The sequence below is a fragment of the Prionailurus bengalensis genome, chromosome B1 (genome assembly GCF_016509475.1).
Source record: "Prionailurus bengalensis isolate Pbe53 chromosome B1, Fcat_Pben_1.1_paternal_pri, whole genome shotgun sequence".
Taxonomy (NCBI): domain Eukaryota; kingdom Metazoa; phylum Chordata; class Mammalia; order Carnivora; family Felidae; genus Prionailurus; species Prionailurus bengalensis.
Window position 1 is genome coordinate 127,409,964 of NC_057344.1, and position 72,089 is coordinate 127,482,052.

A 72,089-nucleotide genomic window follows, 5' to 3' on the forward strand; every position below is an offset into this window, starting at 1 on the left:
CATTGTCCCCCCCCACCCCCCACCGTTTCACCATGGTTTACAAGTAACAGCAAAAAAAAAAAAAAAAAAAAAAAGGAAATACACCCTTTTCTTTTTTATAAGATAAGCTATGGGGAAAGAGTGTTTTTGCGAGGTTATAGAATACCATCCTCTTCCTCCAGACAAGAATACACTCACGTCATACAGATCAGAGATGGCAGATAAGTTTCATTGTGTTTGCCAGTCAATTCTCATTGATCAATTCTTTGTGGCTGCTGGAGAATCATATTGAGAAGGGTTCAGAGGTTTAGTTCAGGCTCAGCAAGAAGGACTGTTGTGATTTTGAAACCTTTCAAGAATTTTTTCAAAAAATATTAATGAATTTAGAAGAGTTGCAGTTATATTTGGCAAGAAGAAATGTTCCAGTCAGTACACAGTACAGTGTTGCATATCTCCACCTACTAAATAGTATTCTTTCAGATAAATAAATTTGTTTTTAATTAAAGATCTCCAAGAAGGGCTGTTTTATTAGTCACTTATTCACTCATAGCTTAGTAGTAATCATTCAAGTAATTTAACTTCTAGGTAGGATCAATTGAGCTGTGGGAACTTGATTATGGGAGAAGAGAAGGAGTGGTAATTTGTGGGCAGGAGACACTAGTAGGCTTCCTAAAACGTAAAATTCTTTTGAGACGTTTTGGCTCTTGGGGTTGCCAACGTCTTATCTAGGTCACTGATGAAAATATCAAATAGAACCAGGCCTTGGTTTGACACCTGCTAAACATTATTTATGTCTTAAGACTGACATCAAACCATTTGTAACCATTCTATTTATAAGTTTCCTGAGCACCCTTTGGAGTTTCCAAATATAAACTATAGTAGTACTCTGGGCATTTAGCTGATAGCTTTGCCTGAAAAATACAGTTCTCTGATTTAGCAGAGGACTCTTCTTTCAATGACGTTATGTAGTTTCATCTATAATTCTGGGGATGGTAGAAATTATTTGAGACAAAGATTTATAAAGACTTGTATTTTAGCTCTAGGTGACCCTAGTAATTTTGTACAGATTGCTTAATCTCTTTGGACCTCAGAAAATGAAGGTTATCCCAGATTAGTGTTTCCTAACCTGTGGGTCTTCAAATTCCAGAGCATTCTATCTACTGCCAGGGTCCCACAAATGCATAGAGAGCCAGAACTGTGTGACTGAGTACTACCAAGACATGTGAAAGGTTGTGGAGTTATGATGTTCCAAAGAGGACTTTTGAAAAGGGTGAGAATCACTGACATAAGCTATGGGCAAGCATTCACCTCTCTCTGTTAGCTCTTGACTCATAGACTCCTCTTCTACATTTGACAAGAGTAGGAATATTTGACAAGAGTCAGAATAATCACTTCTACTCTACAATAAGATAACCTTGAGGTATAAAAAATATAATCAATTTCTTCCATGTTATACGATGGCTTCTTAATGCTGTCTTTTGAATCAGTTTGTTTTCTTCAGTTTATATTGCATATGATCTTTATTATATTTGGTATCTTCCCTGCTAATAATTAAACAAGGATGACCATGTGCTTATGTATTTGATTAAATTTAAATGTTGTACTTTGGTTGATAAATTCCAATGAGAAGCAGGGCCAGAGTATACAATAAGTTACTTTCATAAAAGTGAACTTTGACTTTCCTCAGACATGAGTGGTGGAGTTTCACTGTCAGCTAACATGAACTATGGAATCTTGGCTTTCTGTAGAGCTGCATGGCGCCAGATACCTTTTAATATTGCCAGGAAATATTTTATCTATGATGTCAAAACTCTCAGGACATTTGAGCTAAGAATGCACGTTACGTACTCAGGAGGACACCAAAGAAAGTTGCTCAGGTCATACAAACTGTATTTGGAACTGATGTCTTTGAGAGATCAAACTTCCACTGATATTCCAAAAATTTTAACCTTGGTAAATCTTCACAGGAAGAACAAGTGTGGGGAACTACATACAAACTTATGTCAAATTTGTTAATTGATGAATGTCAGGAACTGTGGCGTTGCGTTTCTTTCTTTTTTTTTTTTTTAATTTTATTTTTGGGACAGAGAGAAACAGAGCATGAACGGGGGAGGGGCACAGAGAGAGGGAGACACAGAATCGGAAACAGGCTCCAGGCTCCGAGCCATCAGCCCAGAGCCCGACGCGGGGCTCAAACTCACGGACCGCGAGATCGTGACCTGGCTGAAGTCGGACGCTTAACCGACTGCGCCACCCAGGCGCCCCTAGCGTTTCTTAACTGTATACAGAAAGATACACATTTTCCATTTCTAAGAGTTGGTGAGGTTTTTTTTTTTTTAATAACCAGTAAAATATGATGTTTCCATCTTAAAACTTGAAGTTTGGTGAAATAATACATAAATTCAATGATTCCCTTCTTTCAGACTCCAGATCTTAGGCCATAGGTAAGGGGTAGATTATGGGTTTACCTCAAGGGATTCATTAACTAGCTCAGGCAAACAGCCTAAAGTGTTGACTGACTAAAAAATATATTTTCATATCTGTACTGTTATTTTTTAAATGTATGTTGTGGTGGTTAATACAAAATTAATTCATTAAAACGTGTTACTGATGGTATCTTTTTGAATGTGAGATACATGTATACGTATATTTAATATGCTGATCTTAAAAGAGTTCAAGAATTATCACATAGGGTTTTGTGCAATTTTTTTTTTTTTGAGTCCTCACTTTGAAAAGGTTGGCAACCAGTGTCTTAATGGATTTCAGGTAGAGTGACAAGCTGGTAGAGGGCTATTTTTGGCAAACAGACTTTCTTATTGCAGCTGCCTATGTGCTAGGATAAAGGGCAAAGTGTGCTTTGAGAAGAAGCAGTTTTAACTAGCTTTCCACAGGTTACAGACTACATTTTACTTGAAAGAATTGTGCTTGGTGTGAGAAACGATTTCTCTCCCAAATCCAAGGTATCACATTACCTCTGAGTTTTTGGATCAACAAACAAACAAACAAACAAACAATAAAACCAGCAGATTCTATTCATTCAATCTCACCTTCCAGGTATTATACCTATAAATTACTAGTATTATGGAGTTAAATGAAACCACGTAACAGATATTTGCTATGAAAGGGAGAAAATTATCAAGCATTAGCTGGAAGGAATACTGAGCAGCTATAGGTATAGGAAGTTAAACTTAGGTGAAGCTTTAGTTATGAGAAATTTGGGGGCTACCGCCCTCTGGTGGTGCCCTCTCTCTTATACCTCTCTTCTACATTTTCCTGGGAAGTTTCCTTATTTTTTCAGAGCACCATTAAAAAAAAGTTTGTTATCAATTGCCAATCTCATCTTCATCCCCAAAGTCTTCATCTCCTTTTTTGAAAGGCACACACTTATATACACTTTTATTTTATTTTGTTTTATTTTTTTAATGTTTATTTATTTTTGAGACAGAGACAGAGACAGAGACAGAGACAGAGCTGTCAGCACAGCACAGAGCCTGACGCGGGGCTTGAACTCACAAACTGTGAGATCGTGACCTGAGCTGAAGTCAGAGGCTTAACCATCTGAGCCACCCAGGCAGCCCTATATACTTTTATATAGTGGGTTTTATTTGTTGCTATCATAGGTTTTTACATTTAACAAAAAATACTTGTTAAATATCTATTATGGAAACACCTATATGCAACTATTCATAAAAGAAGTCTACAATTGTTCTTACCACCCCTTAAGGAACTTTTAATATAGGTGAGTATATGCACAAACATAAAATTCATGGTAATAATGTTTTATTTGCCAGAAAAACAATTCTATGATCTGAAGTGCTTGACTCACCTGTCATTAAGATGAGGCAATCTTCAGTGTTTAGCTAATTTATTAAGAAGAAAATCATAATGCTAGAAGAATTACAATGTTGAGGTGCCTGGGTGGCTCGGTCAGTTAAACATCCAACTTTGGCTCAGGTCATGATCTCGCTGTCCCAAGTTCGAGCCCCTTGTGGTGCTCTGTGCTGATAGCTCAGAGCCTGGATCCTGTTTCAGATTCTGTGCCTACCTTTTTCTCTCTGCCCCTCCCCTGCTTGTGCTCTATCTCTCTCTCAAAAATAAACATTAAAAAATTAAGAAAAAAAAAGAAAACAAGTCAGCAAAAATTCTGGTACTAAATTCACTACTGCTAAGGGTATATATATAATATATATATAGTAATATATAATATTATAATAATATATAATATATAGTAATACATATAACTAATACATATATTATTATTACATAACTAGTAATGTATATATATATTTACTAGTAATAAGTTTACTAATAATACTAGTACATTACTAGTAATAAATTTACTAATAGTAAGTATATACATAGAGAGAGACAAGAGATGGAGACACCAAGGTCTGGCAAAATGCTAAGAATCTGGTGAATGTTAGGTGAAGGATAAAAAAGAGCCATTACATCAGCCTTTGCAACATTTTTCTAGTTATGTCTTGTCAGGAAAGGGAAACAAAAACAAAGATAAACTATTGGGGCTACATCAAAAGAAAATGCTTTTTTATTTTATTTTTTAAATTTATTTTTATTTTAGAGAGAGAGGGTGTGTGCACAAGTGGAGGGAGGGACAGAGGGAGAGAGAGAGAGAGAGAGAGAGAGAGAGAGAGAGAATCTTAAGCAGACTCCATGTTCAATGTGGAGCCTGACACACGAGCTTGATCCCACCACCCTGGGATCATGACCTGAGCCAAAATCAAGAGTCAGATTCTCAACTGACTGAATCACCCCCAAAGCTCTGGGTGCCCCCAAAGCTTTTGCATAGCAAAGGAAACTATCAACAAAACAAAAAGGCAACCTACTGAATGAGAGAAGATATTTGCAAATGATATATCTGATAAGGGATTAATATTCCAAATATGCAACTTATTACCAAAAAACCAAATAATACAATTAAAAAATGGGCAGAAGACTTGAATAAACATTTTTCCAAAGAAGACATACAGACAGCCAATGGACACATGAAAAGATGCTCATCATCACTACATCAGGGAAATACAAATCAAAACCACAATGACATAGCATCTTACACCTGTCAAAAAGCCTAAAAAAAAAAAAGACACAAGAATTAACAAATGTTGGTGAGAATGTGGAGAAAAGGGAATCTTGAACACTATTGTGGGAGTGCAAACTGGTGCAGTCACTGCAGAAAACAGTATGGAATTTCCTCAAAAAGTTAAAAATGAAATACCACATGAGCCAGTAATTCCACTCCCAGATATTTACCCAAGAAAATGAAAACACTAGTCAAAAACGATATATGCACCGCTATATATTTACTGAAGCATTATTTACAATAGTCAAGATATGGAAGCAACCAGGGACACCTGGTTGGCTTAGTCAGCTAAGCGTCTGACTGTGGCTCAGGTCATGATCTCACGGTTCATGGGTTCGAGTTCTGACAGTGCAGAGCTTGCTTGGGGTTCTCTTTCTCTTTCTCTCTGTCTCTGTCTCTGTCTCTGTCTCTCTCTCAAAATAAATAAATAAACTTAAAAAAAGATATGCAGGGGCGCCTGGGTGGCTCAGTCGGTTAAGCCTCCGACTTCGGCTCAGGTCATGATCTCACGGTTCGTGAGTTCGAGCCCCGCGTCGGGCTCTGTGCTGACAGCTCAGAGCCTGGAGCCTGTTTCAGATTCTGTGTCTCCCTCTCTCTCTCTGACCCTCCCCCATTCATGCTGTGTCTCTCTCTGTCTCAAAAGTAAATAAACGTTAAAAAAAATAAAAAAAGATATGGAAACAACCCTATATATATTATATATATATAATATATGTAATGGGATATTACTCTGCCATAAAAAAGAATGAGATCTTACCATTTTTTAAATTTTTTTTAACGTTTATTTATTTTTGAGACAGAGAGAGACAGAGCATGAACAGGGGAGAGGCAGAGAGAGAGGGAGACACAGAATCCTAAATGGGCTCCAGGCTATGAGCTGTCAGCACAGAGCCCGACGCGGGGCTCGAACTCACCGACTGTGAGATCATGACCTGAGCCGAAGTCGGACACTTAACTGACTGAGCCACCCAGGAGCCCCAAGATCTTGTCATTTGTGACAACATGGATAGACCTAAAGGGTATTACACTAAGTGAAATAAGTCAGACAGAAAAAGACAAATACTGTATGAGTTCACTTATATGTGAAATCTAAAAAACAAAACAAGTTAATAAACAAACAAACAACCAAACAAACAGAAAGCAGCAACAGATCCATAAATACAGAGAACAAACTATTAGTTGTCAGAGGAGAGGACGGTGGGGGAATGGGCAAAATAGACGAAGGAGAGTGTGAAATATAGTCTTCCAGTTATGGGGATAAAGGTAACACATAGGGAATATAGTCAATGGCATTATAATAGTGTTCTACGGTGACAGATGGTAGCTACCCTTGTGGTGAGCATAGCATGACACATAGACTTGTCAAATCATTATGTCATACACCTGAAAATAACGTAAGACTGTGTGTCAACTGAACTTCAAAAAAAAAAAAAGACCTATTATACAATTCTTGTACTTTTTTGATATATTTGGAATTTTTGTTCAAAATAAAAAGTGAGGAAAAAAGAGGTAAAAGCTACTGCTAATCAAGTAGTTTAAACATTTTAATTTATAAAACAGGTAGGTCACAGTTGTTTAAAATGGAAGGTCTTTTAGAAATGAAGAATGAGCTGCCAGCTACTCAATCAACTCCACTGTCATCATTTGTTATCCCAAGGAATTTGTTCTTTAACCCGTGATGAAGGACTGGGGAAGGAAAAGCAGAAAACATTCAATGACTGCTGTAAATTCACTGGCCAGAAATAAACTTGGAAATCTTCAGGCTAACCAGATCTTCTAATATTTGCAAACTGTACAAATAGATTCTAAGAACAAATGATTTCTAACACTATTCCCAAAACAGTGTGGCGGTAATCTACTATTCCACTCTAAAGGCATGTCTCACTGCAATGGAAAACTACTTACTCTGCCATTAGTAAATGATAAAAGAGAAGAGAGATTGCGCTGCAATATTTTTCTGTGAATAGGAGACCCAGAACTGAAAGTTAAAACATTCAGTGAATTCCTGAGTGCAGAGTATTTTTCTCTGTGGAATGAGCTACGGGATCCTTAGAAGTTTAGCACAGTGACCTCAATTAAAATTTATTTTAAATTCCTTGACTTTTTTTTTTTTACTATTGTATACATGTACAAATAAGAAAAACCACCATTTTCTGGAAAAATTCTGGAATGCCACAGACTAATTTGAGATATTTACGATTTCAGGGACATTTTTTGTAGTAGGAACTTTAATCTTTAGTTATAAGATGTTAAAATTACTGTTTTATTAAAATACTTAACTAAAACAAGCAAAACTGCCTGAAATTAAACACCCAGTGCTTAATTCCAAATGCTATAAGAAAGTGAATATTTACTTTAGGTATTTTAGGCATTGATTTCAGCATCTTTTTCAAATTATTGACTTTGTTAAGAAGTATCAGTAAGGGGCGCCTGGGTGGCTCAGTTGGTTAAGCGTCCAACTTCGGCTCAGGTCATGATCTCGCGGTTCGTGGGTTCAAGCCCCGCGTCGGGCTCTGTGCTGGTGGCTCAGAGCCAGGAGCCTGTTTCGGATTCTGTGTCTCCCTCTCTCTCTGACCCTCCCCCGTTCATGCTCTGTCTCTCTCTGTCTCAAAAATAAATAAAGGTTAAAAAAAAAATTAAAAAAAAAAAGAGGTATCACTAAAAAGGATAAACTAATTTTATGCTTATGATAGATTAAACTCAAAAATAGTAGCTTTTCCACTAGCTATTCTTAAATGAAAGAACAGAATTCAAAGATAGGAATGTTTAGCTTGGCTGCAATCGACACTGTTTAAGGATAAGTGATAAACACATGGCCCCATCACAAAATTATTGTTTAAAGCGAGATCAAAGATAGAAAATTCTGGTTGAAATAGGACTTTCTTTAAAAATATGCTATGCTCTTTGTTGCTGATGGAAATATGGCCACAGATGAGGTAAAATCCTCCTGTTTCTTCTCTAAGCAACGTGCTAAATGCAAAGGCAAATGGCCCTAAAAGTGCTGGAATTGTTACTTAGCATCAGTTAACAAAATCATATTGGGAACACACTTGCATGAGAACTCTCTTAACACAGACAAGTTCAAAGAATAACGGAGTTAGTAAACCAAGTATCCAAAGAGTAAATCTCTCTTGAGAAAAATAAATAGGGGCGCCTGGGTGGCTCAGTTGGTTAAGCGTCCGACTTCGGCTCAGGTCACGATCTCACGGTCCGTGAGTTCGAGCCCCGCGTCGGGCTCTGTGCTGACAGCTCGGAGCCTGGAGCCTGTTTCAGATTCTGTGTCTCCCTCTCTCTGACCCTCCCCTGTTCATGCTCTGTCTCTCCCTGTCTCAAAAATAAATAAAAACGTTAAAAAAAATTAAAAAAAAGAAAAAGAAAAATAAATAAATAAAAGCTTCCCATTTAGACTTTTAAAATATTTACCTTGTAACTTGAAGTGGGGTAGAAGGGAGAAAATGTTTCTCTTGAAATGCTCAAAAATCTGATTTCTTGTATGCTTTGTGATTCCCTCCCTCCTTGTATAGAAACCTGAATCATAATGCTTGTTATTTTAAAATGTGTTTTATACTTTCTGGCTGAGTCCAGGTGCCACACACTTGACTGTCCCTGGTTCAGCTCCACTTTTTAGTACTGCTTCCTGTCACTGGTTGGAAATGATGAAGTATGCCCTGGTTTCCTCCTATTTATAGAACGGAGGTGATGAACAGAAATGATAGATGGAGCTTATATCAGAGTTTAAGTAAAAGTCTTAAGCTCCAGGCTTGTGTGTGAATTTGAAGAATGAGGAGTGGGCTCTTTATTAACTTTGTCTTCTCCTTTGCTGATCATTGTCTATTAATCAACCATATGTATACTTAAGAATTGGCAAAGTCTATTTTTCTTCCCTACTAAATAAGACCTTCTAAATAATTATAAACCTCTAAATAAATGAAGCTTAGTATATCCTTGTAACTGTTATTCAGGGAGCTATTTTTTCCCCATTCAGCCTGAATCATTAACTGTTAAGTTTTAATATTTTATATTTTCTTAAGAAAAAGGCAATCCATTATCCTATTCATCCCTTATTGGGCTTGGAATACCGTCCTGTAAATGGAAGAATATGAGTTCTATTCATCTCACTTGATTGTAAGTTATAAAAAGTTGGTCTGTAAGTTCATTCACTCATTCATTCATTCATATAACTATTTAGTAAGTATATGCCATGTGCCAGGCATTTAATGGACAGGTAACAGTAAAGAAGACACACAGCTCACTCCTATGTGGTTCACATCCTAGGATAAAACTAAGTGTGTAGATAATTATAATACAGCCATACAACTCAATCTTTTGAACTGGGAAATTTTCCAGGGAATGTTGTATCTGAGCTGAGAACTGAAGGACTTGTAGGAATGGGGAGCTAAAAACCAGAAGTAGAAGAGGAAGGAGGGGCATAAGGGAAAAATGAAAATGTATTTCAGTGGGAGGTATCAGCATGTTTAAGACCCAAAAGTTAGAGACAGCATGATGTGAGCCTGGACCCTGGGGTAGAGTACAAAGAGACGAGGTTGGCAATATCAAGTATTGAAGGCAATTCCCATTCTTTTTAGGATTTTGAGCTTTACTCTAAAGGTAATGAGCAGTCATTGTAGATTTTTAAAGTAGGGGCTGAGAAAATAAAAATCACTTTGTCTGCATTGGAAATGGAACAGAGCAGAAAAATACTGTTAGGAATATCGTTAAGAAGCTGTTGCAATAATTCCAACAAGAATGGTAGAGATTTAAACCAAGGGATGGGGTGCCTTGCTGGCTCATTTGTTATGCAACTGACTCTTGCTTTCAGCTCAGGTCATGATCTCACAGTTCATGCAGTCGAACCCCACGTTGGGCTCCAGTCTGACAGCACAGAGCCTGCTTGGGATTCTCTCTCTTCATCTCTCTCTGCCCCTCAACACTCATGCTTTCTCTCTCTTTTTCAAAACTTATAAAAAATAGTGGTACAAGATTTAAAACAAAAAATTAAGAAGAAACTAACTGAAAGAAGGAGTTGACTCTCATTCCAAACTTTAATTTTCTGGGGTCATGACTTCCATTTCTGCAGTAATCCTATTCAAGATAAATCACACCTATTTGAACCAGTTCTGTCATTCTCATCTGAAAAAAAGTTGGATTGGTCTCACAGGATATTTTTCACAAAGCCATGTTCTTTATTATTTTGTTGTTCCTCAAGTATTTACCAATTGATTTTCTAATGATTAAATATAGTTATTTGGAGGGAGAAGCTGTCGAACTGGTAAAAAAATTTTGATTTATTTTGAGAGAGAGAGAGAGAGAGCAGGGAGGGACAGAGAGAGAGAGAATCCCAAGAAGGCTCTGTGCTATCATACTGGAGCCTGATGTGGCCTTTCTCAAAATAAGCAAACATTAAAAAAAATTATATATATAATTATAATATATAATATTATATATATATATATAAATCAAAGGATAAAGGGAAATTGACAAACTTTGGAGAAATTTAGAAAGTAGATTCTAAAAGACTTGGTTATTATTTAAAGAGACAGAGAGAGAGAATAAAAATTGATGCTTACAATGTTTTCCAGGGCAACTGATGGGTGGTGGAAATATTAATAATTCTATGTGTTATATAAAGCACAAAAGAGAAATTCAGTTTCCAGATTTGAAAGTCATCAGCATATAGACTGTAATTAAAACCTAGAACATGCCTGAAACCATCTGGGGCATGTGTAGGTGAAAAGAAGAGGAGACCTGAACATTACCATGGAGACCAACATAAAAAGGATGAGTTAAAGAAGATAAACCTGCAAAACAGGGGCACCTGGGTGGCTCAGTCAGTTAAGCGTCTGACTTCGGCTCAGGTCATGATCTTGTGGTTCACAAGTTTGGACCCTGTGTTGGGCTCTGCGCTGACAGCTTGGAGCCTGGAGCCTGCTTCATATTCTGTGTCTCCCTCTCTCTGCCCCTTCCCCGCTCGTGCTCTCTGTCTTTCTCAAACATAAATAAAACACACACACACAAAACCCCTGCAAAACAAACTGAGATGGAATGCTCAAAGAGACACAAGGGAAACCTTGGGTCCATGGTGTCAAGGGAGTCCAGAAGCCATTGTCATCAATGTCAATATCATATGGGATTAAGTTATATGAATACCGAAGAGTATGTTCATGATAATTAATGGTTTATGCCTTGAAGATATTGCTTTCCTAGTCTTGCAGTACCTTCCCTTTTTCCTTGAGCACCCACTTGACTACCTTTAAAAGCAAGTTTGGGAGCTAAAACAAATTTGTTCCATTAGTAAGTATTTCAATGATGTTATTACAATATGTGTATAGTGATTTTTTTTAAATAACATTTCTTTTTTTAATTTAAATTTTAGTTAGTTAACACATAGTGCAATATTGGTTTCAGAAATAGAATTCGGTGATTCATCACTTACATACAACACCCAGTGTTCATCACAACAAGTGCCCTCCTTAATAACCATCACCCATCTATCCCACCCCCCCCCCACCTCCTTCCAACAACCCTCGGTTTATTCTCTTCATTAAAATCTCTTCTCAGGGTGCCTGAGTGGCTCAGTCAGTTAAGCGTCTGACTTCAGCTCATGTATTTGTGGTCTTTCCAAAGTTTTTCTTGTGGTTGACTTCAAGTTGCATAACTTGTGATCTGAAAATATGCATGGTATGATCTCAATCTTTTGTACTTGTTGAGGGCTGATTTGTGACCCAGTATGTGATCTATTCTGGAGAATGTTCCATGTGCACTCAAAAAGAATGTGTATTCTGCTGCTTTCAGATGAAATGTTCTGAATATATCTGTTAAGTCCATCTGGTCCAGTGTGTCATTTAAAGCCATTGTTTCCTTGTTGGTTTTCTGAGTAGATGATCTGTCCACTGTTGTAAGTAGAGTGTTAAAGTCCTCTACTATTTTTGTATTACTATCAATGAGTACATTTGTTATTAATTGGTTTATATATTTGGGTACTCCAAGTTGGGGGCCTAAATATTTAAATTGTTAGATCTTCTTGATGGATAAACCCCTTAATTATGACATAATGCTCTCTTCATATCTTGTTACAGTCTTTGTTTTAAAATCTAGTTTGTCCAGGGGCACCTGGGTGGCTCAGTCGGGTAAGTGCCTGACTTTGGCTCAGGTTATGAACTCACGGTTTGTGGCTTTGAGCTCCGCATTGGGCCCTGTGCTGACAGCTGAGCGCTTGGAGCCGACTTTGGATTCTGTGTCCTCTCTCTCTCTGCCCCTCCTCTGCTCATGCTCTCTCTCTCTGTCTCTCAAAATTAAAAAGTAAACATTAAAAAAAAAGTTTTAAATTTATTTTGTCTGATATAAATATAGCTACTCTCTCTTTCTTTTGATGTCCATTAGCATGATATATGGTTCTCCATCCCCTCACTTTCAGTCTACAGGTGTCTTTAGGTCTAAAGTGAGTCTCTTGTAGGCAGCATTTGGATTGATCTAATTTTTTCTAATCCATTCTGATATCCTATGGGCATTTAGTCCATTTACATTTAGAATGATTATTGAAAGATATTAATTTAGTGCCATTGTACAGTTGGTGTTTCTGGTAATGTTCTCTGGTCCTTTCTAGTCTTTGTTGCTTTGGTCTTTCCCCCCGCCCCCTGCCCCCACCTTCTACTCAGGGAGTCCCCTTAATGTTTCTTGCAGGGCTGATTTAGTGATCATGAATTCCTTTAGTTTTTGTCTGGGAAACTATTTATCTCTCCTTCTATTCTGAATGACAGAATTACTGTATAAAGAATTTTTTTGCTGCATATTTTTCCTATTCAGCACTTTGAATATTTCCTGCCATTTGCTTCTGGTCTATCAAGTTTCAGTGGGCAGGTCTTATGTATCCTCATTTGTAGGTTAAGGACCTCTTGTCCCTAGCTGCTTCCAGAATTCTCTCTATCTTTGTATTTTGCAACTTTCACTATGATATGTTATGGTGTTGATCTGTTTTTGTTCATTTTAAGGGGAGTTGTCTGTGCCTTTGGGACTTGAATGCCTGTTTCCTTCCCTAGATTAGGGATGCTCTCAGCTATAATTTGTTTAAATAAACCTTCTGCCCCCTTTTCCCACTCTTCTTTTGGACTCTTATGATATGAATATTGTTTCATTTTGTGGAATCACTGAGTTCCCTAAGTCTCCCTTTGTGATCTAATAGTTTTCTTTCTCTCTTCTTCTCAGCTTCAGTACTTTCCATAATTTTATCTTCTATATCACCTGTTCTCTACTTTGTTTCTTCCATTCTCATTGGGACTGTATCCAGTTGTTTTTGCCTCTCAGTTATAACATTTTTTATTTCAGCCTGACTAGTTTTTAGGTCTTTGGTCTTTACAGCAAGGGTTTCTCTGGTGTCTTCTATGGGTTCTTTCAAGCCCAGCTAGTAGTCTTATGACTGTTCTAAATTCTTGTTCAGTGATACTGCTTATATCTGTTTTGAGCACGTCCCCGGCTATGATTTCTTCTTGACCATTCCTTTGGGGCGGGGGTGGGGAGGGGATTTCCTCCATCTTGTCATTTTGGCTAAGTTTCTGTCTTTTGTGTGTTTTGAAAGCTTGTTATGTTTCTTGCACCTGAGACTAATGATATATTAAAAAGGGGTCATACACTATCCAGGGCTTGGGACTTCAAGAAATGTTTCTTGTGTGTGCTGTATGCACTATGTTGTTGCGTTTTGGCTGCTCTTTCCCACTGGAGAGCACTCAGTCCTCTGAAGAGCTCCTCCTTGCTTTCAGTTGGGAGTATTTGGAACTTTAACTAGGTGTGCTTTGATTTGCTTGTTAAAATAAGTCTCTCATCTGTCATACCGACTCCTTCTACTCTGGAGATCCTTCTGTCAATCCTCAGATTGATTGTTCCAAGTGATCTGACTTCAATACAGCTCAATACAGTGTTTGAAGGATGAAGAAAGCCCAGAGTCCTCCTACTTCTCTCCCACCTTAACTCCTCCCTTTAAATAGCATTTTAATTTGAGCACCCCATTTTCCCTCCCTCTCTAGATCTCAAATTATAATCCAGAGGTGCATATAGGTTAAACTGTTAGCTAGGAGCTCACAGCTAGGAACTGTTCTAGAACAGACGAAAAAACCCTGTGTGTAGCAATAGAGTTATTAGGCTAATTTAGCTTAAGCTTATTTAAAACTCAGATTTTAGACTCAAAATGAGATGAGTTTAAATCTATTTCTACACATTTAGTAGCTATGTGATATTAAATAAATATCTTAACTTCTCAAACTTCAGTTTCCTCACCTGAAAATTGAAGATAATAATATGTATCTTCAAATGTTTTTGTAAAAATTAAAATGATAATTTATGTAAAGTGATTAATATATTAATTAAGTAGTTACTTATTAATATCATTGGCTTCATTAACACATTATAACCAATTGAACTAAATGGCAAATAATCTGGTAACTTTTGCTCTGGTGATTGTGTTTCATAAAAGCTGCCAAATATTAGTATTAAAATCCATGAGGAAATGCAAACTTGGACACCACTATAGACCAAAGGGACCTAACAGACACATATAGAACATTCCTTCCAACAGCAAGAGATTACATATTCTTTTCAAGGGTGTATGGAACATTCACTGGGACATATTATATATTAGGCCACAAAACAAGTCTTAACAAGTTAAAAAAGATAAAATATCAAATGTGTTTCCTGACCACAGTGGTATGAAACCAGAAATCAATAGCAGGAAGAAAATTAAAAAAATTATAAATATATGGAAATTAAACAACACACTTCTCAGCAACCCATGGGTCAAAACAAAGTAAAAGGGAAATAAAAAATATCTTGAGACAAATGAAAAGGGAAACACAATATAACAAAACTTATGGGATGCAGTAAAAGCAGATCTAAGAGGGGGATTTATAGTGACAAATGCCTATACTAGGAAAAAAGAAAAATCTCAAATAAAGAAATTAACATCACACCTTGCAAAACTAGAAAAAGAAGAAAGAAGTAAAACCTAAAGCTAGCAGAAAGAAAAAGATATGTACACTGAAAACTACTAAAAATTGATGAAAGAAATTGAAGACACAAATAAATGGAAAGAGTTCCCATGTTCATGGATTGAAAGAATTAATATTGTGAAAATGTTCACACTTCCCAAAGCAAGCTACAGATTAAGTGCAAAATTTAATGGCAAAATTCCAATGGTATTTTCCAAAGGAGTAGGAAAAAAACTTCCAAAATTTATATAGAACCACAAAGACTGAAGAGCAAAAGTAATCTTGAGCACAAAGAACAAAGCTGAAGGCATCACACTTCCTAATTTCAAATATACTGCAAAACTATACTAATAAAAACAACATGTACCTGGCATAAAATCAGACATATATAGATCAGGGGAACAGAAAGAGAGTCTATAAATAAATCCATTCACTTATGGTCAATTGATCTTTGACGAAGGTGCCAAGGACACACAATGGGGTAAAGACTGTCTCTTTAATAAATGGTTTTGGGGAAAACTGGTTTTCCACATGCAGAAGATTGAAATTGGACCCTTATCTCACTTCATATACAAAAATCAACACAAAATGGAGTAAGAGACTTAAATGTAAGACCTAGGGGCGCCTGGGTGGCGCAGTCGGTTAAGCGTCCGACTTCAGCCAGGTCACGATCTCGCGGTCCGGGAGTTCGAGCCCCGCGTCAGGCTCTGGGCTGATGGCTCAGAGCCTGGAGCCTGTTTCCGATTCTGTGTCTCCCTCTCTCTCTACCCCTCCCCCGTTCATGCTCTGTCTCTCTCTGTCCCAAAAATAAATAAATGTTGAAAAAAAAATTTTTAAAAAAGAGACTTAAATGTAAGACCTGAAACAATAAAACTATTAGAAGAAAACAGGGGGAAAAGCTTCTTCACACTGGTCTGGGTAATGATATTTTGGATATGATCTCAAATTATAGGCAACAAAGGCAAAAACAGACAAATGGGATTGCATCAAACTAAAAAGTCTTCTGCACAACAAAGGAAACAATCAAGAGTGAAGAGACTATCTAAGAAATGGGAGAAAATATTTGCAAGACATACATCTGATAAAGGGTCAATATCCAAAATACATAAAGAACTTAAACAACTCAATAGCAAACAACAATCCAATTAAAAGTGGGAAAAGGACATGAGTAGACATTTCTGAAAAGAAGGCACACAAATGGTCAAAAAATATATAAAAAGTCTCAACATCACTAATCAGTAGGGAAATGCAAATCAAAATCACAAGTGAGATATCACCTCATATCTATTAGTATGTCTGTGATCAAAATACAAGACATAGCAATTGCTGGCAGGGATATGGAGAAAAGGGAACCCTTGTCCTTGGTTGGTGGGAATGTAAATTGGTGCAGTCATTATGGAAAACAGTATGAAAATTCCTCACAAAACTAAAACTATAACTACGATATGATCCACCCAGATCCTACTTTTGGGTAGGAAGTGAGGCAATGAAATTGGGATCTCAAAAAGATATCTGCACTCTTATGTTCATTGCAGCATTATTCATAAGAACAAGATATAAAAACAACCCAAGCATCCATCAGTAGAAGAATGGGTAAAGAAGATGTGATATATAAATACAATGGATTTATTTAAATGGCTTTATATAAATACAATGGATTATTCTACCATGAGAAAAAGGAAATACTGCCTTTTGCAAAGTCATGGATGAACCTGGAGGACATCAGGCTAAGTGAAATAAACCAGACAAAGAAAGACAAAAACTATATGATCTCACTTATATGTGGAAAGTGAAAAAAAAAAAATTGAACCGATAGAAGCAGAGAGTAGAACGGTGGGTTACCAATGGCTGGGGGTAGGGAAACAGGTTGGGGAAATGGGGAGATATTGGCCAAGAGGTACAAAAAGTTGTAGTTGTGTAGGATAAATAAGTCTAGAGATTAATGTACAGACATGATGACTATAGTTAATAATACTATATTGAACACTGGAAATATGCTAAGAGAGTAGATTTCAGGTGAAATTATCACAGACAAAACTGGTAATTATGTTACCAGTTAACATAAGAGATATGTTAATTAGTTTTTACTGTAGTAATCATTTCATTATGTATATGTACATCAAATCATCATTTGTATGCCTTAAATATATATACTTTTTATTTTAACAATACATAAACAAATGAAAACTACCAAAATAAATATTATTCTGATGTTCACAACTTACTTTGAAATGCATCACAGAATAGATTTATGAGTGTATAAATGGATTCATAATAGATTATGAATGTATTTATGTACAATGTATAAATGTACAGGTTTTTAGAGTTGTTTCTGCAAAGTTATTTTTAGTATTTTGCTCTGACAGTTACTTTGAGTAGAATTTTATCATATTTTAGCATCTTCACATAGGTACTCTTTTAAAACTGTGTTTAAAAATATATGAATATTTGAGAGAGACATTAAAGAATATCCAATGTTGGGATCGTTATCAATATCAATATCCTTTTATGCCAAATTACACATTCTTTTTTTTAAGTTTTTATTTATTTATTTAACTAATCTCTACATCCAATGTGGGGCTCAAACTCACGAACCCGAGATCAAGAGTTGCATGCTCTTCCAACTTAGCCAGCCAGGTGCCTCCCAATTACACTTTCTTAATTACAGAATGGATACAGATATGACTGAAATCAGGGAATTTAAAAAGTTATTATTATTTAAGGGGCTTTGTAAACCACAAACAAGTAAGATGCTATTCTTTTTTTTATTTAAGATTTTTTTTGATGTTTATTTATTCATTTAAATGTTTATTTATTTTAGAGACAGAGAGAGACAGAACATGAACAGGGGAGGGTCAGAGAGAGAGAGAGGGAGACACAGAATCGGAAACAGGCTCCAGGCTCTGAGCTGTCAGCACAGAGCCCGATGCGGGGCTTGAACTCACGTACCACGAGATCATGACCTGAGCCGAAGTCGGATGCTTAACCGACTGAGCCACCCAGGTGCCCCATGATGTTTATTTATTTTTGAGAAAGAGAGAGAGGAGAGGGACAGAGTGTGAGTGGTGGAGGGGCAGGGAGAGAGGGAGACAATTTGAAGCATGCTCCAAGCTGGAATATGAGGAAATTTTATTTCTATGCTTTTTATCTGAAATATTACATGGAACATTGGTATGTCAGTAAGAGTCAGATGTCAGCTGCATCCTTCTAGTTATAGAAAATATAACTGCTTGAATATTTTTATGACTGATTTCATTTCAAATGGCAGAGAAACACAGATTAAACTTTATGTCTATTTTTATATTCTTTAGAAATATACTCAATTCAGTCACAATCATTCAGCTATTTTGAGTGTTATTGTGGGATGGGAAAAAAAGGAATGTCATTGAGTTGAAACGCATTATTTTTGTGTGTGTGTTTGTGTATGTTCGCGTGTCTGTGTGTATATGTGTGTATATGACATATCAGAGATATTTAACCAGTAAGACTAAAAAAACAAGATTCTGAAAATAGACTATAATATACTTAAAGTTAGAATTATATGCCTCATGTTTTCTTAGTAATGTGAGAAAGCTAAACTTCAACAGTTTCCTGTTTTTAGAGTTTCTTCTTTCCAACTGTAACCTGAATCAAAAAGGAAAATTGTAGGTTTTAAATAATGTGGAATACTATTGAAAAGCCAAAATTTTTTACTGTTTTAATACCTAAAATCTTTGTTCAAAGAATGAATTTTGGAAATGAATTTTGGGATGAATTTTTTGGAAAATAAAATTTATTTACCCATTATTATTTAAAATAGAATTCTGTTTAATATATTTTCTATACTAAATCTTAATTAACATATAGATAACATTTGGAAATTTAGACATCATAAAGGAATCTTTTGAAATCTAAAGTTTAAGAATGGAAGATTTTAATGTCTCGTAATGAAGCATAGCATGAAACCCGTAACACTGAAGGAATTTTGGGTGATGCCAGCTGTAAGCATCACAACATAATTCAAACAGCTGTAAGTACAGAAGTCTGGTAAGTACTGATTTATATTTATTTTGTTACCAATTGCAAGCGACAGGACTGAGTAGCTAATGTAATGCATTGAACAAAGGCATTTTATGGTTTTCTAAGGATTAGGCTTTGAACTCCATGCAGCCACATGGTTGTAATATGTTTCTTTAACTAACTTTTGTTAGTGGGTATGACAGGCAGAGTACAAACGTTAAATCATTAGAGTTTTCAAATAGTAGCTGTTCCATATATATTTGTTGAATAAATGAAAGTCCTAAGTAGATGGGTGAAACTTAGAGCAATTGAAACAATTTCTAGTGTTTTAGATGTTTCTATTTCCTTTACTTGAATCTTTTCTTCATTTCATTTTTAAGTTGTTAATTACAATAAATTTATTTTGTTAAGCGGCTTTTAATGTCCAAAATACATATGTTTGTAAAAATCATTGTTAGCATTGCTTTTCCTCTTAATGTCTTATGTTTATGCCCCATATTAGAGTTTGCAAATTAATTTTTGTGTTTTGATTTTTAATGTTTATTTATTAAAAATTTTTTGGGGCGCCTGGGTGGCGCAGTCGGTTAAGCGTCCGACTTCAGCCAGGTCACGATCTCGCGGTCCGTGAGTTCGAGCCCCGCGTCAGGCTCTGGGCTGATGGCTCAGAGCCTGGAGCCTGTTTCCGATTCTGTGTCTCCCTCTCTCTCTGCCCCTCCCCCGTTCATGCTCTGTCTCTCTCTGTCCCAAAAATAAATAAAAGTTGAAAAAAAAAAAATTTTTTTAAAAAATAAAAAAAAAATAAAAAAAAAAAATAAAAAAAAAATTTTTTTTTTTAATTAATTTATTTTTGAGACAGAGAGAGACAGAGCATGAGCAGGGGAGGGGCAGAGAGAGAGGGAGACACAAAATCCGAAGCAGGCTCCAGACTCTGAGCCATCAGCACAGAGCTTGACACAGGGCTCGAACTCACAGACTGTGAGATCATGACCTGAGCTGAAGTCAGACGCTTAACTGACTGAACCACCCAGGCGCCCCAATGTTTATTTTTGAGAGAGAGAGGGAGGGAGAGAGAGAGAGAAAGAGAGAGAGAGAGACAGCAAGCAGGGGAGAAGCAGAGACAGAGACATAGAATCCAAAGCACGCTCCTGGTTCTAAGCTGTCAGCACGCAGTCTGATGAGGGATTTGAACTCACAAACCGTGAGATCATGACCTGAGCTGAAATTGGACACTTAACTGACTGAGCCACCACCCAGGCACCCATGTGCTCTGATTTTTAAAAAATGTTTATTTATTTTGAGAAAGAGAGAGACGGCACTCCCACACACATGTGAGAAGGAGAGGGGCAGAGAAAGGGAGAGAGAGAATCCCAAGCAGAGTTCGATTCCACAAACTGTAAGGTCGTGACCTGAGCTGAAATCAAGTTGGATGCTTAACCAGCTGAGCCACCCAAATGTCCCTGTGCTTTGATTTTAATAACAATTCTATTGATACAAGCAGGTGATATATTGTAAGGTCTATTTTACAGGTAAGGATACAAATTCAGAAATGTTAAGAGACCTGTCCAGTCTTATATAACTAGAGATAAGCTTTCATTACAACTCAGCCTTCTCTCAAACAACTTTTTTCTTAATATCAGTGTAATTCAGCATTTCTATAAATTCACTTATGATATTTCTATACATTTCTGCAAGATTTTCAAAGTATCCATAAATGAGCATAATTTGCATGAAAAACAGTAGATTTTTATATTCAGTAATTTTATATATAAACAGACAGTGGATATTTATGCAGGGGTTTTCTTAAGCCAAAAGTAAAACATCTTTAGCCACTGATTGTTCTTTAAAAATGAAAGTTCATTTATTTACTATGTTGAGCACCTCCTTTCTATGTACTGGACAGCATGCTAAAATGTAGACCCATGTGGACACACACACATGAATGCATCATACAATTTTGCTGCTCCCTTACTTCAGAAGCTGGTCTCTTACTGCATCAGGAAGAGGCTAATGGGTGGGTGCTGAACTGAGCATCAAAGGAACCTGATTTAGAAGAAAGGAGTGGAAAGGAGATCTAGTATAGTAACCCAGCCTACTCTCCAGCTGGTGCCATAATTTCTGCTCAGGAAAACAGTCAACAACATCGGCCAATTCAGGTTGAAGTGACAGATGTGCAGGAGACCACAGTGGTAGAGAATCAGCATTAGGCAATATTCACACACTCTGTGGCAGGCATTCACTGGAAGGGACTAAGCGAGATAATATGTGTAACGCACCGAGCCCAGTATCTGACTTTGTGAATATTCATTAAACATTGTCTCCTACTTTCCAATTCAATGAGGGGGGAACAAGATACATTGTACATAATCAAGTTAAAAATTAAGATATCCTATAAGAAAATATCCTATAAGTGATATAAAAAATGAACTATAAAGGTCCAGACAGATATGTTTTGGTTGGAGTGATCAGGAAAAGCTTCATGGGAGATGTAGCATTTCAGCTGAACCTCAGGATTTTAGCAGTCAATACAGTGGACCTTTCTTTACCTTGTCTTACTTGAACAAGTCAATTCACTTTCATTTCATTTTTCTCTTTGGCAAAATGAAGGATTTTGGTCATGTGGGACTAAGGACAGAAATGGATTTGGGGTCCTGCCATGTTATCGATAGTAATAATGAATGTGGTTCCGGGATCACTGAGTCTGTAAATTCAGTAGATATAGTGGAAAATTTTGTTGTGTAAAGCAATTAACTTTATTTCAAAGTTGAATAGAGTTCCTAAACAAGAAAACAAGAAGAAAATGTATGGATCAACCAAAGTTTGCAAATAGGTTCTTAGATACCTTTTATAAAATAAGGGCCAAGTGAAAGAAAAGCTTTAAGATAAGGGTAATTATTTTATATTACATTATTATTACAAACTGACTCCCCCCTCAATCTTATTACACTATATGCCTCACTTTTTTTGTGTAGCCTTATTGATACATAACTTACATCTATTTTAAAAAACAGTTTGATGAGTGGGGCGCCTAGGTGATTCAGGGTTAAGCATCTGACTTTGGCTCAGGGCATGATCTCACAGTTTGTGGGTTTGAGCTCTGTTGGGTTCTGTGCTGTCAGCTGGGAGCCTGGAACATGCTTCGAATTCTGTGTTCCCCTTTCTCTCTGCCCCTCCCCCACTTGTGCGCGCACGCTCTCTCTCTCTTTCTCTCTCTCTCTCTCTCTCTCTCTCTCTCAAAAGTAAATAAACATTAAAGAAAATTAAAAAAAGAAGTACAACTTTCTCTTTTAGATATGTGTGTGTGGGTGTGAGTGTATGTGTCCTATTTAAGAAATCTTTTCCAAACCTGGGGTCACAAGGGCTTTCTCCTATGTTTTCTTCTAAACGATTTGCGGTTTAGTTTATCCATTTGAATTAATTTTTGTCAGGTAAAGGTTCAGGCTCATTTTTTTCCACATAGATATCCAATTGTTAACATTTGTTGAAAAGATTTATTGTTCTCTCATTGAAATGCCTTGGCAACTATGTTGAAACTCAATTGACCATATGAGTTGATTTCTAGGTCTGTTGCTGGACTGTATTCTGTTCCACAGATCTATATGTCTAGCCTTATGCCAGTACCACATTTTCTTAATTACTGTAACTTTGTAGTGAATCAGTATGGCAGGCAGTGTGAGTTCCAATTTTGTTCTTTTTAAAAACTGTTCGGCTGTTCTAGACATTCTGTGTCTTCATATAAATTTTAGAATTGCCTTGTAAATTTCTACAAGACAAGCCAAACAAAATTAAAAGTGTTGAAACTGGAGATCAATTTGGGGAGGATACTTCCTAGTTTTAAATAACAACGAATTTTTATAAAAAATTAAAATCTTAACGAGAAGTTGTCTAACTTATGTTGTGCATTTCTCTTTCTCTCCTTCTCTCCCATCCACTTCTTTTTTTACCCCTTTTTTTCTCAAAGCTAAAGAGCTATTTTGATAGAAGAGCTAAAACTCATTTGCTCAGAATTAGAAAAGGCCAATGTAAAGTCTAAGTGTCATTAACAAGGTATTGCTCTTATCTGCCGGCAGCAAGTTGAGTCCTAATTCATAAATTCTTATGCAATGGTCACACAATATACAAAAGTTTTCCTGTTGTGGCATTTACTGTTGGAATCTTGTTGAATGAGAATTCCATTTAATGAGATGCTGAGAGAGGCATTTTAATACTCAGTGCTGGGAAAACTCGTACTTGACCTAAACAAACAAAATTATTTTCATTTTATTGACATTGAATTTTGAATCCATCATATTTCCTCTAGGAAATCAAGAAATTTGTGGCTTAACTCCAGCATTTGTGTAAGAATTTAATATTTTCAGTATATTAGCTTCATCCTTGCTTTCATCTTACTATCTTACTTTTTCTTGCCTTAATTTTATTTTTCTATTTATTTTGTAGTCCATTGTATGCCCTTATTTTTTTAATTTTCTAAAGTTTATTTATTTATTTTGAGAGAGAGACAGAGAGAGTGAGCAGGGGAGGGCCAGAGAGAGAGGGAAAGAGAGCATCCCAAGCAGGCTTTGTGCTGTCAGTGTGGCTCGAACCCACGAATTGTGAGACTATGACCTGAGCCGAAACCAAGAGTCAGACGGTTAACCGACTGAGCCCCCCAGGTGCTCCTGCATTTGTTTTTGTAAAGTTTCAATTTCTAATGATATTGTGTATACATATGTATTATATGTACATATTTAATTTAATTCCATTTCATCATTACAAATTAGTGGGATAATAGTTATGACCATTATGGGGTGCCTGGGTGGCTCAGTTGATTGAGCATCCGACTTCAGCTCAGGTCAGAATCTCACAGTTCCTGAGTTCTAGCCCCACATCGGGTTCTGTGCTGACAGCTCGGAGCCTGGAGCCTGCTTTGGATTCTGTGTCTCCCTCTCTCTGCCCCTTCCCCCGCTCACACTCTGTCTCTCTCTCTCTCTCAAAAATGAATAAACATTAAAAAAAATAGTTATGCCCATTTTGTAAATCATGAAACTAAAGTCTAGACCTTGCTGTGTGTTTCCTATGAACTAACTAGTTTCTAGAGAACAACACGTTTCTATTCAGTAACGGTAAATGTTTAGTAGAAATGGGCTTAGCTTAGTTTTTCAGTCTGAGAAACTCTGTCAGGAAAGATGAAGACATTCGGCAGACCATTGGTGGCCAAATTATTTGCCCTCCATTCTCTCTCTGCCTCCCCCCTCTCCAGGTGTGGATCTTTGAAATTGCTGCTTCATCCCTGGCACAAACTTCTGATCTGCAAATGCTGTCTCCACCAGCCTCAGTGCAGCTCTGGCAGCCCCCTAGCAGCCCAGGGGAGTGGTGGATGGGATTCTTCCAATCCTTAGAGACTCCACACTCCAAGGGCAAGATTGGAATCCTTTCTGCTCCTCATTACATCTTCCACATCATTATCCACCGATCTCTTACAGAAAGTAATCCTACTTCTTTGAGGCTTGTGCCATTTGTCGTCTTAGTTTTCTTTATCATTGTCATCTATCTTGGCCACTCTCCTTCGTTCATCAAAAACTTTGGCACAGGACTCACGGTCTTCTCTCTGCCACAAGTCCTGTTGTCATCACAGGTGGATTCAATATCTGTAGTGTTTTTTGTTTTTTTTGTTTTTTTGTTTTTGACACTCTGGCCTATCATTTCCTGACCCTCCTTCTCTCTTATGGCCTTTTCTCCTCATCCTCAGATACCTCTTCCCACAGTCACACTCTGAATCTCTTATTTATTATTATTATTTTTTTAAGTTTTTTTATCTACTTAAGTGCGAGAGCAAGGGGCAGAGAGAGAGGAAGAGAGAATCCCAGGCAGTCTCCACACTGTCAAACTGGAGCCCGATGCAGGGCTTGATCCAACGAACCATGAGATCATGACCTGAGCTGAGATCAAGAGTCAGAAGTTTGACTGAGCAACCCAGGTGACCCTGGATCTTTTAATCAACAAAATTCTTGGTTTTCCAAATCTTTGACTTAGGCATTGAGCACTCTCATCACCATCTCTCATCTTTCCGGCTTGCTTTTTCAACTACTTCCATCTTTTTTTCTTTAATCTTTATTTATTTTTGAGAGAAAGACAGGGAGAGTGCAAGCAGGGGAGGGGCAGAGAGAGCAGGAGACAGAGGATCTGAAGCAGGCTCCATGCTGACAGCAAAGAGCCCCATGTAGGGCTTGAACCCATGAAACATGAGATCATGACTTGAGCTGAAGTCGGATGCTTAACTGACTGAGCCCCCCCAGGGGCCCCTCACTTACTTCCATCTTGACAAATCTCTGACCATTTTAAACCCTCCAATGAGGGACTGGTCCCCATTTCTATATTTTTCCTTCTATGTGTAATTTTTTCCTATTCAGTTTATTTTTCATGGTCTATAATTTTAAAAACAGTTTTGTCAATATCACAAACTGTCTTCTTTGTCTTATCTCTTCTATTTGGCAAAAACCCTTTCACTATGATCCTAACTCTATTTTTTCCCCAGATCTTTAGACAAAAGAACAATTATGGAGGGAAAAAATCACAAGACAGGGTATATCAGTACCACCAGAAACTTTTTTTTTTAAAGATTTTATTTTTAAGTAATCCCTAAACCTAACATGGGTCTCTAACTCAGAACCCCAGATCAAGAGTCTCATGTTCTACCGACAGAGCCAGCCAGGTGCCCCAGTACCACCAGAAACCTATGATCACCAGCTTCAACTGGGGTATCAGGATGGCCCTGAAATCCTAGTGTGTTTCTGTGGGTAACTTGCTTTCTTATTTGCTTAACTATCTCGCATTTTCTCTAATTTCTTAAATACCTTAGACTTTTATCCCATCTTCCCTTTCAGCCCAGATAAAGTCAAAGCAATCAATTCTCTGTTGCCTCTGCCAACTCCCACCTCTCTCCCCCCATTCTTACCTGATGCATCTGAGGAGAGTCTCATCTCTTGTTTTGACTAGTTTTGCATCAGTGCCTTGGAATCTGTCTTCTTTTGTCTTTCAAGGACCTTGCAGAATACATTCTGCTTCCTCCCTGCTGTACCTTCAACTTCTCTGCTCTTAATCAGGCTTTCCCAGCAGCATTTCCATTTGATCAAATCTTTCTCAGCTTAAAAAAATGCCTTTCCTGGGGTGCCTGGGTGGCTCAATCAGTTAGGCTTCCAGCTTAGGCTCAGGTCATGATCTCACAGTTCATGGTTGCAAGCCCTGTGTCAGGCTCTGTGTTGACAGCTTAGAGCCTGGAGCCTGCTTCAGATTCTGTCTCCCTCGCTCTCTGCCCCTCCCCCACTCACATTCTCTTTCTGTCTCTGTCTCTCTCAAAAATAAACATTAAAAAAAATTTTTAAATGCCTTTTCTCAACCTCATGGCACATTTTAGTATCAACATTCTCAGCATCATTAACAGTGTTCCTATCAGTAAAACCTGTAAAATATTTTGAGGTTCAGCCTTATCAACTTTACTGTTCCCATGTACTAGAATCTAATTGCATTTAAACAGTATTTTCAAGATTAACTAACACCCTACTGCAAGCAGGTGGCTCTGTGTCTAAAAGGGAAAAAAGAATGTTGAGTTTTATAAGTTCTTTATATATTTTGGATCTTAACCCTTTATCAGATATGTCATTTGCAGGTAATCCAGTTAAAAATGGGCAGAAGAAATGAATAGGCATCTTTTCCAAAGAAGACATACAGATGGCCAACAGACACATGAGAAGATGCTCAACATCACTCATCATCAGAGAAATACAAATTAAACCTACAATGAGAGATCACCTCATACCTGTCACATGGCTAAAATCACAACACAAAAAACAACAGATGTTGGCAAGGATGTGGAGAAAAGAGAACACTCCTGCACTGTTGGTAGGAATGCAAACTGGTGCAGCCACTCTGGAAAACAGTATGAAGGTTCCTCAAAGAGTTAAAAATAGGGGCACCTGGGTGGCTCAGTCGGTTAAAGACCTGACTCTTGATTTCAGCTCAAATCATGATCTCATGGCTCAGTTCATAGGTTCGAGTCCAACGCTGGGCTTTGTGCTGACAGCATGGCTCCAGCTTGGTATTCTCTCTCCCTCTCTCTCTCTGCCCCTCCCCACTTGCACACTTGCTCTCCCTCTCTCTCTCTCAAAATAAATAAACTTAAAAAAAAGTTTACTACCCTATGATCCAGTGATTGCACTGCTAGGTATTTACCCAAAGAATACAAAAATACTGACTCAAAGGGATACACGCACCTCGATATTTATAGCAGCATTACCTACAATAGCCAAATTATGGAAACAGCCCATGTGTCTATCAACTGATGAATGGATAAAGAAGATACGGCACACACACACACACACACACACACACGTAGGAATATTACTCAGCCATAAAAAAGAATGAAATCTTGCCATTTGCAATGACATGGATGGAGCTAGAGAGTATGGGGCCAAGTGAAGTAAGTCAGTCAGAGAAAGACCAATACCATATGATTTCCCTCATACGTGGAATTTAAGAAACAAAACACATGAGCAAAAGGGGAAAAACAGAGAGGGGCAAACCAAGAAACAGACTCTTAACTACAGAGAACAAACTAATGGGTACCAGAGGTAGGTGAGTGGGGCATGCTTTAAATAGGTGATAAGGATTAAGGAGTATACTTGTTGTGATGAGCACTGACTGTTGAATGAAAGTGTTGAATCTCTATATTATATAACTGAATCTAATATTACACTTTATATTAACCAACTAGGTTGGTTTTAAACAAAAAACTTTTTAAAAAAGGGAAAAACAAAAATATAAATTGTAAGAGCACAAGTAAAATTGGGGCCCGGGTTCCTGTTATTACTCCTTATTCTGTTTACAACCTAATAGTTACCACCTGAAAGCTGTTTACTATCCAGAGAAGAATAGAATATGCCTGAAGGAGCAAATAAGTAAAACACTAAGACATATCAACAATTCTTTCAAGGATATTTCACAAGAGTTCAGACTTATAATGAGAAGTTTTTTTTTATTTTGTGTTTTATTGTATTTATTTATTAATATAGCCAAAAGACAAGAGAGTAGGACATTAAAAGGAACTATTGTTTTACATTGTTTTCCTGGGGCTAGGGAAGAAAGGGTTTGACTATCACTCATATGCCCAACAAATACATCATAAAATATTAATAAAGCAAACATCTCTGCATACCACCCATCCCAACAAATAGAACAGTATCTAGCACTTCATGGCTGTGTAAATAAATTTCCCTTTTTCCCCGCAGGTAACACTGTTCTCATTTTCATGTTTATAATCATTCTTGTCACTGTAGTTTTGCTATGTATATTACCCCTAAATATATATTGTTTCGTTTTAGCATAATTGATACCATACTATGTGCATTCTTCTGTGACTTTATCATTGACATTTCTATTTGTGAGGCCCATCCATTTTGAGATATGGATTCCATTCTAGAATATGCCACAATGTATTATTGAGTTGTCACATTTTATTAATAAAGAACTTAGACCAACTGAGTGCAACCAATGGAAAGAATATAAAATGGATATTGGATTAAGAAGTTACAAGTTGGGGCCTTTGATCAATTACAAAAATAGGGATTGTAGTATTCATACTTCTTGCCTTACCATATATACATGATGAGTGTATATAACCAAGTACATTTTTTTTTTCTTTCCTCCTTCCCTCTGTTGTCTTATATGACATGGCTGGTAGTGGTTAACTTTACAGACTTGGTACCAGATATCAATATGTGATTGTGAATGAAACTAGTGCAGGTGAACTGTCAAAAACTGGAAAGGGTATGAGATTTAGCCTACTTGCAAGTTAACCTCACAGGGTTTCACGGATGCTCTCAACATTCCTGGGTCAGCAATGAAGGACAGTTTATTACTCATATCTATAGCGGTTGCTAGAGAATCAGCGTTTGGTGTGTGTGCTTGTTCTCTGAGCCTCAGTTTCTACAGGGAAATTCAAAGAGGGTCAGATGACATCTGCAAAGGCAATGAGTTGTATTCCAGGAAAGGAATCTGAATCTTATTTTATTTTATTTTTTTAAGAGAGAGCATGTGCATGAGCAATGGAAGGGCAGAGGGAGTGGGGGCAGGGGTGCAGAGACAGAATTTTATGCAGACGCCATGCTCAGCATGAAGCCTGGTGTGCAGCTTGATCTCACAATGGTGAGATAATGACCTGAGCTGAAATCAAGAGTCAGACACTTAACTGACTGAACCACCCAGGCACCCCGGAATCTGAATCTTTTATAATGAGCAGAAAACATGGCTTCTCTTTGCTCCAAAAGAGACACTATATCTATCTTCCAAGGCTGCTCACTGTATAAACATTCTTGAAAAGAATGGACATTGGAGATTAGAGACATTGTGGTATATTTTGACATATGTGGCATATGACATAGGTATTTAGGTACCCTCGAGGAAGGATTATTAAGGGTTATGTGGATATCTATATCCACTAAGCCTCCTTTCTCATTAAGGCATCAAAACTCATTAATAGTGTCATTGTTAATAAAAAATGTAGCCCACAATCACATGTTGGATTGGTTGTTATGTCTCTTTAGTCTCTTTTAATATGGAACTACTCCCAACATTTCCTTGATGTTCATGACCTTAACACTTTTGAATATAATGGTCAGTTATTTTGTAGAATATCCCATATTAAAAAATGTTTCCTCATGATTAAACTCAGTTATCTCTGGCAGGATTATGACAGAAGTGATGTGATGGTCTGATTGGAAGAGAAGGGAAGGAGAGGGAAGGGAAAGAGGAAAGCATTCATTTTGTAAAATTTAATGGCTAGAGAATGTATTTCCTCAGACAAAGAATTCTAGGTAAATTTCCACCCACAGAGTTTCTGAGATCTAGTTCTGACTTTTCCAATTACTAACACTGTGAACTTGGGCAAATTATTTGACTGACGTGAGATATGCTTTGTAAAATAGCAACTTCTAAAGTTCACAAAGACATTACAAAGGTAGTAGATATGGAAAGTTCTGACAGCCAATATTAAACATAACATTTTTATAGGGAAAAATGTCCCCCATTAATGTCAGAAATTATATAAGAATTCATTTCTTTTTTTTAATATTTATTTATTTTTCAGGGAGAGAGAGAGAGACAGAGACAGAGTGAGAGTGGGGGAAGGGCAAAGAGGGGCAAAAAGGGAGACGCAGAATCCGAAGCAGGCTCCAAACTCCGAGCTGTCAGCACACAGCCTGATGCGGGGCTTGAACCCACGGACCGTGAGATCATGACCCGAGCTGAAGTCAGATGCTTAACTGACTGAACCACCTAGGTGCCCCAAATAGGTGTTATTTTCTCTTCTTTCAAAAGAAAAATGAAGGATTAAATACATGCAAAGTACAGGTAAAACACCATGGTTCTTATAATTCTTTGAGTCAGTCTCAAGCCTCTGTTTTATTGGCAATTGAAATATTTTAATCATGAGAACAGACTGAGCTAGGGTTTCCTAGAAATACGGCCCTAGCTATAGAGTAATAAGAATACTAAAGTAAAAACTGTCAAATCTCCTAACATCTCTTCTTGAGTAATGAATAAGGCAGTATTTAATTGTCAAGAAGTTCTACAAGGCTGAACTACTATTAGAGACCAGTAAAAATGAGCAACATGTATTTTTTAATGAAGTAGAGGGAAATGTTTTTACATTCCATAGAAAAATGTATTGATATGAGTACAATTCTCAACCACTAAGACATCAGTTCTCAAAAAACAAAACAAAACAAACAAAAAAACCAAAAAACAACAACCCAATCTCCAAAACAACCCCATCTCCACCCCCAAAATACATGGAAATCCACTTGGGTGAAAATATCAAATTTGATTATATTGACCCATAAAGACAGAAATTCGAGTTAACTGCTATTCTCTGCAATTCTACATACACTCATCGCTGGCAGATGGTAAAGCACTTCATGTTCTTAGGAGATATCCAGGGAAGGAGACTCTATAATGCCTCCCAGGAATTTGTTCAGTACTTTACAACCTTTGCTGTCAGGAAACTATTCTTCATATTTAACCTAAATCCCGAAAGCCAAAGTTTAGACTCGTTTCCTTTTGTTCAGTCCTCAGCGGAGATGGAGAACAGCTGGTCACCATCTGCATAATATTTCTTTATAAATGAGAAGGCTGGGGTCACCCACAGTCTTCTCTTCTACTGGGTAGTGACCTATTAATTTAACCTGTCCTCATATCACCTATTTGCAAACTTTTAATCATTTAAATTCATGCCTGTAAATTCTAAGTTTTTCATGTCATTCATAAATTGTGTACAAGACACTTTAAGATTTATACCAGAGTTGAGGGTAATTTCTTTTTTCTGCTGCATTTATGTCCATAAGATCTTGGTATCATATCCACTTTTAAACAATATTATGTGTTTCCAATATGTCATTATCTGTGTTCTCTGTGATTACCATCTTTTTAGCTAAGCCACACATTCTTGAATTCAATTACTGTATTTTTTTCTTCTGTATTTGGATCACTTTAGGAACATGAATCTTTAAACCAAATTCCATTTTTTTCTGACTTAGAAAAGTTACTTTACTGTAGTGGCAAACATCTTGTTATTCTCATCTGAAACTATCTGATTTTAATTTATATGCTTTACATTCCATTAATGTGATCGCCCAATAAAGTATAAAAAAACAACTACATTCACCATAAATTCTATAAAACATTTGGCTTCCAGGTCAATGTTACGTTTGAGGACTATTTTTTTTCCTAGAAAAATATTTCCATTGAAAAATAACATTATATAGGCAGTCTTTGGGGGAAACACACATATATATTTTGTTTGGGGTGTTGATATGTATTGCTGCTGCACTGAGTCTGTTCCTCAGGCATCATTTTCTTTGCCTTCTGCAGACAGACTAGAATGGCTCACTCTGAGCTTGTGCCATTTGGCTTTCGTGTATGCTGGACTGTTTTGCACCATTGTTTTGTTGAAGTGTCTCTCACTCCTTTTGTATGCCATCAAACTGTGGCTGCAATCTCTCTCGAATAAAGTTTTTACCATAATCACAAAAAGCAGTATGTGCAGAGGGGCGCCTGGGTGGCTCAGCCAGTTGAGCAATGCCTTCAAAGAGGGGAGAAGCTGGCCAAGTGGGAGAAGAGCATTCCAAAGGGAACAGCCTGTGCAAGATCCTATTGTGGGGGCTTGCCAGGCACGTTCAAGGGTGCCAATGTTTCTGGAGTATGATAAGGGATGGGTGTGTCTGTAGCAGAAGAGGAATTCAGCAAGGCAATGGGAGATCAGATCCTGAGGGGACCTGGCAGCCACTGTAAGGGCTTTGGTTTTAACTCTGAGTCTAATGGAGGGAGAGGGCACTGGATGATCTTAAGCAAAGGAATAAGATGATCTGAACTACATTTTAAAGGGTCATTCTGGTTAGCTTTGTTAAGAAAAGATTATATGTAGGGTGGGAGTAAGGAGGCCTCCAAGGAGGCTATTGAATAATTCAATTGAGGAATGATAGTGTCTCAGAACAGACTCGTGAGAGGTGGTCCAGTTATGGATTTTTTTGAAGGTGAGTCAAAACCTGAAGATTTCTAGATGCTTTCTAGATGCTTTAGATTTCTAGGTGCAACATGAGAGAAAAAAGGAGCAAAGGATAACTCAGGGCTTTTGATGTAAATAAATATATAAATATAAAAAACATGAAATCTGTAGATAAGCCTGAAGTACAGGATCATGGACTGAGATGTAAATATACATTTGAGAGTCATAGCCGATACGGATGATGTTACTTAAAGTCACGAGGTGGAATGAAATCCCAAAGGGAATGAATGTTGAAAACGGTAGAGGATCAAAGACTGAGCCATGTGACAGACCAACATTTTGAGGTTGGGTGAAGAGGAAGAAAACACAGAGACTGACAAAGAGAGACTGGTGAAGGAGGAGGAACACCGAGCATGAAAATGTTTAGGTTGCTAGAGGGGAAGGGTGGGGGGGAATGGGCAAAAAAGAGTGAAAGGGAGGGGGAAATACAGGCTTCTAGTTATGGAATGAGTGAATCTTGGGGATGAACGGGAATATAGTCAATAGGGAATACAGTCAATGATACGATAAATAGTGTCGTAGGGTGCCAGATGGTAGCTACACGTGTGGTGAGACTAGAGTAATATACAGAGAAGTGGAATTGCTGTGTTGTACACCTGAAACTAACGTAACATTGTGTGTCAACTATATTCAAATAAATAAGGCTACAGTGCAAAAGAAAAAAAATAAAAGTTTGGAAGACAAATGACTTTTTTTTTGAAAGAATGAAAAATTTTACATACAAATTTATATCAAGGAGTAAAGATTAATCAACTATATTAAATCCTAGAGCAAGTAAGCTGAAGCAGCATTTATCATTGGACTTAGTAACTGTTGAAAGTCATTAGTGAATCTTATAAAAAATCTTTCGGTGTAATGATGGGTGAAAGCCTAATTTTGGGTGAAAGCCATCAATTAATGGATTAAGAAGAGAATGGGAGAAGAGGAATCAGGGAAAGCAGGTGTAGACAATTATTTTGAGGTTTTTTGGAAATGAGGGGGAAAAAAGGGTGGTACTTTTCAGAGTAAGTGTGGTTCAAAGAGGGTATTTTAAGATAGGAAAAATAACTGTTTTTGGATACTGATAGGAAATATTTGGTAGGGAGTGAAAAATTGAGTATGTAGGGAGGGGTGGAACTGTTGTTCTCAGTTCTTGAGTAGGGGGAGTTAGGATGGGATGTAAGATGTAAGCCCAAGTGGAGGAACTGGCTTTCTACCAAAGCATGATAGTTAGTGATACTGACTGGGAAATCAGAGTTATGGTTACATTTATTGGTGAGTGGATACCTGTGGGGATGGGAGACTGTGGATCCATTGCAGTTATTGGAAATAACAAGGTCCACTCCATGATCCTAGAAGTTAATGGTGGAGGTAGGGTGAAGCACAAGGTCACTGGAGAAGATAAAAAAACAAACGAACAAAAAAAGAAAAAAATCAAAAAACAAACCAAAAACGCAAAATGGAATTTGCTGACTGGATGAGATAAGGTGCTGTTACCTTTAGTATGCACCACTAATGTTCTCTTTGCTTTGCTCTCATAGCACTCTTCCTCAGATGCAAAGTATTTTTGTTGCATCTAATTAGGGGAGAGAAAAGAAATGGTTATTAAGTTAAAACAGTCATCTCCCTTGCTATTCCTACTCTACAATATATCTAAATTAAGAACGTTCCAACATGGGCCAAAACACTCCATTTCTAGCACCAGGCACAAAAGTATGTATAAGACAGGGAAATGCAGGAAGTTCTACTTTGGATTTATGATGCCTTACTTAAATGAGACTTCAAGGACAGCAAATATTTTGAGTTTTTTCTATATTTGGCACTCTCAGAGATTTTTACACCGTGGCGCAATGTGCATAGTAAAAATACGGATGGCTGAACTGTTCACCTCACTTCTATACAGTGAAAGGGAAGGTGGGCGAAGAAAATTGGCATGACTCCTCGAGGCAGATCAGTTTTAAGGAAAAGTACGTATGAAAGTTGAGAATAAGGAAATTGACTCCTTTAAAGCTTTCCATGTTCACATTCCCTATGAAAAAGTCTTTGGGTGTCCTAGTTTGCAGACTGCTGATATAGATAGTTGGAAATTAAAACAATCTGGTTCAGAAACAAAACAGATGAACATAGGGGAAGGGAAGGGAAAATAAGATAAAAATAGAGAGGGAGGCAAACCATAAGAGACATACAGAGAACAAACTGAGGGTTGCTGGAGAGGAGATGGGTGGGGGGATGGGCTGAATGGGTGATAGGCATTAAGGAGAGCACCTGTCGGGATGAGCACTGGGTGTTGTATGTAAGTGATGAATCACTGAATCTTACTCCCAAAATCACTATTACAGTATATGTTAACTAACTTGGATTTAAATAAAATTTTAAAAATTGAAAAAAAAAAGCATGAAAAACAGTAAGCAACAAGAACAATCTGGTTCATTAACAGTCTGAAAAAAATTTATCAAAGCCCAACATATTCCAGAACAATATTCAGTTCAATTAAAGCAGATAGTATACGATGGGGCATCTGGGTGGTTCAGTCGGTTAAGTGTCTGATTTCGGCTCAGGTCATGATCTCACAGTTTGTGAGTTTGAGCCCTGTGTCGGGTTCTGGGCTGACAGCTCAGAGCCTGGTGCTTGCTTCGGATTCTGTGTCTCCCTCTCTTTCTGCGCCTCCCACACTCATGCTGTGTCTCTTGCTGTCTCTCAAAAACAAATAAACATTAAAAAAAAAAGCAGATGGTAAATGAAACAAAAACAATTTGGAACTGTCCAGAAAGGAAGAGGCATTCCTTTATTTTTTCTTATTTTTTTATTTAATTAATTTTCTATTTTATTTTATTTTACTTAAAATTTTTAAATTTACATCCAAGTTAGTTAGAATATAGTGCTATAATGATTTCAGGAGTAGATTCTGGTGATTCATCCCCTATGTATAACACCCAGTGTTCATTCCAACAAGTGTCCTCCCTAATGCCCCTTACCCATTTAGCCTACCCCACCCACCCACAAACCCTCCAGCAACCCTCAGTTTGTTCTCTGTATTTAAGAGTCTCTTATGCTTTGTCCCCCTCCTTGTTTTTATATTATTTTTGCTTCCCTTCCCTTATGTTCATCTGTTTTGTATCTTAAAGTCCTCATATGAGTGAAGTCATATGATATTTGTCTTTCTCTGACTGATTTCACTTAGCATAATACCCTCCAGTTCCATCCACATAGTTACAAATGGCAAGATTTCATTCTTCTTGATTGCCGGGTAATACTCCATTGCATATGTATATACCACATTTTCTTTATCCATTCATCTGTCAATGGACATTTGGGCTCGTTCCATACTTTGGCCATTGTTGATAGTGCTGCTAAAAACATTGGGGTGCATGTGCCCCTTTGAAACAAAGCAACTGTATCCCTTGGATAAATACCTAGAAGTGCAATTGCTGGGTTGTAGGACAGTTCTATTTTTAAATTTTGAGGAACCTCCATACTGTTTTCCAGAGTGGCTGCACCAGTTTACATTCCCACAAGCAGTGCAAAAGAGATCCTCTTTCTCCTCATCCTCGCCAAAATCTGTTGTTGCCTGAGTTGTTCATTTTAGCCACTCTGACAGGTGTTAGGTGGTATCTCACTGTGGTTTTAATTTGTATTTCCCTGATGATGAGTGATGTTGGGCATTTTTTCATGTGTCAGTTGGCCATCTGGATGTCTTCTTTGGAGAGGTATCTATTCATGTCTTTTGCCCATTTCTTCACTGGATTATTTGTTCTTTGGGTGTTGAGTTTGATAAGTTATCTATAGATTTTGGACACTAACCGTTTATCTAATATATCACTTGCAAACATCTTCTCCAATTCCATCGGTTGCCTTTTAGTTTTTATTTTTTAGTTTTAGTTTTTGTTGTGCGGAATCTTTTTATTTTGATGATGTCCCAATAGTTCATTTTTGCTATTGTTTCCCTTGCCTTCAGAGACGTGTTGAGTAAGAACTTGCTGCGGCCAAGGTCAGAGAGGTTTTTGCCTGCTTTCTCCTCGAGGATTTTGATGTCTTCTTGTCTTACATTTAGGTCTTTCATCCATTTTGAGTTTTTTTGTGTGTTTGGTGTAAGAAAGTAGCCCAGGTTCATTCTTCTGCATGTTGCAGTCCAGTTTTCCCAACACCACTTGCTGAAGAGACTGTCTTTTTTCCTTTGGATATCCTTTCCTGCTTTGTCAAAGATTAGTTGGTCATACATTTGTGGGTCCATTTCTGAGTTCTCTATTTTGTTCCATTGATCTATGTGTCTGTTTTTGTGCCAGTACCATACTGTCTTGATGATTACAGCTTTGTGATGTCTTGAAATCTGGGATTGTGATGCCTCCAGCTTTGGTTTTCTTTTTCAGGATTGCTTTGGCTCTTTGGGGTCTTTTCTGGTTCCATACAAATTTTAGGACTGTCTGTTCTAGTTCTGTGAAGAATGCTGGTGTTTTTTGATAGGGATTGTATTAAATACGTAGATTGCTTTGGGTAGTGTCTACATTTTAACAATATTTGTTCTTCCAATCCATGAGCATGGAATATTTTTCTATTTTTTTGTGTCTTCTTCAATTTCTTTCATAAGCTTTCTATAGTTTTCAGTGTATAGATTTTTCACCACTTTGGTTAGGTTTATTCCTAGGTATTTTATGGTTTTTGGTGCAATTGTAAATGGGATCAATTCCTTTATTTCTCTTTCTGTTGCTTCATTATTGGTGTATAGGAATGAAACCAATTTGTGTGCATTGATTTTATATCCTGTGACTTTGCTGAATTCATGGATCAGTTCTAGCAGTTTTTTGGTGGAATCTTTTGGGTTTTCCATATAGGGTATCATGTCATCTGTGAAGAGTGAAAGTTTGACTTCCTCCTTGCTGATTTGGATGCCTTTTATTTCTGTGTGTTGTCTGATTGCTGAGGCTAGGACTACCAATACTAAGTTGAATAATTGCGGTGAGAGTGGACATCCTGTCTTGTTCCTGACCTTAGGGCGAAAGCTTTCAATTTTTCCCCATTGAGGATGATATTAGCAGTGGTTCTTTCATATCTGGCTGTTATGATTTTGAGGTACTATCCTTCTATCTCTACTTTCTTGAGTTTTTTTTATCAAAAAAGGATACTGTATTATGTCAAATGCTTTCTCTGCCTCTATTGAGAGGATCATCTTGTTCTTGTCCTTTCTTTTATTGATGTGATGTATCACATTGATTGTTTTGAGGGTATTTAAAAAGCCCTGCATCCCAAGTATAACTCCCTCTTGGTCGTGGTGAATAATTTTTTTAATGTATTGTTGGATCCAGTTGGCTAGTATCTTGAGGATTTTTGCATCCATGTTCATCAGGGAAATTGGTCTATACTTTCTCTTAGTGGGATCTTTGGTTTTGGAATCAAGATAATGCTAGTTTCATAGAATGAGTCTGGAAGTTTTCTTTCCATTTCTATTTTTTGGAAGAGCTCAAAAGAATAGGTGTTAACTCTTTAAATGTTTGGTAGATTCCCCTGGAGAGGAGCCTGGGTGGCGCAGTCGGTTGAGCGTCTGACTTCAGCTCAGGTCACGATCTCACGCTCCGTGAGTTCAAGCCCCGCATCGGGCTCTGGGCTGATGGCTCAGAACCTGGAGCCTGCTTCCGATTCTGTGTCTCCCTCTCTCTCTGCCCCTCCCCCGTTCATGCTCTGTCTCTCTCTGTCTCAAAAATAAATAAACGTTGGCACAAAAACAGACACATAGACCAATGGAATAGAATAGAAACCCCAGAACTAGACCCACAAACGTATGGCCAACTCATCTTTGACAAAGCAGGAAAGAACATCCAATGGAAAAAAGACAGCCTCTTTAACAAATGGTGCTGGGAGAACTGGACAGCAACATGCAGAAGGTTGAAACTAGACCACTTTCTCACACCATTCACAAAAATAAACTCAAAATGGATAAAGGACCTAAAGGTGAGACAGGAAACCATCAAAACCTTAGAGGAGAAAGCAGGAAAAGACCTCTCTGACCTCAGCCGTAGCAATCTCTTACTCAACACATCCCCAAAGGCAAGGGAATTAAAAGCAAAAGTGAATTACTGGGACCTTATGAAGATAAAAAGCTTCTGCACAGCCAAGGAAACAACCAACAAAACTAAAAGGCAACCAACGGAATGGGAAAAGATATTCGCAAATGACATATCGGACAAAGGGCTAGTATCCAAAATCTATAAAGAGCTCACCAAACTCCACACCCGAAAAACAAATAACCCAGTGAAGAAATGGGCATCCGGATGGCCAACAGGCACATGAAAAGATGTTCAGCGTCGCTCCTTATCAGGGAAATACAAATCAAAACCACACTCAGGTATCACCTCACGCCAGTCAGAGTGGCCAAAATGAACAAATCAGGAGACTATAGATGCTGGAGAGGATGTGGAGAAACGGGAACCCTCTTGCACTGTTGGTGGGAATGCAAATTGGTGCAGCCGCTCTGGAAAGCAGTGTGGAGGTTCCTCAGAAAATTAAAAATAGACCTACCCTATGACCCAGCAATAGCACTGCTAGGAATTTATCCAAGGGATACAGGAGCACTGATGCATAGGGCCACTTGTACCCCAATGTTCATAGCAGCACTCTCAACAATAGCCAAATTATGGAAAGAGCCTAAATGTCCATCAACTGATGAATGGATAAAGAAATTGTGGTTTATATACACAATGGAATATTACATGGCAATGAGAAAAAATGAAATATGGCCTTTTGTAGCAACATGGATGGAACTGGAGAGTGTGATGCTAAGTGAAATAAGCCATACAGAGAAAGACAGATACCATATGGTTTCACTCTTATGTGGATCCTGAGAAACTTAACAGGAACCCATGGGGGAGGGGAAGGAAAAAAAAAAAAAAACAGAGATTAGAATGGGAGAGAGCCAAAGCATAAGAGACTGTTAAAAACTGAGAACAAACTGAGGGTTGATGGGGGGTGGGAGGGAGGAGAGGGTGGGTGATGGGTATTGAGGAGGGCACTTTTGGGATGAGCACTGGGTGTTGTATGGAAACCAATTTGTCAATAAATTTCATAAAAAAATAAAAATAAATAAATAAATAAATAAATAAATAAACATTTAAAAAAAAAAAGTTAAAAAAAAAAAAAAAGAATTCCCCTGGAAATCCATCCGGTCCTGGGCTCCTGTTTTTTTGGGAGATTTTTTATTACTAATTCAATTTCTTTACTGGTTATGGGTCTGTTCAAATTTTCTATTTCTTCCTGTTTCAGTTTTGGTAGTTTACATGTTTCTAGGAATTTGTCCATTTCCTAGGATTGCCCATTTTATTAGTGTATAATTGATCATAATATTCTCCTATTATTGTTTGTATTTCTGCAGTGTTGGTTGTTGATCTCTCCTCTTTCATTCTTGATTTTATTTATTTGGGTCCTTTCCTTTTTCTTTTTGATCAAACTAACTAAGGGTTTATCAATTTTGTTAATTCTTACAAAGAACCAGCTCCTGGTTTCATTTATCTGTTCTACTCTTTCTCTGTTTTTGATAGCATTGATTTCTGCTCTAATCTTTATTATTTCCCATATTTTGCTGCTTTTGGGTTTTATTTGCTGTTCTTTTTCCAGCTCTTTAAGGTGTATGGTTCGGTTGTGTATCTGAGACCTTTCTTCCTTCTTTAGGAAGGCCTGGATTGCTGTACACTTCCCTTTTATGACTGCCTTTGCTGCATCCCCGAGGTTTGGGGATGTGGTATTATCATTTTTATTGGCTTCCATGTACTTTTTAATTTATTCTTTAGCTTCTTGGTTAACCTGTTCATTCCTTAGTAGGATGTTCTTTAATCTCCAAGTATTTGTTGTCTTTGCAAATTTTTTCTCATGGCTGATTTTGAGAGTTTCATAGCATTGTGCTCTAAAAATATGCACGGGGGGGGGGGGCGCCTGGGTGGCTCAGTCTGTTAAGCATCTGACTTTGGCTCGGGTCATGATCTTGTGGTCCGTGAGTTTGAGCCCCACGTCGGGCTCTGTGCTGACAGCTCAGAGCCTGGAGCCCGTTTCAGATTCTGTGTCTCCCTCTTTCTCTGCCCCTCCCCTGTTCATGCTCTGTCTCTCTCTGTCTCAAAAATAAATACAGGTAAAAAAAAATTAAAAAAAATATGCATGGTATGATCTCGATCCTCTTATACTTGTTGAGGGCTGATTTGTGTCCTAATATGTGATTTATTCTGGAGAATGTTCCATGTGTACTTGAGAAGAATGTATATTCTGCTGCCTTAGGATGCAGTGTTCTGAATATATCTGTTAAGTCCATCCAGTCCAATGTGCCATTCAAAGCCATTGTTTTCTTGTTGATTTTCTGTTTAGATGATGTGTCCATTGTTGTAAGTGGAGTGTTGAAGTCTCCTACTACTATGGCATTATTATCATTGAGTTTCTGTATGTTTGTGATTAATTGATTTATATATTTGGGTGCTTTCACTTTTGGATCATAAATGTTTACACTTGTTAGATCTTCTTGGTGGATAGACCCCTTAATTATGATATAATGCCCTTCTTCATCTCTTGTTAAAGTCTTTATTTTGAAATCTAGATTGTCTTAAGGTGCCTGGGTGGCTCAGTCAGTTAAACATCAGTCTTTGGCTCAGGTCATGATCTCAAGGTTCGTGAGTTCAAACCCTGCATTGGGCTCTGTGATGACAGCTCAGAGCCTAGAGCCTGTCTCCAAAGAGACTGTCTCCCTTTCTCTTTGCCACTCCCCTGCTCATGTTGTCTCTCTCTCTCTCAAAAGTAATTAAAACATTAAAAAATTTTTTTAAATCTAGATTGTCTGATATAAGTATGGCTACTCTGGTTTTCTTTTGGCGACCATTAGCATGATAGATGGTTCTCTATTCCCTTACTTTAAATCTAAAGGTGTCTTTAGGTCTAAAATGGATCTTTTGTAAGCAGCATATAGATGGATACCCTATGTCCTTTTGGTTGGAATGTTTAGTCCATTGACATTTAGAGTTGAGTACTGAAAAATATGAATTTATTGCCATTATGGTGCCTGTATAGTTGGAGTTTCTGGTGGTGTTCTCTGTTCCTTTCTAGTCTTTGTTGCTTTTTGGTCTCCTTTTTTTCTGTCTTTTCACCCCTCAGAGAGTTCCCCTTAAGATTTCTTGCAGGGCTGGTTTAGTTATCATGAACTCCTTTAGTTTTTGTTTGTCTGAGAAACTTTTTATCTCTCCTTCTATTTTGAATGACGGCCTTGCTGGATAAAGAATTCTTGGCTGCAAATTTTTCCAGTTCAGCACATTGACTATATCCTGCCACTCCTTTCTGGCCTGCCAAGTTTCTGTGGATAGGTCTGCTGTGAACCTGATCTGTCTTCCCTTATAGGTTAAGGACTTTTTTTTCCCTTGCTGCTTTCATGATTGTTTCCTTGCATGAGTATTTTGTCAATTTGACTACGACATGCCTTGTTAATGGCCAGTTTGTTGAATCTAATGGGAGTCCTCTGTGCTTCCTGGATTTTGATGTCTGTGTCTTTCCCCAGGTTAGGAAAGTTTTCCACTATAATTTGCTCCCATAAACCTTCTACCCTTTTTTCTCTCTCTTCATCTTCACTCTTTATCTATAATTCAGATGTTATTCCTTTTTAATGAGTCACTGAGTTCTCTGATTCTTATATCGTGCTCTTTTGCCTTAGTTTCCCTCTTTTTTTTCTGCTTCATTATTCTCCATAAGTTTGTCCTCTCTATCGCTGATTCACTGCTCTGCTTCATCCATCCTTGCTGCCGTGGCATACATTCGAAATTGCAGCTCAGTTACAGCATTTTGAATTTTGTCCTGACTAGATTTTACTTCTTTTATCTCTGCAGAAAGAGATTCTATGCTTTTTCAACCCCAGCTGTTGTTTTTTTTTATCATGATTCTAAATTCTGTTTCAGACATCTTGCTTGTATCTGTGCTGATTAAGTCCGTGGTTGTCATTTCTTCCTGTTCTTTCTTTTGGGGTGAATTCCTTCATTTCATCATTTTGAAGGAAGGAAAAGAATTAACAAAATAAAAAAAAAATAAAGTTAAAAATTAAAAGCAACACTAAAAATAAAAGTAACTTGCTATATCTTGGGTATGTTTTGGTCTGGTTGTTGAAAGAAGCTTGATAGAATAGAGAAAAAAGGGAAAGAAGAGAAAAAGAAAAAAAAAAAGAAAAAGAAAAGGAAAACGTTTGAAAATTTAAAAAATGAATACAATAAAATAGAATAAAATGAAATGATTAAAGTAAAATAGAATTTGAAAATTTTATTGAAAAGTAAAAAAAGTAGAAAAAAATTAAAGAAAAGTATTTTTCATAAACACGGAAAATAAAAATAAATTTTCTCTCTTTCTGTATTCAAGAATAGGAAAAGAAAAGAAAAAGAAAAAAAACTGAATAGATGGACCAGCAAACAGAATGAAATACGATTATATCCAGTTTTCCCTAGAAGTTAAACTATGAAGCACTTTGAGTCTGTAAGAGATTGTTCCTTTAGAGTGGTTGGCCCAGTTGGGCAGTGCTTGGTGTAATGGCTCCATTATCCACTAGATGGAGCTGCTTAGTTTACTCTTGTGGATCATTGTGGTGTGTGTAGGCATGTATGTGCATGTGTGGCAGGGGTGAAAATGGTGTCACCCAGCTACTGAGTCTCTAGTATCAGAACTCTGTGCTTTCACTGACTGGCAATTAAGCACCCTTCCTTTGTCTCCAGCTTCCATCCATTCCCTGCTTCTATACTGTCTCTGACCAAGCTGTCAGCCTGCTAGGAGGCACTTCCCTCCTGAGTTTTATCTCAGCCGGGACTGTGTTTCCAATTCCCTCACTTCTGGGGGCTCTGCAGCTTTGACCCACTCAGACCCTCTGGGGGAGGGTCTTGTTGAGCAATGGCCAGGTGCTCCCTGGTACATTTGTGTGACTGTGCTGCTACAGATGCCCATAGACTGTGGCCACCCCGCCCTAGGAGAAGTTCGCGGATCGTGTAGCAGCAGTGTTTCAGGGATTATGGCAAATCACAACAGCCATCTGGCACCAGGCTTCACCCTTAACGACCTGGTTCCAACACCAGCAAATGTGGCTGTTCTCTAGGTTCCTCTGGAGCTTTAACCCATGAGTAGGCTGCACAGCTTCTACCAAATGTCCTTCCAACAGAGGAACTGCCTCTCCCCATGTGGCCCGAGGACTCCTCAGACCTTGCTGTCTGCTCCTGGGGATTTGTCCTTCCCACCAGAGCTTCATCAAGTATCGAGCTGTGGAGTTTCAGACTCTGCGCTCCCTTATTTATAGTGTCTTAATGGAATTTAAACACTCTCCTTTCTCCCTTTCTGTTCAGTACCTTGCAGTCCCCCCTTCTCCTTTCTTCTTTTTATATTCAGTCCACTCTTTCTCTTTCTCTCCAGCTCCTTTTGGGAGGAGTGCTTTTCTTGTACTCTACCCTCCCCCACCCCCGCCCCATCTCCGTTCTTTCTCTGCAAGCAAAAACAGCTCCCTACCCTCCATGGTTTCTCTCTCCTCCAGTTCACCTCTCCACACCACATACCGGCTGAGTTCTGTGGTTCAAGTTGTGCAGATTGCTGTGTTAATCCTCAAATCAGTTTTCTAGTGTGCAAGATGGTTTAGTATTGATTTAGCTGCATTTCAGGGATAAGAGAGGGAAAAAAAGTTCCATGCTGTGACATCATCTTGGCCCCTCCCTAATTAATTTATTTTTGAATTTATTCTCATGTTAGCTAGCATACAATGTAGTGTTGGTTTCAGGAGTAGAACCCATTGTTTCATCACTTACATATGACACCCACTGCTCAACCCAACAAGTGCCCTCCTTAATGCCCATCATCCATTTACCCCACCCTTCACCCCACACCCCCATCAACCCTCAGTTTTTTCTCTGTATGTAAGAGTCTCTTCCATACATAGAAAGAGGTTTGCTTCCCTCTTTGTTTTTAATCTATTTTTCCTTCCCTTCCCCTATGATCATCTGTTTAGTTTCTTAAATTCCACATATGAGTGAAATCATATGACATCTGTTTTTTTCTGACTGACTTATTTCACTTAACATAATACCCTCTAGTTCCATCCACATTGTTGCAAATGGCAAGATTTCATTCTTTTTCATCACAGAGTAGTTTTCCATTGTGTATATATACCACCTCTTCTTTTATATATATATATATATATATATGAAATTTATTGTCAAATTGTTTTCCATACAACACCCAGTGCTCATCCCAAAAGATGCCCTCTTCAATGCCCATCACCTATCCTCCCCTCCCTCCCACTCCCCATCAACCCTCAGTTTGTTCTCAGTTTTTAAAGTCTCTTATGTTTTGGCTCTCTCCCACTCTAACCTCTTTTTTTTTCCTTCCCCTCCCCCAGGGGTTTCTGTTAAGTTTCTCAGGATCCACATAAGAGTGAAAACATATGGTATCTGTCTTTCTCTGTATGGCTTATTTCACTTAGCATCACACTCTCCAGTTCCATCCATGTTGTTACAAAGGGCCATATTTCATTCTTTCTCATTGCCACGTAGTACTCCATTGTGTATATAAACCACAATTTCTTTATCCGTTCATCAGTTGATGGACATTTGGGCTCTTTCCATAATTTGGCTGTTATTTATAGTGCTGTTATAAACATTGGTGTGCATGTGCCCCTTCAAATAAGCATTTTTGTATCCATTGAATAAATTCCCAGTAGTATAATTGCTGGGTCATGGGGTAGGTCTATTTTTAATTTTTTGAAGAACCTCCACGCTGTTTTCAAGAATGGCTGCAACAGTTTGCATTTCCACCAATAGTGCAATAGGGTTGCCCTTTCTTTGCATCCTCACCAACATCTGTTGTTGCCTGAGTTGTTCATTCTAGCCATTCTGATAGGTGTGAGGTGGTATTTCATTGTGGTTTTGATTTGTATTTCCCTGATAATGAGTGATGTTGAACATCTTTTCATGTGTCTGTTTGCATCTGGATGTCTTCTTTGGAAAAGTATCTATTCAAGTCTTCTCCCCATTTCTTCACTGGATTTTTTGTTTTTTGGGTGTTGATTTTGATAATTTCTTTATAGATTTTGAATACTAATACTTATCTGTTATGTCATTTGCAAATATCTCCTCCCATTCCATTGGTTGCCTTTTACTTTTGTTGGTTGTTACCTTTGCTGTGTAGAAGTTCTTTATGTTTTTAAAACAGTTTTTTAATGTTTATTTATTTATTTATTTAAAAAATTTTTTTTCAACGTTTATTCATTTTTGGGACAGAGAGAGACAGAGCATGAATGGGGGAGGGGCAGAGAGAGAGACACACACAGAATCGGAAACAGTCTCCAGGCTCTGAACCATCAGCCCAGAGCCTGACGCGGGGTTCGAACTCACGGACCGCGAGATCGCGCGAGATCGTGACCTGGCTGAAGTCGGATGCTTAACCGACTGCGCCACCCAGGCGCCCCAGTGTTTATTTATTTTTTGAGAGAGAGACAGAAACAGAGCACAAGTAGGGGAGGGGCAGAGAGAGAGAAGGAGACACAGAATCTGAAGCAGACTCCAGGCTCTGAGCTGTCATGACAGCACACAGCCCTATACGGGGCTCAAACTCATGAACTGGGAGATCATGACCTGAGCTGAAGTCGGATGCCTAAAGGACTGAGCCTCCCAGGCACCCGCAGAAGCTCTTTATCTCTATGAGGTCCTAATAGTTCATTTTTTAATTTTATTTAAGGGGCATTCCTTTACAAAAAAAGGAAAAAAACTGTATATTCCTTTAGAGAACATTTCCATTTGGCATCTATTCTTGAACTTTCATAACAGTGTATGACACTTGACTGGCTGGTACAGTTGATCCAGGGATGGCAATAAACCCATCCACCAGACCAGGATACACGTAAGGAAGCCCATACAAGCTATAGTGGTTGACAACACAGATTTAGTCCTGTAGGAAAGTCTGTATCCAGGGATTTCAACAGTCTTCACAGTTCAAACAAACACCAACAAGGGCATTAGTACAGAGCACTTGGTTATCCCAATGGGTTGAGGGAGCCTATGACAGAGATGGAAGTGAGGATGAGTCATATGGATTATTGCCATTAGACAAGAAGCTCATCCATGAGGATTAAGCCCCCAGTCAACAAAATCAACAGTTTGTAACTTGAATAAGAACTTACCTCTGTAGCTTTTACCAAGGTATGTTATTCTGTAAAAGAAAAGGATATCTCACTGATAAATGAAGAACTTCTAGTGGGGACTATTTGCTTTGATTAAAGCAGAAATTTCTGTACATACCAGGACATCTCTGCTCTCATCCAGACCAACTCCTTTGGTTATGAGCCTTTGGTAATTGGCCTAATACACATTCCACTTGAAAGTAACTGATGGGGAACACAGAGTGGCAAAAGCCACCATAATTTCAGCACCATTTTGACATTTTATTACTTATAAGAGCATCTGGCATAAATATGAAACTTATTAATATGTATATTTGCAAGACATTTTATTTATTCTGAATAAAGTTAGTGTTTAACATGCATACAGACTCCTTACTTAGTTTCAAAACATTCTATGGTTATATGTGCTAGAGATTAAAAGTCATTGTTCTAATCCCGTTCCATCCCATCTTATATTATCTTGGTTTCGCCCCATTCCCCAATGACCAGTCTTGAAGCATGTCATCTATAGTCATGATTCTCAAACTGGGGTTCCTGGGGGAATTACAAGAAAACCATCTCTACATGTCCTGAAATGCATTCATGAGGCATGGCTTTCTCATAAACTTGGCCTGAACTTTTCTTTTTAGAAAATGCCAAGATGAGAAAGAACCTAAATGTCCATCAACTGATGAATGGATAAAGAAATTGTGGTTTATATACACAATGGAATACTACTTGGCAATGAGAAAGAATGAAATATGGCCTTTTGTAGCAATGTGGATGGAAATGGAGAGTGTTATGCTAAGTGAAATGAGTCATACAGAGACAGATACCATATGTTTTCACTCTTATGTGGATCCTGAGAAACTTAACAGAAGACCATGGGGGAGGGGAAGGAAAAAAGAAAGCTAGGGAGGGAGCCAAACAATAACAGACTCTTAAAAACTGAGAATAGAGGGTTGATGGGGGGATGGGAGGGAGGGGAAAGTGGGTGATGGACATTGAGGAGGGCACCTGTTGGGATGAGCACTGGGTGTTGTATGGAAACCAATTTGACAATAAATTTCATATTTAAAAAAATGACAATATGAAATTAATGAAAACATAATTCAATGAAATGTTTAAGGATGTGTGCATTAGAAAGTGTTTTGTCAAGAGCGCCAAAGAATATTTTAAAAATTAATCTGATAATGAGAGCATTTCTATTTTTTATTTATTTTTTTTCAATATATGAAATTTATTGTCAAATTGGTTTCCATACAACACCCAGTGCTCATCTCAAAAGGTGCCCTCCTCAATACCCATCACCCACCCTCCCCTCCCTCCCACCCCCCATCAACCCTCAGTTTGTTCTCAGTTTTTAAGAGTCTCTTATGCTTTGGCATGAGAGCATTTTTAAAACTCAGAACATAAATTGGTTTGGACGCCATGATATATAAAAATAGATATATCTTCAGTTAAAGCTATAGTCTCATAAATATGTTTTCCTTTATAGAAAGAATAAAGGTTACAAAAAAAATGAAGAAAAAAAAGATTACTAGCATTTTCTTGTCTTAAAGCAGAGAGCTATCAAATTTTCTTTTGTGAGAATAAAAGCATTGGTAAGAATGTGATTAAAAAATCAATTTCCAAATACTATTATGTATTTGTTTTGCCATATGTTTGAAACTAGGTTTCTGACTATCTCCGTAGATACACCGGTGTGCTTACAGTGTTTTTTTCCAAGGAAATATTGGAGAAGTAGAAGAAAAATAATAGTAAATGAAACAAATACATGTGTGTTTTTCAAATGCAGACAGATTTAATACAAATTGAAGTGTTTGGTTTATTCTCCCTTTCTTAAAACTTTTAGAATAATTTTAATTGTAAAATTAAATCAGAAATATCTAATCATATGTATTAGCATTAAGGCATGTATGGCAGAGCACAAAATACTTAAGCTTAATTTACAAATAGTGCTAACACAGGAAAACCTGCCATAGAGTGCTGAGGACAGAGATTCTCATTTCCTCCCAGCTGCTGATCCTGAACCTCTCATGCTCCTCCCCTGAACCCCCGCTCCTGCCCTCCACCAGTCCAGATCCTTCATAGCTACGGCCCCCCCTCTGCCCCCAGTACTACTTTAGCTCAGTCTGTGGCAAGACATGGGTGAGGGCCAAGCAAAAATGGAAGCCACTCTCTGGCAGCATTTTTTTTTTGTCCCCCTCCCTATTCCTCTAGTGGGCTTGCTTCAGGTTCAGACTCTCCAGGACTAATCTAAGACTTCCTGCCTCACCCATGGTCCTCATTCTATCCTCCGGCACAACTTCCACACTAACTCCAACAGTGAAATGCTTAGGATGGCCTTTCTTTCTGGAAAAAACATGTTTGAGGAAAATTTTGGATTTGAATTTGCCTTTGAAATATAGACGATCGTACTTCAATCCATTATGAACCATACCTAAAAGGTCAACGTTATCACTAACGTTGTCTTGTATTTCCTTACAGAGTGAAAGTAAGTAAAAGAAAATAAATATGAGGCAGAGAAGGAAGTCTTATTTATCAAACCAAACAACAACAACAAACAACCAAAAAAATAAGGGGTATGATTATTAAGATTAAAGGAGTTGTAGGTGGATTATAATAATCACTTCAGATAAAATAAGGAATGGTTGGGGCACCTGGTGACTCAGTTGGTTAAGCCTCTGACTCTTGGTTTCAGGCTCAGGTCATAATTTCACTGCTTCGTGGGTTTGAGCCCAGGGTCTGGCTCTGTGCTGGTAGCATGGAGCCTGTTTGGCATCTCAATCTTTCCCTCTCTCTGCCTCTCCCTACTTCCTTCGCCTTAAATATTTACACAGATCTACTATATACCAGGCACTGTGCTCTATTTTAGCTTTACAATGTTAAAAAAGAAAGAGTTATGCTATATTGGTCAAGACAAAAATTTCAACACAATAATGATTTATTTTTTGCTTGTGTCAAAGTCTGATTAAGTGTTTAAAACAATTTTTTTCAGGTGCATTTATTTTTGAGACAGAGACAGAGCATGTGTGGAAGAGGGGCAAAGAGAGAGGAGACACAGAATCTGAAGCAGGCTTCAGGCTCTGAGCTGTCGGCACAGAGCCTGATGTGGGTCTCAAACCCACAAAGTGTGAGATCCAGCCGAAGTCAGACATTTATCCGACTGAGCTACCAAGGCACCCCTGACTAGGTGGTTTAAATGTGCTGATTCAGGGATCCTGGTTTCCTTGGCTACCCCTCCAGGTTTAGCAAGCTCATAGACAAAGAGAACAAGGGAGAAAAGGATGGCACAGGATGTTTTGTGCCCGGGCCTGAAGTAGTCTACTTTTCCACTAGTGCGGAGCCTGAATCGTGGGGCTTGATCCCATGACCCTAGGTTCATGACCGTAGCCAAAATCAGGAGTTGGAAACTCAAACGATTGAGCCGCTCAGGCACCCCCAAAAACTGTAATTTTTAAGATGTGACTGCAGTAATTTGTTATTTCTGTTGATTCTGACTTATGATATCTTGTTTTCATGTATATTTAATAATATTTTATTGTGAGTTGATTTTCCTTGGAGCTTTATCTGTGAGATTTCTTTGACAAACTAATTTTAATTTGCTGTTCTTTTGAGCTCACAACCTAGAATTGCTTTAAAGTGAATTTTCAATCGGTTTTTGGGGGGAGAAGATACAAAGGTAGTGAGAACGCAGACTTGAGACTAAGAAGTATTTAAACTTTTTTTCTTTTCTTTTTTTTTCAATCTTCCCAGAATGTAGCAGGTATCTCTCTATGTGAAGATGGTTAATTTTTCCTTATTTAACTTAATAAGAATATTGTTCTTTAAGTGTCCACACTTAATGGTCAAGGTCTCAGGTAATATTTGCCCTAGTCAAGGCCATAGCTTTTTGCGTGGTCCATTAAAACCCAAAGCTCACTTTCCACTTTCTCATTGTTTGTGGCCTCTGAAGATTCCTTAATTCCTCTGCCAGCATTAATCAGCAATCCCTTTTGAAAAATATTTTGTATAGTATTGTTAGGTATATCCTACTAGGAAGGATTTCTCTGAACATTAGACAGCCATATTTCCAGAAACAAAAGTTGAGATTAGATATCTTATCAGTGACCAGATCTTCAAGTCTTTACATACAGTATATTGTATGCCTCCTTATGTGAATGGATGGATAATATAATATATTCTAAATAATAATGAGTGGAAAATCCATGAAGGAATCCCTGCAAAAGAACAATAAACAATAAATATTAAAATGCAAGCACGAGTAGACAAAAGGAAATTACAAAACTCACTTTTCTCTTGCCCTTCTTTGGCAACTATGTTTTAAATGGTAATCTAATTGGATACAAGAGGAGAAGCTAGTCTAATTAAATTAGTCAATCAAGAAGGCACTTTGAGACATGAATTTAAGCCATGATAATTTGCAATAAGCTCTGTGCTAAGATATAATTATATTTTAAGATATTAGATAATTATAGTAATACCGTTATATAATTTCATATGGAGGAAATGCATATTTGCATGCTTAATTTTTTTTTTTTTTCCTGTTTAGGCATAGCTAGTTGTAAAAAAAAAAACCTTGGAGACCCGTGCTGTAATCAACTGCCTTTTTGTAGACGATAAAGAGCTACTGAAGTTTTTGAGCCCAAGAGTAACATGATCATATTGCTATTTAAAAAAATTAATCTAATTGTAAAATCCAGGATGAATCTGCAGGAGAAAGACTGGAAGCAGAAAGACTGGTTTTTAATGACATAACTCAGTGTTCAGGACAGCTTCCTCTTTCCGCGTCCCCAAATACAGCTTGGTGACAATTTCTATCAAACCTAAAAAGTCTGATTGGCAGTTAAACTGTAATTATCATCTGTTATAGTATGCCAATGAGGCGGCTTCCTTAACTGTGCTTTTAAAATCATGACCAAAAATAATTTATATAAAATTAGATTTACTGTACTTCATAATCATGACCAAAAATGGTTGATCAATCAACTATTCAAACATAACTTTAAAAAATTATTATCAGTGGGCCTGGATTAATTGAATATTAATTTCACTTTCAGATTATAATTCTATAGCCAATGTACTGTGGTTCAGACTAAGAGAACAAAAGCAGAAAATTTAGTAAATTTTGTTTGTTTCTATATATATGTTTCATATTCATTTGCAAAATTTTCCACTGCTATTCCTTTCTTTTGAGGAGATTAAAGTCAGGAGATTAGGACAAGTTTATCATGTTTGTCTTCACAGCACAGCAGTGAGGTAAGTAAATACGTGTCCAACATCTCCGTGTTAGGCCTTCTTCCACATTACATTGCTCTTTCTTCAAAGCAGCCCACGAGAAATGCAAGGTAAGGTTGCTTTTATCAGCACAATGTTCAGAGACTGTGTTGCTAAGGAATCCCTGTCTTTTCTCTTGGACAAAAGCTATAGTTGACAGAAGAGTTAGATTTGTAGCGATAAGAGAAAATAAAGATACTAAAAGAAATGCCTCTAGAATTGATTTGCTTAAAAAAAGATAAAAGATAAAGAAGCTAGTGAAAGAGGACTTGCCTTGACTAACCTTGTTCAATGTGGTAACAACAGGGGTGGTCACATTCTTGGTTAGCCATTAAGTATTTTGGAAGGCTAAAAATGAGCAAAAGCAAACACAACCAAAAGTCAAAAGGATAAATTTACTTTCTTGTGTGTGTGTGTGCATGCACACACACACACACACACACACACACGTCAATGAGTCTCAATCAATTAAATACACCCAACATGTAGATCCAATACATAAAGGTTAAGTGTTTGTTCTATAAAAGAGTAAAGCTATAAAGTAAAACTTTCTGGAATACCCAGAAAATTAATGATAAAAACAAAAGGACACTTCCAAGGGTCTAATAATAGCCCTTACTTTGGAAACCCAACTGAGTATTGTATCTTAATGTATTAGCTAAGTATAGTAATGCAAAGTATATGATTCTTCTCTCAATTTCACCCATTAAGCGTTCTGCCCTCTGTATGTTCTGTGGGTGGGTTTTCTTTATAGGAAACCAGAAATGAAAGTTTTGATCCTTATTTCCACCTAACATGTGGGCAGAAACCGTATCTTACTTATATTTTTATCTCTAGAGTCTAACACAGTGCCTGACACAATGATTTTCCTTTAATGAGTTGTAACTTTCTCCATACAATATTTCTCTCAGCCCAAATAATTATTCAACAGATACATTTTACTAACCAGTTCTTTATAAAAAATTAAATATCTTTGTCAAGAGTCTTTCTTATTAAAGAGATCCTGTACGGTCTCCATGCAGACCTGTGGAGAATAAGTACATAGCTCAATTTTGGCAGTTCACATGTGTAAGAGGAGGAAGTCTGGTGTGCTTTTTCAGCCAAAGCAATAATGATCTTCTGAAAAAAGAAAAAGAAAAAAGAAAAAAAAACCACAGGAATATTTGAAAAAAGGAAAATTGCAAACATCAACATTAATATACACTGATGATGGAAAAGCACTTTATTATCTCTCTATTGCCACTTATTCTTATTTTTCCTATAAGGAGATACAGTATCTGGAGTTAATCTACATGCCTGAATTCTAGATCAACCATTTTCTAGTTGGTGACTCTGGATAAGTTATTTACTCTTTCTGTGCTTTGATTCTCTCATATGCAAAATAGAGACTATAATAATAGTACCAAGTTCTGGGGGTCATTGGGAAGATCAAATGAGAAAATACATTTGAAATATTAAGAAGATTGCCTGACAGGTAGTAGACAGTCAATAAATGTTGGTACTGTTATTGTTCTTGAAATGATGAGGTTTAGATAAACTCTCCAGTGTGTTATTCATTAAGATCAAATGCCAAAGGAAAATTCTGAGCAAATTTGCACTTTGCCATTAACGCAAATTATTTTTTCAAGGACACAGAAAATATAACTTCAGAGTAATGCATCAAATTAAGTTTTCCCAGAGAGAACAGACTGCCCCACCATGCTCTGGACACAGCTGCCTCGTAGAGACTATGATTCTTTCCTTCCTTTAACTCTTCACATATTCCTTGCCTCCTCTTTAAACTACAAACACCTGGGAGACAAGAATGGCTCTGATTTGATTCACCTTTGAATTCCAGAGCCTGTTTCCATACCTGGCACTTTAAGTGCTCACTAGATGTTTATTGAGTGGATGATTACTCATCATCACTTAAAAAAAATTTTTTTAATGTTTATTGATTTTTGAGAGACAGGGCACAAGCAGGGGTGGGGCAGAGAGAGAGGGAGACACAGAATCCGAAGCAGGGTCCATGCTCCGAGCTGTCAGCACAGAACCTGACTTGGGGCTCGAACTCACGAGCCATGAAATCGTGACCTGAGCCAAAGTTGGACGCTCAACCGACTGAGCTGGCCAGGCACCCCACTCATCATCACTTTTTATTCTCTCTCTCTTTGGACTGTACTCCTGAGCACCAGAGGCACCGAACCAAATACCAAGTGGATGTGTGCACTTGGATGTCCCATGATCACCTCAAGTGATGCTCCTACTATACTCCTCATTTTGCATTTTTGTCTTCGTGTCATGCAACAGACAAGTGTGGCATGTGTTTTCATAATATCACTGTTTCATTCCTGTCTCTGGAATTTACTTTCTTCTTTTCATTGCACGTTTCCTCTTGTCCCTTTGCGCCCTGCCTGTAGTCTTCATAGCCCTCTCTCCCCACTCATGCGTCTAGACATTCTCCTGTCAGAGCACTCTTTCTAAAATGCAAATCTAATCACAACACTACTTTGTATAAAATCTTCCAATGTCATCCCAAAAAGTTTGCCTAAAATTTTAACTCTTCAGTGTGATGCAGCAGGCACTCTTTTCTCCTATCTGTCCAGCCTCCTCTGTGCCACACTCCAGCTCACTCAGATGTCTGGGTGAGCTGCAGTCTCTGAATAGGTTCTATCCTCCCAGATCTGGGATTTTTATTTATTTATTTTTAATTCTTTTAATGTTTATTTATTTTTGAGAGAGTGAGAGACAGAGTGTGAGTGGAGGAGGGGCAGAGAGAGAGGGAGACACAGAATGAAAGCAGGCTCCAAGCCCTGGACTGTCTGCAGAGCCTGACGCGGGCTCGAACGCACCAACCGTTAGATCATGCCCTGAGCCCAAGTTAGACGTTTAACCAACTAAGCCATCCAGGCGCCCCAAGATCTGGGATTTTTAAATATGCCTGGGACATTCTTCCCTTCATTTTACCTGGTCAGCTCTAAAGTTGTGTGTCATCTCCTTTTGGAAACGTGTCTACTCTCTCCATTTGGAACCCATTTTCCATTTGTGTGCCGTTCCACGCGTTCCCGGTTTTTAGCTGTCTTTATTCCCTGCACCCACTGTTAGACTATGAATTCTTGAGGGCAGTGTAGCAAGAGCACTAAATGGGAAGTCAGAAGAGGGAGCCTCTATCTTCAGCCTTGCTGCCGGGTCTCAGTCTCACCATACAGGTCTCAGTCTCATCATGCATACTGGACTTCAGGTTTTTTGTGTTTTTTTTTCTCTTTTGTTTATTACCGTGCTCACTGAGATTATCTTTACATGGAAGCTTAATGATTCCGTAGGCACTGCTTTAAAAATACACCTGTCACATATTTTATTCTATTGCTTTTCTGCAAAAGCTGATTTCCATATGACAAAGTCACTTTAGCAATTCTTACTGACTGCTAGTCACAATTGACGAAGAGACCGAGACCCAGCCTCTTGGATCACAGCAATGGAATCAGGAACATTCTTCTGCCCCCTGGCATATACTTTTCACTGACTAAAATAAGAATCATAAAAGCCAAAACAAAACAAAGCAAAGCCAGTCAAAAGTCTTATAATATATGAGCATAGGGTGCAAAGACACAGAGCCAAGAGATGAAATTTCTCAGGATATGCTTGTGTTATACTTTAGAGATTAAGAGCAACACATTTAAAGACAGACTGCCTGGGTTGAAATCCTAACCCTTTCAATTCTTTGCTCTGTGAATGTGGGTGAGTTCGCTTTCTTAGTTCTAAAATAGGGCTAATAATAATAATACCCCTAATGGTGTTGTGAGGATTAAATTAATGCATTCATATGAAATGCTTATAAAATGCTTAATGCATGTAAGTTATGTAAAATATGAGTATTATTCTGAGGAAGTAAAGAGCAGTAACAATCAGACCATAAATGTGGCCACTGTATTTCAAAACAAAACGCCAAACAGGATGTTCTGAAGAATTGCTCTTTTGAATCAGAGATCATTATTTGGTAACTGACTGATATATTAACTAGAATCATCATCAATGGTGGTATTCTGCACAGTGTGCCACTAATTATATGCCATAAGCTACATTGGAGAAGAACATGAGATATTTTTGAAAAGAAAAAGAAAAGAAGAAAAAAGAATGAAAGAAAAACCTTTAAGATAAGCATCACTGACCAAGAATTGAAACATTACTTTTGCAACAAGCCATTTGAATTTAGTAGCATAGTAATCGCTTTATGTATGATCAGAATTAAACACACATTTGAATAAATGTGTGTTAATTTAATTCCAATGAGCTGGAATTACAGTAAATTGTTCACAATTTACAGAAAATTGTTCAGATAAAAACAAAAGCAAACCAAAATTTTCAGTGATATATACCCAGACTTACTGCAGAACAGCTTCTCTTCTATCATGAAAAGATCTTGGAAAACTGTGTCTGGAGTCTATGTCAAACATAAACCCGGGTCAGTTTTACATTAAAAACACACAGCCTTTTTGCTTAAGGATCCTACTTGAGATATTTGATGATAACCTCCTGGGTCATAGGACCATCAACTATGTAATGAGCATTGATCTCAATGGACTAGAATTGAACATCATTCGAGCTATGTACATACCTTGGCCTGAAAATGTGGACAATGAACCAATAACCCGTTTTCCATACAAATATGTTCGGCAAGGTTTTGACATGACATAAAACAGTCTAACATATTTCAATTAAAAGCAGTCACATGGTATCCCTGGAGGGATGATTGCTTGGCAAACAGAAATACAAGTGAATAATACATTGAACCCATATGCTAGAAGAGCAATAGGCATTTTCTTGGAACTAGGGATCTAAGTTTTAATTCAAAACTGTGCTCAATTTGGACAGCATGTTTGTCTGTCTGTTTGTTTGTTTAAATGAATCAGTAAGGACATGAGCTATGTTTTGTGTATCCAATATAAATGTTATCCTTCAAAACCAAGCCAAATAAACTCAGAAAGATTTTGGCAGGAACCTAAGAACCACTGGTATGGTAGTCACTCAAGACTTTAAACCAAATAACATATAATGAAAGGTCAAGCTCAATCTGAAGAATATTTTCGAGTTTGGTTTTATTCAGGACACACTGTTTTTTTAAAAATATTTTTTATTGGAGCAGAGTTAAGATGGAGTAGTAGGGGGACCTTGGGCTTGCCTTGTCCCTCAAACACAGCTAGATTACCATCAAATCATTAAAAAATATATTTATTTATTTTGAGATCAAGAGAGACTGGGAGAGAGTACAAGCAGAGGAGGCGGCAGAGGGAGAGAGAGAGAATGTCAGGCAGGCTCTGTGCTGCCAGTGCAGAGCCTGGCTTGGGGCTCAATCTCATGAACCCATGAGATCATGACCTGAAGAAAAATCAAGAGTCAGATGCTTAACTGAGACACTCAGACAACCCAATACCTAGGAAATGGATCTGAGGATTAAGAGAACAATCTGCAAATTAGAAGCAGAATATGTGGCAGGTACAAGGTGCAGAGATGTGAACTGGGAGAGAAAAAAGCATCAGTGTTGTGGACGGGTGGGAGCCCTTTTTGCAGAGAGAGAAAGAAAGAGAGGGGGAGAGAGAGCAGAGTGTCAGGTTCTCGTAAGAAAACACTCTCCCAATACCATTGACTGGGGAATCGGGAAGAACTGACTATCCCAAGTTTTTGCGAACAGTGGAGCTCAAATTCTAAGATTTTAGAAGTTCACACTATTCACGGGAGTCAAGCTGGGCAGGCAGCGGTGCTCCTGGGGAGAAGGAAGGCAGAGGCATGAGAGAAGACAACGGACGGTGTGGTGTAGGGATCCCCTGGGTTTCACTGGGAGAGAATGTTCCCCCTTCCTGGAGTACACTTGAAAGAGGGTATATTGCCTCTCCAAGGACAAAAGATCTGGTGGGCGCCATTGAGCAGCTGTTCAACAGCAGGGGACAGATGTGTGCGCAGAGGGCAGATAACCTCATTGCTGCTTTTCACTGTGATTCACCATAAACTCCAAGCACCTGTTGCGATGTGACTGCTTTTTACGTACAAACCAGCATCAGACACAGCATGGAAAGGCTCTCCTCCTCAGAAGAGCAGGTATGCACCCGGGCAGGTCCTTTAAGATTTGGAGTTTTGAATCCCACCCGAATGCCAGAGATAAAACACAGAAGACCTATGGTGCCAGGTGTGCCAATGACCATGCACAGACAGGATGAGGGTGGGGATCTAAGGGAAGACTGGAACACAAGAGGGTATTCTGAACAGTAGTGGGTGTGAGCACCCCTCTCTGAGATGGAAAGAGAGTGAGTGGGGTGACACCATTCCCCTCCAACCCCTGCACCAGCACTGTTGGGCTTCAGTGAGTAACACAGTGTCCCCAGTGGAGGCTGGAGCCGCTTACACCAAATTTTGCCTCCCTGCTCACTGCAGGGACATTTTTATCAGGGCAGGTCTGACTGTGAGCCCGCACAGTGGACTTCTCCCCTAGAAGATCAACACAGGCCCCCACATGCACCAAGGCTACTGACATAGAATGCTCCAGAGCATCAGCATCAGTTCTGGTGGAAATAGAGCCATAGGCGGCTTCTTCTTCTTCTTCTTCTTCTTCTTCTTCTTCTTTTTCTCTTTGGAATCAAGCTTATAGTTGTTTTTTTTTGTTTGTTTGTTGTTTGTTTCTTCTTTTCTTTTTCCTCTTTTTTTTTTTTTTAAGCAGGCTTTCTTTCTTTCTTTCTTTTTCTTTGAAATGAGGCTTAGAGTTTTTTTGTGTTTCCTTTTCTTTTTTTCTTATTTTGGATCAAGCTTTTTTTTATCAAGCTTATTTTAATAAACAAATAAAACACAACTAATTAAAGGTCCAAACACTCCCCACTGCAAGCAAGGAGGAACTCTACAGAGGACTGACCTGTGCAAAAGAGCAGCCAAAACACAACAGCAGAGTGCACAGAGCATCCAGCATAAACATTCCCTGAAGTGCCAGGCCCTGGACAGTGTATGACCCTTCCTTAATAAAGCGTTACCCTCAGGAGCAGGAAACATAACAAGATTTCATAACACACAACAGACAGAAACCTAGACAAAAATGACAAGATGGAGGAATTCTCCCCAAAAGAAAGATCAAGAAGAAATCACAGCCAGGAATTTACTCAAAACAGATATAAACAATATATCGGAATAAGAATTTAGAACAACAGTCATAAGAATACTAGCTGAGGTTGAATGAAGCATAGAAGACACAAGAGAAAGCTTTGCTGTAGAGATGAGAGACCTAAAAACAGGTCAAGCTGAAGCAAAAATGCTATAACTGAGATGCAAAACTGACTGGATATAGTCACACCAAAGAAGCAGAATAGAGAATACGTGATATAGAAGATAAGATTATGGAAAATAATAGAGCTGAAAAGAAGAGGGAAAGAAAACTATTAAGTCACAAATATAGACAAAGGGAACTCAGCAATTCCATAAAGTGCAATAATATCCATATTGTAGGAATTCTAGAAGGAGAAAAGTGAGGGGAAAGGGGCAGGAGATTTATTTGAACAAATTATACCTGAGAACTTCCCTAAGCTGGGGAAGAAAACAGGCATTCCAAGTCCAAGAGGCACAGAGAACTCCCCTCAAAATCCACGAAAACAGGTCAACACCAAGACATATAGTGAAACTTAAAAAATACAAAGATAAAAACAGATTCTGGAAGCAACTAGGGACAAAAGGTCCTTAACCTACAAGGGTAGACACATAAAGTTAGCAGCAGACTTGTCCACAGAAACTTGTCAGGCCAAAAGGGAGTGGCATGATATATTCAATATGCTAAATGGGAAAAATATGCAGCCAAGAATACTCTATCCAGCAAGGCTGTCATTCAGAATAGAAGAAAAGATAAAGAGTTCCTAGACAAAAACAAAAACAAAAACAAAAACAAAAAAACAAAAACAACAACAACAAAAACCAAAAAACAAAAAACAAAAAACTAAAGGATTTCATGAACATTATAGCAGCTCTTAAATAATGTTAAATGGGACCCTTTGAGTGGAAAAGAGAGACCAAAACCATCAAAGACTAGAAAAGAACAGAAACAACCTACCACAACTATACAGGTAATACAATGGCACTAAACTGATATCTATCAATAATTACTCTGAATGTAAATGGACTAAATGATCCAATCAAAGGACATAGGGTGGGCTGCCTGGGTGGCTTAGTTGGTTAAACGTCTGACTCTTGATTTTGGCACAGGCCATGATCTCATGGTTCATGGAATCAAGCCCTGCATCACGTTCCAGGCTGACAGCGAGGAGCCTGTTGAGATTCTCTCACTGTATCCCTCTATCCTCTCTCTCTGACCCTCCCCAGCTCTCTCTCTCTCAAAACACATAAATAAACATTTTTTTAAAAAGACATGGGGTTTCAGAATGGATAAAAAAACAAAACTCATTGATATACTGCCTATGAGAGATTTATCATAGACCCAAAGTCACCTCTAGATTGAAAGTGAGAGGATGGAGAACAATTTGTCATGGTAATGCACATTGAAAGAAAGCTGGAGTAGCCATACTTATATCAGACAAACTAGATTTTATTTTATTTTATTTTTTAAAAATATTTATTTATTTTTGGGAGAGCACAAGTGGGGAAAGGGAAGCGAGAGGGGGACAGAGGATCTGAAGCAGGCTCTACACTGACAAGCTGACAGCAGCAAGCCTGATATGTGGCTTGCACTCATGAACTGCAAGATCATGACCTGAGCCAAAGTTGTACACTCAACTGAGTCACACAGATGCCCCCAGACAAATCAGATTTTTAAAAAGATGAAGAAGGGTACTGTATCATAATAAAGGAGTCTATCCCACAAAGTTCTAACCATTGTAAATATTTATGCCCCCAAATTGGAACACCCAAATATATAAAACAATTAATAACAAACATAAAGAAACTCATTAACAATAATACAATAATAGTTGGGGACTTCAACACCCCACTTACAGCAATGGACAGATAATCTAAGAGGAAGATCAATAAGGAAACAATGGCTTTGAATGAGACACTGGACCAGAATATAGCAGATTTATTCAGAGCATTTCATCTTAAAGCAGTAGAATACACATTCTTTTTGAGTGCACGTGGAACATTCTTCAGAATAAATCACACATTAGGTCACATATCAGCCTCAACCAACACAAAAAGATCAATATCATACCATGCATTATTTTCAGACCACAATACTATGAAACTTGAAGTCAAGCACAAGAAAAAGTTTGGAAAGACCACAAATACATGGAGGTTAAAGAACATCCTACTAAAGAATGAATGGATTAACCAGGAAATTAAAGAAGAAAGAAAAAAATGCATGGAAACAAATGAAAATGAAGTCATGACAGTCCAATACCTTTGCAATGCAGCAAAGGTGGTCATATAGAAGGGAAGTATATAGCAATACAGACCTACCTCAAAAAAGCAAGAAAAGTCTCAAATACACAACCTAATGTTACACCTAAAGGAGCTGGAAGAAGAACAGCAAATAAAGCCTAAGACCAGCAGAAGAAGGGAAATAATGAAAATCAGAGCAGAAATAAGTGATATGGAAATCAAAAAACAGTAGAACAGATTAACAAACTAGGAGCTGGTTCTCTGAAAGAATTAACACAATTGATAAACCCCTAGTGAGACTTATCAAAAAGAAAACAGAAAAGACCCAAGTAAATAAAGTCATGAATGAAAGAGAAGAGATTACAACCAACATCATAGAAATACAAACAATTATTAGAGAATATTATGAGCAATTATATGCCAACAAATTGGGCAATCTGGAAGAAATGGACAAATTCCTAGAAACATATAAACTACCAAAACTGAAACAGGAAGAAATAGAAAATTTGAACAGATCAATAACCAGCAAAGAAATTGAATTAGTAATCAAAAATCTCCCAACAAGCAAATATTCAATGCCAGATGGTTTCCCAGAGGAATTCTACCAGACATTTAAAGAAGAGTTAATATCTATTCTTCTCAAACTTTTCAAAAAAAAAAATAGAAGTGGAAAGAAAACTTCCAAACTCATTCCACGAAGCCAGCATTACCTTGATTCCAAAACCAGACATAGACCCCACTAAAAAGGAGAATTGCAGGCTGATATCTTTGATGAACATGGATGCAAGTATTGTCAACAAGAAACTAGCAAACTGGATCCAACAGTACATTAAAAGAATTATTCATCATGATCAAGTGGGATTTATTCCTGGACTGCAGAGGTGGTTCAATATCTGCAAATCAATCAATGTGATACACTACACTAATAAAAGAAAGAATAAGAACCATATGCTCTTCTCAATAGATGCAGAAAAAGCATTTGACAAAACACAGCATCCTTTCTTGATAAAACACACACACACACACACACACACACACACACACACACACACAAGAAAGTAGGATAGAAGGAACATACCTCAACACCATAAAGGCCATATATGAATGACCCACAGGTAATATTATTCTCAATGTGGAAAAACTGAGAACTTTTCTCCTAAGGTCAAGAAGATGACAGGATGTCCACCCTTACCACTGTTGTTCAGCATAGTACTGGAAATCTTCACCTCAGCAATCAAACAACAACAACAACAACAACAACAACAAAAAGTAAAAGGCATCCAAATCGACAAGGAAGAAGAACCTTCACTGTTCAGAGACACCATGGTATTCTATGTAGAAAATCCAAAAGACTCCACCAAAAAATTGCTAGAACTGATACCTGAAATCAGCAGAATTGCAAGATATAAAATCAATGTATAGAAAATGGCTGCATTTCTATACACCAAAAATGAAGCAGCAGAAAGAGAAATGAAGGAATCAATCCCATCATTGCACCAAAAGCCATAAGATACCTAGGAATAAACCTCACCAAAGAGGTAAAAGATCTGCAGTCTGAAAACTGTAGAACACTTATGAAAAAAACTGAAGAAGACACAAAGAAATGGAAAAGGATTCCGGGCTCATGGATCGTAAGAACAAATATTGTTAAAATGTCTATACCACCCAAAGCAATCTACACATTCAATGCAATCCTTATCAAAAAACCTTGTACATTTTTCACTGAGCTAGAAAAAGCAATCCTAAAATTTTTATGGAACCAGAAAAGACCCCAAATAGCCAAAGTAATGTTGAAAAAGAAAAGCAAAGTGGAAGACAATTCCACTTTCAAGATTCCAGATTTCAAGCTGTATTACAAAGCTGCAATCATCAAGACACAAAAACCAGACACATAGATCTATAGAACAAAATAGGGGACCCAGAAATGGACCCACAGCTATATGGTCAACTAATCTTCAATAAAGCAGGAAAGAGTATCCAATGGCAAAAGACAGTCTTTTCAACAAATGCTATTGGGAAAACTGGACATTGACATGTAAAGAACGAACCGGGACCACTTTCTTACACCACACACAAAAATAAATTTGAATTGGATGAAAGACCTAAATGTGACACAGGAAACCATCAAATTCCTATACATGAACACAGGCAGCAACCTCTTTGACCTTGGCCATAGCAACTTCTTACTAGACACATCTATCGTGACAAGAGAAACAAAAGTAAAAATGAACTATTGGGACCTCATCAAGATGAACACTTTCTGCACAGTGAAGGAAACAATCAACAAAACTAAAAGGCAGACTATGGAATGGGAGAAGATATTTGCAAATGACATATTGGATAAAAGGTTAGTATCCAAAATCTATAAAGAACTTATCAAAATCAACACCCAAAAAATAAATAACCCAGATAAGAAATGCACAGAAGACATGAACAGCCATTTCTCCAAAGACACACAAACGGCTAACAGGCACATTAAAAAATGCTCATATCACTCATCATCAGGGAAATACAAATCAAAACCACAATGAGATACCACCTCACACCTGACAAAATGGCTAAAATTAACAACTCAGGAAACAACAGATGATGGAGAGGATGCAGAGAAAGGGGGACCCTTTTACACTGTTGGTGGGAATGCAAACTGGAACAGCCACTCTGGAGAACAGTATGGAAGTTCTTTAAACAGGTAAAAATAGAACTATCCTACAATGCGGCAACTTCACTACTAGGTATTTATCCAAAGGATACAAAAATACAGATTCAAAGGAGCACATGCATTATCAACAATAGCCAAATGTTTATAGGAGTATTATCAACAATAGCCAAATTATGGAAATAGCCCAAGTGTCCCAATGACTGATGAATGGATAAAGAAGAAGTGGTATATATATATAATGGAATATTGCTCAGTGATCAAAAAGAATGAAATCTTGCCATTTGCAATGGCATGGATGGAGCTAGAGTGCATTATGCTAAGCAAAATAGGTCAGTCAGAGAAAGAGAAATGCCATATGATTTCACTCATATGTAGAATTTAAGAAACAAAGAGGATGAAAATAGGGGAAGGGGAGGAAAAATAAAATAAGATAAAAACAGAGAGGAAGGCAAACCATAAGAGACTCTTAACTATAGAGAATAAACTGAGGGTTGCTGGAGGGTAGGTGGGCTGGGGATGAGCTAAATGGGTGATGGGTATTAAGGAAGCACTTGTGATGAGCATTGGGTGTTGTATGTAAGTGATGAATCACTAAATTCTACTCCTGAAACTAATAAAAATATAATAATATTTTATTGAGGTAAAATATATGTAATTAAAAATACTCCATTTTAGCCATTTTAAAGTATACAGTTCAGTGGTATAAGTACATTCACCTTGTGCAGCCATCATTACCATTTCCAGAAATTTCTCATATCAACAGATGAGTAGTTTATACAAGTTTTATCCAATATGTTATTTGCATACATACAGGTTTGGCTTTTTAAAACAATGGTTCCCTGGGGCGCCTGGGTGGCGCAGTCGATTGAGCGTCCGACTTCAGCCAGGTCACGATCTCGCGGTCCGTGAGTTCGAGCCCCGCGTCAGGCTCTGGGCTGATGGCTCAGAGCCTGGAGCCTGTTTCCGATTCTGTGTCTCCCTCTCTCTCTGCCCTTCCCCTGTTCATGCTCTGTCTCTCTCTGTCCCAAAAATAAATAAACGTTGAAAAAAAAAATTAAAAAAAAAAAACAAAAAACAAAAACAATGGTTCCCTAAAAATGTTTTTTAAAGAAACTTTTGGTTACTTCACAGTTCCTTAAAAGAATGTGTATTTGAGTTTATCCAGTGAGTTCAATTTGTTAAAATGCATGCTTTGCTATTTCTGTTTTTTAATTCTTTGCTTGGGAGCACTAGAAAATAACCCTACTGGGCAAAAAATTACCTTGGATTATATTTCCATCCCAGGTAAAGTAGTGTGAAAATTCAATAATAGTGATGGCATTTACACACATGAATGATCAGTATTCCACTTAGGAAATAATTTTTGGATCTACTATCATGGTGGTTCTAATTTTTTAAGGTACATCTAGGTAATTTAATAAAAGAAAACACTAATAGCTCGATGCAAAGATTTCAGTCTCCATCTCTCTAACCAACCTGGAAAACTGTACTTTTCATTTCAAGATGACAGCTGGCCTCCAAATATTATGTATATAATAGAATAAATAGAGCTAATAATTTATGATTTCTTGTGTTTAGAGGAATGCTTTGTGCTTTGAGTTAGTTGGAAACAGGTATTGTAATCTCACTGCTTAGGCTGTAGAGTTGATTCTGAATTGAATTAGGGGCTGGTTAACAAAGATTGAGAATCTTTGTTTTTTTTTTTTTTTATGAAATTTATTGACAAATTGGTTTCCATACAACACCCAGTGCTCATCCCAAAAGTGCCCTCCTCAATACCCATCACCCACCCTCTCCTCCCTCCCACCCCCCATCAACCCTCAGTTTGTTCTCAGTTTTTAACAGTCTCTTATGCTTTGGCTCTCTCCCATTCTAACCTCTTTTTTTTTTTTTTTCCTTCCCCTCCCCCATGGGTTCCTGTTAAGTTTCTCAGGATCCACATAAGAGTGAAACCATATGGTATCTGTCTTTCTCTGTATGGCTTATTTCACTTAGCATCATACTCTCCAGTTCCATCCACGTTGCTACAAAAGGCCATATTTCATTTTTTCTCATTGCCACGTAATATTCCATTGTGTATATAAACCACAATTTCTTTATCCATTCCTCAGTTGATGGACATTTAGGCTCTTTCCATAATTTGGCTATTGTTGAGAGCGCTTCTATACATTGGGGTACAAGTGCCCCTGTGCATCAGTACTACTGTGTCCCTTAGGTAAATTCCTAGCAGTGCTATTGCTGGGTCATAGGGTAGGTCTATTTTTAATTTTCTGAGGAACCTCCACACTGCTTTCCAGAGCGGCTGCACCAATTTGCATTCCCACCAACAGTGCAAGAGGGTTCCCGTTTCTCCACATCCTCTCCAGCATCTATAGGTATCACCTCACGCCAGTCAGAGTGGCCAAAATGAACAAATCAGGAGATTGAGAATCTTTGGATGACATGAATTATAACATCTACAGAGCTCAAGAACATTGAAAAAATGACATTCCAGGTCATTACTACTTCCCAGGGACTCAGCTGTGTAACCCTTGAGGGAAAGGATCTTTGTTAATCATGTTCACCCTTATACCACTGATTCTGGAATAGTGCCGGGCATAGAGAAGGCACTCAAAAAATATTTTTAGAATGAAAGTATAACCCCTGTCCTTCTACACACACACACACACACACACACACACACATACACACACACCCTTGTTTCTACCAGTAACAAGGTACAAATAAGATCATGTTAACATTAATTACTCCAATTTAACAGACTCTAGGCCTTATCTGCCCGACTGATGGTTATTAGACTTCCTTTCTCCAAATCTTCTACAGTGTTTTGTAGATACCCCCCAAATGTGTCTCAGTTGTGTGAAAGAACAAGTCTGCTCCTATTCTGCTGACCTAGCTTTCTTGTGCTGCTGCCTCTGGCCCAAACCAACTTGAGGGAGCATCTCCTCATTCTCATTGCTGTGGCTAAAGCAGTGGAAGAACGTGAGCATGATGCTACCCTGGACAAGAGTGCCTGTCCTGATGGTCCTATGATTGAAAAATCTTGAGTCTAGCACATTGCATAGTGTATATTTCAGTTTTCTGGGCACTGGAGCCATGTTGCATCCCACAAAGAAATAGGGAGAATCCTTCCTTCATCCCAATTCAGTATTATACTTTGACACTAGGAATCCAGACAGGAATCCAGAGTGCACTCACAAGGCTGTTTATGAAAATAGTCCTGTTCGCTGCTTCCCACAGTCCCATAGATCTGGATCTGGGCAAAGCAAGGAGAATAAACAACCAGGTTGTATTCTCCATCTTCCCAGGTGTCTACTGTCATTCACTGATAGATTGATACAAAAACATTCTCCTCCCAAGCTTCTGAAATCATTCAGATCAGTATCTCAGATGACGGCCAGGCTCAATGACCCAACAGCCTACAGTCAGACTCTGAATCCTAGCTTGGGTTCAGCTAAGATGTCCCAGCACAGTTGTAGAGCCACTTATTTTCATTAAATGAATTAGAATAATCATTTATAGAAAAGTTAACAATTTAGATTGACTCCACACAATTCATATATCTGCCTCTGTGTTGGGGAAGGTGGAGCAAGGGGAATTTCTGGAACCAGAAATTCATGGAATGAAGGGCACTTGGGTGGCTCAGTCACTTAAGCATCTGACTCCTGGTTTCAGCTCAGGTCATGATCTCATGCTTCATGAGTTCGAGCCCTGTATTGGGCTCTGCGCTAGCAGCATGAATCCTGGTTGGACTTCTCTTTCTATATATCTCTCTGCCTCCCTCTCTCTTTCTCTCAAAATAAATAAGTTAAAAAAAAAGAATTCCATGGAATGGGAAAAGGGAGTACTGGATAGACGAGAAATAGCAAAGCCCATTACCTTCTTCAATTAAAATTATTTTTATGATAAACTAAAAAAGCATTTCTTTCACATCTTACAGGCCTGATATCAGATAATCACTGAAACTATGCCTGGGAAATTTCTTTTCTCAAAGATCTGACACCAAAAATTTGGAATTGCTAAGAGAACAATAAAATACAGCACTGTGCATAATGGGAAGTATCTCAGACGTTGTCTGGAGCTTTCAGAGGCAGCAGGAAAGAATGATCCAAATCCTTGTGTCATCAGAAAGTAAAATTCATTACCCAGCTATGTTGGGCATTTGTTATTTGCTACCCAGCATCATCTTTTCCTTTCTGGGAATTGCCTGAAACTGTACCCAAGCATGGTTTTCCAGCCAAGCGGTTGGAGAAGGATTGATCCATAGCAGTCAAGTGAGCCTTTATTGATTTTCCCCTGATCATCATATGCCACCATTCTAGCCTCAGTGATTGGTTCAGAGATGAGCACATAACCCAGTCAGCCTTTACTGCATTATGATTTTTGTGGACTCTTTCTTCTCTAAAAAAAAAAAAAAAAATTAACAACTATATTTAATTCTTGCACTGGTATAAAGATGAATATATTAAGATAATCTATCAAACATTTTCTTTGAGCCAGAAGTTTATTTTTATCTGATTCTAAAGGATATTAAACATTTTCATGGGGGCAGGAAAGTGCTGTGGGCCCTAGGCACTGGCCCTTGCTGCCCCTAATGGAAGAGTTGGTCCTGCAATCATCCAGCAAGTTCTAGAAAGTGTTTGCTCGGCTTCTGGGAAACAAAAGCCTCAATTCTGCTGAATTTGGTGGCAAAAGACCTTTTGGCTTATACCTGCCCAGATATTTTCACCCTGAAGGGGAATCTGGGAACAGCTGGGAGCCTAAGAATGGAGCTCACTTAGAGGAAGCAGAGCTGGGGATAGATTTGATATCAATCAGCACTGGGTCAAGTAGCCTCTGAAGCAGAACTACTGGCGGACCCATATAATTCTTTTTCTCCCATAAGCCTGTGTAATTTGAGGTTTCTGTATAAAAGATACTCCCTGAAGCCAAACTGCCTAATCAACACCTTAAAAGCCAAGTGAACAAATACTTCGCTTATGCTGTTACCATAGGCCCTGGTAGATTCATATAGAGACGTGGTGTTATGGAAGAGACTCCATAATGCTGTTCAGCCTTTACAATTTCATTGGTTTTTCCTCCACCTAGTTCTCTTATTTCTCCAATCCATACTGGCCAGAGTGATTTTTCACACACACAAAAATGTACTCCTGTCAGCTCCTTACTCAGAATCCTTCAGAGATTCCTCCTGACGTGGGGAATAAACTCCCTAGCATTTCTGTCAGGTGGGTTAGGCCCTCTCAGACAGGTGTCTCTCCACCACCATCCCTCCTCTCCACCCTGCCAGCCTCCCGTGTTTTGCATATTAAAGTCTTCACTCAAACCTTCCCTTTGCCTGGAATACTTTTCTTTTTCCCCTTCTCATCTTGAACTTTGGCTAGTTGTGTTCAGTAAAGGGTTATCAACTTGGATTATGTCTAAATTCTTAAAGACAGAATCTAAAGGGATCTTCTTAGTTGCTCTTGAAGACCACGGATGGGTATGTGCTTGTCCTTGAATATACCACCAACGCTTAATTCTATGTATAGTTCCATGTACATACCTAAGAAACATTGGCAGAGCATGATACTAGCACGTGGGAGAGTTCTCAAGGAGAAAGGGATACATGCAGTCTTTACAGGCGTCTTTATTTTCTTTCCATCAAGCCATGTGAGACGTTTTGTGGTTTGGCCTCTGTCCTACTTCAAGCTCGTGTACTGATGATCATCTCTAGGACTCTAGCTCTGATAGAGATTAACTTAATACAAAAGTGTTTTTCTTAGGAAAGACTTCCTTCTGTCCCTAGCAGCCCATCACCTTTCTCTCTGTTGTCCTTTATGTTTTAACTGCTACTACGATAGTAGACAAGATTAGAGAAATAACTAGCATATTTGAGACTGGGGCAGGTCATATGATTCTCAAATCCAAAAAATAATTCAAAGACTCTAATACAAATCTAATCCAAATGTGTCCTACTTGTACAAGAAGTTCTCAATTACTGCTATTCTTTTTCTTTGCCACTGCACACATAAGTATTTTTCTTAAGTTTATTCATTTGTTTGAAGACAGAGAAAGCGTGAGTGGGGGAGGGGCAGAAAGAGAGAGAGAATCTCAAGCAGGCTCTGCACTATCAGCACGGAGCCTGATGTGCGGCTCCAATTCATGACCTGAGCCAAAGTCAGATGCTTAACTGACTGAGCCACCCAGGTGCCCCCATGCACACATGAGTATTGTATTTGAGCAAGACCTGTTTCCCTCCTGCTGTTTTGTTTAGATTCTTTTCCTCTTTATATTCATTTTCCCCCATCTTAATATTCCCAAAGAGAGTTTTCACTAGCAATCTGTGATTTAAATATTAATAGTTTTTTTCTTTTTCTTTCTCCCTTCCTTCCTTCCTTCCTTTCGTGTTCTCTCTCTCTCTCTCTTTCTTCTTTCTTTCTTTCTTTCTTTCTTGTTTTTAGATACAAAATATAAATTGATTTCTTTCCATTTCCTAGTGTTGTCTTATGCATACCCCCAATATACGTACTCCACTTTCGAGATCATGGCTCTCAAGGACTACTCTGTGCGTGTTATTAAGCTAATGTCTCCCAGCTACAACCCTCCCTCATCGACTGAGCTGGAACTGGGCTGGGATTCTGCGAAACACCTTTTCCCTTGGCCAGCTAGCCGCCTATCTAGGCTCTGCAGAGAGAGGGCGCTAGAGAGAGACCTCACGTAGGAGGAGCCAGGAGGAACTTCCGCTTTGCTGTTTATTTCTGTTTGCTTGCTGTATTTCTGAGCGTCACCTAGCAACACTTCATCCTGGAGGTGGCAGTTCCTCCCAGTATAGCCCTGGATTCTAGTTCTCGGTTTTTCCAACACTCACAGGATCAGGCTCACTTGCCCTCGCAGGTACACTAACACCAGCTGACTCGTGTCCCTCTGTAGAGGTCTGCATTTTAGTGGACTCGGGGGTCTGAGTTTCAGCAGTATGGGCATTTGCTTCAAGCTTGTAAGTTTAAATAACTTCAACCCCTTTCCCTTTGTTCTTCCAGGCCAGAGATGGTAACTGCTTCTTGCTATGCTAAATCCATGGCATCTTAAGGTAATTTTGTTTGCCCTTTCAGTACTTCAAAACCTAGTTAGTATTTTTTTCTATTCTTTTAAGTTTATTTATTTAGTTTGAGAGAGCGCGTGAGCAGTGGAGGGGCAGAGAAAGAGAGAGAGAGAGAATCCCAAGTAGAGAAAGATTGTGCAGAGCCCCACGTGGGGCTCCAACTCACAAGCCATGAGATCATGACCTGAGCCAAAATCAAGAGTTGGATGCTTAACTGACTGAGCCACTCTGGTGCCCCAGTATTTCTTTTTCTTAAGTCCTCTTTGTTAAAATAACTTGTGTGTGTGGTCTGATTGGACTCAGGCTGACCCAGTCTCCCTCATGTCCATGATTTCAATGCCCTTATATCATGCTTGTCTTGCTATAGACCCTGGTTACCCTGGATTCATGTTGACCTTAAAATACCACGTTTGGCCTTACAGTCAATATTAATCTGAAAACGATTGTGATGGTTAATTTTATGTGTCACCCTGACTGGGCCATGGGGTGCCTAGATATCTGGTCAAACATTATTCTGGGTATTTCTGCAATTAACATGTAAACCCATGGGCTTTGAGTAGAGTGAATTGCCCTAATGACCACATTAGTGGCTGTGTTCATCCAATCAGTTGAAGGTCTGACCAAAAAAACCAGCTTCCTTGAGCAAGAGAGAATTCTCCAGAAGATGGCCTTTGGATTTCATCTGCAGCATTGTTTTTTTCTGGTTCTACAGCAGATGGCCTTTGAACTGTAAGTGTAACACCTGTTCTCTTGACTCTCTAGCCTGCCAGACCACCCTGAAGACTCTGTACTTTGCACTCTCCATAACTGCATAAGCCAATTCCTTCTAATAAATTTTGATATGTATGTCTTATTGGTTCTGTTTCTCTGGAGAACCCTAACCAATGCAATACCTCCTACATATTTCTTGAAAAAATATTGATCTGACTTCGCCTCTTATATACTCTGCTACATTGGCTGGTTTGCTGGAAGCTGTCACTTCTCT